This window comes from Astyanax mexicanus, chromosome 1, assembly GCF_023375975.1.
Source record: "Astyanax mexicanus isolate ESR-SI-001 chromosome 1, AstMex3_surface, whole genome shotgun sequence".
NCBI lineage: Eukaryota > Metazoa > Chordata > Actinopteri > Characiformes > Acestrorhamphidae > Astyanax > Astyanax mexicanus.
In genome coordinates this window covers 75,228,792-75,300,880 of record NC_064408.1, presented here as the reverse complement: position 1 = coordinate 75,300,880, position 72,089 = coordinate 75,228,792, and the positions used below count along the sequence as shown (strand labels likewise).

Genomic DNA, 72,089 nt, shown 5'->3' with positions numbered 1-72,089 from the left:
AAACAACAACAGTGTGTGTGTAATGTAAAATATACTTGATGCTGTGATGGTCAAACACTTCCACCCAACATAAGAAAAGTCAGAGACCTTCAAAGACCTTGAAAAAGGCTTTAGATTTATTATTTATATATATTTGGATTGATTTTCTTTTACTCTGAATTGAACTGCTGATGCACATTTAAGACGGAAGGGAAGACTTGCTAAACGTGCGTGAGTTATAAATTTACTAAAAAGAGATACCCTCTAGTAACATTGAGTGAGAGAAAAAATAGAACGTATTGCTAACTGCTGGCGGAGCGGCCACATATAAGGTGAAATTTAAGGTGGAAGGGAAAACTCTAAGGCTATCAAACCTATCAAACATATTTAGTAAGAACGAGACACTCCTTGTTTTACTACACTTGCAGGCTCTAGGAACACTGAGTGATAGAAATGATTAAATTAACACTAAACTGCTACAAACACAGTGAACATGGCTACAGCATGCTTCCATGCATCAGGTGCTCATGCATTGATTATGCGCTGTGCACATTTTACAGCTGTTTAACGCTGTTGTTTGACGGTTAGAATTGTAATGTGCTCCCATACATTTGATGACTTGGGTCTGTTAGTGCTAACCAGGGTTTCCCGGAAAAGATTTGCCTGTCAAGGCTCATAGTAGACCCAACTAATTGATTATTAAATTATTAAATCAGTTGCCAACTACTTTAATATTGGAGTTTAATTTAGTTCATTGATTAGTTGTTGCAGCCCTATGTCATTCTTGCAACTACACCAAAGTAACATAGTGCAGAAGCAGAGTTTCTAAGTAGTAATGACAGACACTATTCTCCATATAACAAGTCAGTGTGATATCAAAAGGATTTTAAAACTGGTGTTTTAAATTACAATTGCTTCATAATGTTGTAGAATTAAAGTATTCTTTAATTCTACTATACTTCTTTTTTACTCTTTTTTAATCAGTTATAGCGTCTCACTATGCATGTTCAGCAAGAGTGTGTAGAAGGGGTCTTCACTGGCCTGTTATTTGTACAGTAGCTTACAGCAGCATGTCTGTTTTACATTAAATAAAAACATAAAAGCTGTAAGCTATGGTCAGATACAACTAGTGGATGGTAAAGATGCTAATTTTCTCTCTCTCTCTCTCACACTCTCTCTTTCTCTCTCTAAGAGGGTCTTCGGTTTATAGAGGGTCATTGACAGAATAAGAATAGTAAAGCAAAGACTCTTCAGCATGCAGGCAAAAGTAGCTGCTCTCTGGGCCCCTGGAGAGGGTCTCTAGAGGTCTCCGCTCTGTTTGGACACCTGTTTGCATTTGGATTTCCCCACTGAGAGAGCAAGGCCTATTGTATCTGACCACCCACACGGCCACCGAAATCAGGCCAAACAGAGCAAGAGCGCCCCCTATGTGATTATAACTGAGACTGAGGCAGGGTTAAACCTTTCTGGTTATAGATTCTCTTAAAAAAAAAAAAAAAATCACGTTAGCTATGATGTATAATGCAATAGTTTATGCAATATTATTCCCTATACTTCATGAGCACCCCACACACATTTAATTCTGGTCCATAAAGCATTAGAACTGTTTTTTGGAGTGAAAGGTATATTTGGGATGATTTAGAGTGGCATTGTAAATAGTAATAATAAAAATACTATTGATCCAATATCAGTATCTGACATCACCAGTGCCATAATGGCTGAATCCAATCAAATACTCACAGCAATGTTTCAAACTGTAGCTGTAAGCCTCCTATGCTTTGCAGAAAATAAGAGATTAATCCTTCAAGCACAGATAAATTATTTTAAAATTTACTGATATGGCCAATTTACAAAACACCGAACTAAATCAAATTTGGTTGTGGTTTTGATTTTTAGATGCAGGGTTAAATGTCATTTACAGTGGCTGGCAAAAGTATTCAACCCCTTGGATTTTTCACATTTTGTCACCTTAAAAACACAAATTAAATGTATTTTATTGAGATTTTAAGTGATCAAAGACCAACACAAAGTAGCACATAATTGTGAAGTGGAACAATTTCTTTTTTTCTGTTAAAATTTTATCAAATATAAAACCTGAAACGTGTGGCGTGCAAAATCTTTCTGTCCCCTAAATAGGTTAAGGACTCTGAAACCCATCAGTAAAATTCAGTGCAATCTACTGACTTTAGAAGTCGTTTAATTATTTTTATTGAGTCACTCTGTGTGTAATTTAGTCACTGGATAAATACACCTGTTCTTTAAAGGGCTCAGAGAACACTATTGACCAAACAGTATCATGAAGACCAAGGAACTCACCAGACAGGTCAGAGACAAAGTTGTGGAGAAATTTAAAACAGGGTTTGGTTATAAATACATATCCCAAGCTTTGAGCATCTCAAGGAGCACTGTACAATACATCATCCAAAAATAGAAAAAGTATTCTACAACTGCAAACCTATCAAAACATGGCCGCCCACCCAAACTGACGGATCGAGAGAGGAAAGCACTGGTCAGAGAAGCAGCCAAGAGGCCCATGGTCACTCTGGAGGAGCTGTAGAAATCCACAACGCTGTGAAAATCCATCTGCAAGATAACTATAGTGGTGCACTCCACAAACCTGACTTTCACTATAAAAGAGTGGCAAAGGAAAACCATTGTTGAAAATAAGACATAAAAAGAAGTGCCATGTTAAACATGCAACAAGCCATGTAAGGGACACAATGCTTCTTTTGCATGTCACACTTCACAGATTTTTATTTAATCAAACATTTGAAAACTATCGTCTATCATTTGCGATCCACTTCAGAGTTATGTGCTACTTTGTGTTGGTCTCTCACCTAAAATCTCAATAACTACATTTAAATTTGTGGTTGTAAGTTGACAAAATGTTGAAAGGTGAAGGGGTATGAATACTTTTGCAAGCCACTGTATGAAGTGATTTCTTTGAGTAACCTCTGTGCTCTAAGTGGTGTTGACTATATATTTTAAAATGTACTTAATTGTACTTAAACATAGTGAAATATTTAAATGTGCTACTTACAAAAGACAGGAACACAAAGCATATTTGTACTCTAATATAAATATATTTCATATCAATTCTTAGTACTTTTCTAATATACTCAGTGTATCATAGTGATACAGTTAATACAGTAATGCTCATTAAATGTATTATAATTTTATTGTAAGCATATTTAAATTATGGGGTTAGATACATGAAGGAGTATGTTTAAATGTTACTTAAGTATATTTAAAATAGTTCCATTATAGTACAGTTAAGTACACTTTGCACAATTTAAGTAAGACGTTTGCACCATATATATTTTTACAATTATAAAAATATATAAAGTATAATAAGTACAAAAAATATACACTGATTAATAATGTGGCTACAAGTACACTTTAGTGCACTATAGCATAATAATGCGTATTATACTTCAATCTACTTTTTTCACTAGTGGTCTTTGCTTGTTTGTCATAAAGAATGTTAAAGAATCTGCTGTAAGGTACTTAGGAAGCCCAAGGTTTGTGTTGTAAGGGTAAAATTTAGCCATGTAGCTTCTTTTAAATCTATGAGCTGTAGATGTATTATTTGCTATGAAGTGTACTGTGCTATTCACCAGGTCATGTATTCAAAAGTGAAAGAAGGATCAATAGAGCCATGCTCAAGGTAAATGCTTTAATTACTGAACACAGCAGAGGAAGTATTGAATTTCCTTTGACCCAAACACTGCAACGACACCTGTCTCCCCAGAGAGACTGCTGGACTATCGGGGCATGCCGTGAGTTTGTGTACAGCATGAGATCACAGACAGGTTATCACTCAGATCACAGCTACTTCTCATGGATGTCTCTTACCATCAAGGATCCATCTCTAACCTGCCATGTCAGGTAATACTGTTTAGTCACTTTGTCCTATAAGGTTTAAATTAGCTTGATTGGCTTCTCTTGATCCCCTTGCAGTCAAATATATTCAGTCTTTTCTATGAGGTTTGCCATAAAGAGCATATGAGTTTGGTCAAATTCAAATATATAATATAATGTATTTAACTTACCCAAAATTCTTAATACACAAATGCCATGTTATGGTGGCCTGTTAAAAGCAAAACACCATAACATACTGTGCTGGAGCTGAGGTTGGGGTGTGAGAGGCTTATGGGCTCTCAGTGAGCTCCCAGCATGCTTAGCAACTGCTCTCTTTCAGAAGTCGGGGTTGTTTAGAGTGTATTTATGTTGCTTGGTGGTTTTATACAGTATCACACACTTTTAATGTTTTTATTTTTTATTTTCTTTCTATGTTGTAAATGAATGCTGAAGTCATCAAGACTATGAAGGGACACATAAGGAATCATGTAGTAACTTGAAACCACTAAACAAACCAAAATATTCTGTGAAGCATTTAGGTGCTCTTATGTGGGGTTCTGTTAACTTTAGCAGTTTCTGAGGCTGGTAACTCTGATGAACTTATCCTGCGCAACAAAGGAAACTCTTGCTCTTCCTTTCCTGGGGCGGTCCTAATGAGAGCCAGTTTCATCATAATGTTTTTGATGGTCTTTGCGACTGATGCTTTCTTTTTTCTTTACTTAGTTGAATAGTTCTTGCCATAATATGGATTAGAACATTACTCAAATAGGGCTATTCGCTGTATACCAACTCTACCTCCTCACAACTTTACAACTGATGCTCTCAAACACATTAAAAGAGCAAGAAATGCGAGTAATTAACTCTTAAGAATAGCTGTTCAGCTGTTAACTGAAAACCTTTCCAGGAGACTCTACCTCATAAAGCTGAGCAAGACATTCCTACTTTAAAGCATATTCTGGTTTGTTTAACTGTTTTTTTTGTTTATTACAATAATTTCATATGTTTTTCTTCAATACAGAACATTTTAAAACAATGAAAACCACATAATTTAAGGTGTTTCCAAATGTTTGACTGGTGTGTTGGTTGTGTGTGTTTATTTAGTTTAGTTTTGGTGTTCTAGTGTTAGTGTGGAGGGTGAATAAGGGTCTCTATCAGTGGGTTCACCATTTAAGAGAAAACCATTGGTCATTAGGTGATTTTTTGTGTATCTCTTCTTGTTTAACTGTGGTTACGATCCCTGCTCTGGTCATTGAGTGAGGAGTTTGGAGTTTGACGGACTGCTGCTCTCTCCAGGGATGTTTTCCTGCCTTTCTTCCAGTGATTCCATGCAGGCTCTGGACCCAATACCATTCCAGAAATCAGTACATTTCTGGCCTAAGCCATCACTTTCCAAAGCCAACTTCAGGCCTAGTTCATTTCCACACGTCAGTGAGGCTAAATAAAATAAATACCTTCAAACCGAGGACTGCTATCCTTCCTATTTGTCCTCATATATTCAATCAATCTCATATTACATGAGCCTAAACTCAATATCATCCACATATACACACACACATACAAAATCAACTCAACCATTGATCCACTCTGCAGTTCTCTTGGGTCGCTCTGCCCATGCCCGATAAGCCAGAGCAGAGTCATCCTGCCTTTATCTGTCTCTGACCTGCGTGTGCGTGTGTGTGTGTGCGTGTGTGTGCGCTCAGTCTCGGCTTGTCTTTCTGCATTAGTCTGCGGACCTCCGTGGAGAAGCGAGCGGTCAGGAGCTGTGTGCTATCTTTAGCCACCCAAGCACCACATTCTCTCCATCCCCGGGGAGAAGCCTCTGGTAGCTGTGCCTAATCTCAGAGCCCGACGGCAGCGTCCTCACTTTCACTCGGCCCTCTGATTTACTACCTGTGTCAGGATCCTCTGGCGCAGGATCAGCAGCCCGGTGTACAACCGGGGAAGCAGAGGACATGATTTAGTGCTGCTTTAGACCTCGATGCTGGAGTCACTGTCTGAATATGAGCTGCTCTGTTGTCACACATGAGAGAATCATGGGTGTGCTGGAAATGTCAAATGGCCAATTCTGGGTTTTTGTTTTTAGTATTCAGTCATGACGTTAAACTTCTCAAACGAGATAACAATGATGTCAGTTACTCAGAGAGAGCTCCCAGCATGCTAAGTGGCAGCCCTCTTTATATTGTTGAGATGTTTTTTTTTGTTTTGTTTTTTATAATTTTATTTCATATTTTCCCCATTTTCTCCCCAATTTACACGGCCAATTACCCAACCCACTCATTAGGACTCCCCCCCATCACTAGTAATGCCCCAACACACCAGAAGGGGGAAGACTAGCACATGCCTCTCTGATACATCTGAAGTCAGCCACCTCTTCTTTTCAAGCTGATGCTGATGCAGCATTGCCGAGAAGCATCACGGCGCACACAGAGGAAAGCACAGCAACTCGGTTCTGATACATCAGCTCACAGACGCCGAGTGCTGTGGACATCACCCTTTAGTGATGTGGGGAGAGAGCGCCATCTACCCACCTGGAGGGAGCAGCGCCAAATTTGCTCTCTCTGAGCCCTGTCAGCTTGATGGCAAAGCTGCATGAGCGGGCGTTCGAACCGGCGACCTCCCGCTCGTAGTAGTTGGGGTCAGCGCTCCGGTTGTTGGGGATGTTTGAGTTTTTTTTATGTTGCTTGAGAGGTTGCATGTAGGTTGTGCGTGTTTATTTGTGTTTATTTAATTTAGATATAATGGTCCTAATGGTGAAACATTATTTACCCTCCTGGTGTTAGTGTGAAGGGTGAATAAGGGTCTCTCAGTGGCCAAACATTTTAAGATTCAATCATTGTTCATTAGGTGATTGTTTGTGTATCTCTTCTTGTTTAATTGTGGTTTCGACCCCATTCTGGTCAGTGTGTGAGGAGTCTTATGTGTTTCTCCCATGGGTGTGGTACCCTGTGATGGACTGATGCCCAGTAATGAGTAATCTAACAAGTTACTATTACTAATCCAGTAATCAAATTAAAATTACTTATTCAACTATATTTGTCATTTTTATATAGTAAACATGTATATATATTCACTTTCTTCTTGATGTACGTTTTCTAGCTGGAAACACAGGCTCTATTTTTTTGGGGGGGGGGCATTATAGCGTTTCCATAATGTTAGTGTTTGTCTAGCCAGGAACGTTATGTGAGAAACATGCTAATAACGTTGTAATGCAAACTTTTATTACGTTACACATTTTCAGAACACTCCTTCCTAGAATATTTTCAAAACAATCTCTTTTCGCAATTTCCACTGCACACAGCTCAGTGATGGGGTTTTATAACCCATGGCGGGCACCTTTAGGTGCCAATATGTCCATGTTTATCTGCTCCAGAATATACTAGGACTATGTACTAGGACTAGGACTATACTGGGGACTAGACCAATTGTGTGTACATTTGCACAACTGTGTCAGCAATCAGTGCAACTTTAAATAGCTGATTGCATTAATTAGAAGGGGTGTCCAACTTGATCAAGCGACTAAATATAATCATAGCTATTTTCAACATGGTAATGCATTATGATATAATAAACATAATATAAACTGAACTGTTCATTAGTTATATTAGACAGGGTGAGCTTTTTGTTAACAGGTGCATTATTGTCTTGCCTAGCTAACATTAGTCGTTTGCTCTGCACACTGGAGGTGTAAGACTGTATGTATTTACATTTAGACACACATTTTAATAGTAGTAGACTGAATATAACACTCATATAATAATTAACAGTACTGTCACATTTGTACAAGTGTACAAAATTATGAGCACAATGGTATATTTTTATTCTATAATTTGCATTTTTAAGAAGGTTTAGAAAAAAATAAAATAGGTTAAAATAACAGTGAAAAACAGCATAATGAGCTGACATCCAATTAGCTTCTTATTATGCATGTTGAAGCAGTAACTGTTGATTGGTTGTTGTTGTTGGTAACAGGCTCTGTATATGTGCTCTAAATCTGTCGTATTAATGATATATACAGTTGCTTAGTGTTCTACAGCTACTGCCGCCACACACGACAGACTTAGAAAACTGAGCAGTGATGTGATTCATCATGAAAAGGACAAGATAGTGTCGATGCTCACCTCTGCTCTAACTACAGGATAAAACGTACATGAGCTTCTTGGTTTATTGGGAGATTTAAATCATGCAAACCTCCACAGCACAATGGACTACACTGACCAATTATGGTACGGCACACACACATTTTCCTGTGTTATTATGCTTCTTGTATGTCAGCACCATCCTTCACTGCTTTTTTCCGCCGCTTTATGAGATTGACTACAGCTCCACAGCCGAATTCAATAGCACCTGACCTCACACGGCTTGCACGACATTCTCTGGCCTTGTCGCCAAATGAATGCAATTTGTAGCTTCATTGTCATCAATAAGAATAATGCAAGGCTAAACTTCCCTCGAGGGTCTGAGCATCTTGAAAAAAGGGTAATGTGACTACTATTAGCTCTCTCTTCAGTGATTGCCTTAATTTATTGAAAGAGAAAGCGCACAATGGTTAGAGGATACAAGGATCTAATAAGAACGCAGTCTTTGAGCGGCACACGTAAGCCTGCGCCGCTGTGGTTTCTAGGCAGTTGTGAAAATTGGAGGTGCAGTATAAAAAAAAAAAAATCTAAAAGGAGCAAGGCAGTTACTGTAACTGCCAGCAGCTAATTAGCGTGTTAGAGAGTGGCCTTTAATTTTCATGGTGTCATAAAATAATGGGCAAATCTTCACAAGATTATATTATAGCTCATGACATCCAGTGTAAACCATTAGGGAGACAGGCATACCACACAGTCAGCCGTAATGTTAATGACCTAATATAAAACTCAACTGTGCACTATTATTTTCATGTCTCTTCAGCGCATGTACACATGATAATAACAAAGTTGTCACTTTTCTTTACTGTGATGTGTTAATTATTTATATAAGGCTGTATTATACTGTATAAATGGAGTCACACTATAGAGTAACTTTCAAGGCAAACTAGATAAATGCCTGGAGACTGTGGTATTTATTATTTAATGATGCTGCTGTACTGTATTTTAATAAACATAGAATTGTTTTTTTTTACTGAGGATTACTAAGGATGACAATGAAATATACTGTATTTCCAATAAATACACTTGCCAAAAAAGTATGTTTTTGTATGATGCCATAGAAGAGTGTTAAGAAGCTTTTAGGCTACAGATATATACATTTGCTCTTTGACCATGCGCTGTGTTGTGAAAGTAACTGTTCATGTACTTGCCTTTGTGCTACGTGTGTTACTGGAGGCTTCCACTAGAGGGTAGCTCAGGCTTCTGAATTTCATTTTTAATTTACACGTTTCTACATCGACTTTTTAAATGATGCTGATTTCTCACCAGCTGTTCTAAAAAGCAAATGTGTGGCTGTGTAGCAACTATGCCACATCATACAGCTAGTGGAAAGTAGCTATTGGCTGTCCTAAAAGTCGCTAGATGTTGCTAAATGAAGTCATTGCCTAATTTGCATAAAACATGTTTTTGAAGCTGTAAAGGATCAAGGTTGTGGGAGAGAAAAAAGTGAGTAAATAAAACACCTTAAATATGTTAGAAATGAACTCTAACAAATGAACTCTAACAAATGAGCAACTTCTGTTGCTTTTTAAATTGGCAGCCACTTCTCAAAATAACAACATTTTTTACGTAAATTACATGAATAAGTTATTTGCTGAGTTGTTTCTTTATTTATTTATTTTTGTTGTTTTATTTATTTATTTATTTTCTTTTAAAGTTTTCTTAAGTTTTCTTCATTTTCAAATCTATTAAAGACATATTGTTTAATGATGCTAGTGTAACACCTGTGTAGGAGGGTTATGTTAATGGATCAGTTCTAGATTCGTAGGGGAGTGGTGCAATTACAAATGACCACAGACATAAACAAAATGTGAAGAAATTTGATATACTGAATTTCAGGGAAGAGAAAAAAACCTGACCAAAACCAGCTTGTTTTTGCTGAAAACAGAGAAATTTGCCACTCTAATCGGGTACTGGACTGATAAACACCTGTAGAGCTGATTTTTAGAACATTTTAGTAAGCTTTTTAGCTTAAATCTGTATTTTTGCAAGACAATAGCTTAATCTTGCAGCTCTGACAAAATGTCTCCCCTCTTCTCTTTGCTCTCCACTCCGGTCTGGGCACTCACTGCCTGTGGCTGTGTGTGTGTTTTTTTTTTTTTTCAAGCTTCAGGGCTGTCTTAAAGAGACAGTACCCTTGCTAAGATGCATTAAATGAAATGTTTTTACTATTTTAACAATCTTTATCTATTTTACTATTTTAAAGTTCTTAACATGAACTAGTTAGTATTATTAACTTATTAATGACTATATATTATCAGTATATTAATATTTCATATTAATAGTTTTAGAGTTTTTTTTTTTGAGTTGGTAATATAACCAAATTTTAAGGTGGGTAACACTAGCTTGCTAGATGTTTAGCTTTTTTACAAAGAGGCAGACACTGTGGACGAGGTGAGTGACAGGCTACGTGGTGAATGAGGTGAGTGAATGGGACTGTGTGAGTTCAATTCAGTGATTTCTGTGAAGACACAGTTATATTTACATCTCGCTCTGTAAATACGGGGCGGGGTCAGTCAGCAGGCGCAGTTTATTTACAGTGAGTTTGTGGAGCGGTGTGGGAGCGCTCTGACTGTGAGACTGCACTGTGAGTGGTGTGGGGCGGGGCTCACGCTGAGGACAGTAACCGAAGAGCATGTATGTTCATCTCACAGTTGCCAAAAGTCTCCAATAACACCACAAAAACTTGCTAGATTTGTCACTAGTCGCTTATTTACAAAAAAAAGTCACTAGAGGGTCTGAAAAATCGCTAAATATAGTGACAAAGTCGCTAAGTTGGCAACACTGCATACAGCTGCGCCCTTAAAACTTGTCTTTGATGCTTCTGATTTCTGCACTGCCCCCTAGTGTGTTTAGTGTGTACTGCACCTCACATGCACGTGTTCATTTCTGAAGGATGTGCACATTAAAGTGTATCTCTACCCTTAAAGTTGAAAAGAAATGTAAATCTATGCAAATATTCTTCACACTTACACATTTGTTTTGATTTACCAGTGTTTTCTTATTTGGGATTTGACTAATTTATGAAGATAACGGGATCCATAATCAGCTGGCATACCGCCTCAAGGTCTGGCTTTGTTTGTTTGGATTTTGGTTGTGACATCACATGACCTAAACGTGATGTGCTAAAAATACTATATTTATACTATATAAAAATACCAACTAAAAATGTTGGAAATATTTTTGAGAATAAATTTGCATTTAAATTATTTGCTACTAATTATAGCATTTCTCTTTACTTGCAGACAGATATTAAATTTCCCAAAACCCTCATCTAAAACCAGGATGACTGTAAAATAATTTTTTGATTGAATGTTGGTTAAAAGGCCAAGATTCTGGTTGACGTTTTATCCGTTATAAATCACAAAACTGGTTGTGTTTAAAAACATCCTGAATCTGATGTTGATTAAGAATTTTCTTAAGAACAAATTTAAAAATACTAAGGACAATACTGTTTTTATATATATATATCTAAAAGTGGCTCTTCTATGCCATTTCTAAGAAAACACTTTGCAGCACCTTCTGTAGGTAATAGTGTACATGCAATGAAATCTGCAATGTTGCACTCTTTAGTGGAGCACCAGGCACAGTTTCATTCTTGAAGTAAAAGCATTAGCAACTTTCATTTTCTGCTTCATTAAACCTCATGCGATTTAATATCCATAAACTGCACACACTGTATTACGTCCCGTTAACTAGCATTAGGTTTAAATTATTTCGAATCAACATAGTTGATTCAGCTCACTTTTAATCTGCAAAGTGATTTATTCACCATTACAGCCTACATTCTTCCTATCCGCACACATTTACTCAGCTGTTTGGGTTTATATTATTGGAAATGGGAAATCATACACATCCAATTCATTGGGCATCCTACAGCAGCATCGTTTCTCCAAAGACGTCTAATATGTCATAAATGACACCGCATTTAGAACTTCCGCAGTAAAACTGCATAAATCGAGCACAGATACTGAGTGTGTCTGATTGCTGTAGTTGTTTTATTGGGTGTTAATACGATGTGCAGCTCCTTTACTCACTCTCTCTCCTGTGCTCTTTCACTCTGACTGGAACATCAGTGCTTTAGTTTCTTAGTTCCTGAATTCTTCTTTAAGACAGAATGATATAACTGAAGGAAAAGATGGATAGAAAGAAAGACATGAATCTCTATGGTTTGCCTTAAATGGTGTCTACTTGCATGCTGTACTCTGAGGGGAAGTGCAGATTCTGTTACACTGAAAATGAGTTTGGGGGGGAGTGGGGGGTTGTGGGGTAGTGGAGGGGTTTTAATGCCAAATTGAGTTAGATAGGGAGCGGTCTGTCGGAGAGAGCGTGCAGGATGATGAATTATATATTAAGTTAATCTCAGCATGTCTCACAGGCCTTGATGGCTGCCTGGGGGAAAAAATAAGCAAAGTGTGGCAGCGGTGGACAAGCCTGACATGTTCTCCACCTCTCCTTTCCACACTCCACATCCCTACAACAGCGCACAGCGAGCGGCCCGGCAACGGCAGCTCACAAACAGCCAAAGGTGAAGGACCTTCTGAAACCACACACACACACACTAAACATTCATATATAGGATCACACACATAGACTGATAGGCCCAGTTGGAGTTTTGCACTTTCAGCTTTTTTATGTTTATTTCAATATTTCGTTGTTGTCAAGCAAAAACCTTGCATCGCCAGTTTTGCTTTAACTTGTTTAAATCCAACTGTTGTTTTTCACACTGTCAAAGTTTCATTATGAATAGACCAAAAGAAATGCTCATAAATTACCTGATTTAACATTTTTACCATAACTATTACTAACAATTAAGAAGTTTTTCCAATTCCAATCCTATTTTAGCAGTCTATGGGTGAGCCAGTTAGATTTAGGGCATGTCTGTGCGTCTTTGCTATCATAACGACAGAAAACATACACCCTGCAGATCTCAAAATGTGCAAAAGGCATGTCCTAATTATCTTAATTAATCATGGGTTTGTTTTGAGCATAACATGAAATAAATTAGTGTCAATCAGCATGTCACTTGCTATTCTCTTTAAGAGCCAGGTGAGCTCTGACTTTGGCAGGTATTTTTACGGCACAGCGCTTCTGCGCTTCTCAGCAGAGGAAACTGACCTGCACGTTCACACTGTGAATGTGGTAATTTACAGGAACAGCATTCTCATTTATTTTGTACAAGGTGTGAAAATAGACTGTTTGTGAGATGTTAGATCATTGCGACACGCTTTTCGACATGTGTAAGATAGAGCCCCTAACAAAGTTATCCGTTGACAACAAATATGAAACCTGACCGGGTTTAACAGCTGCCAGTGCTTTTAATAAGGTATTACTCTTAGCAACTAAAGTGTAGCTTGTGCAACAAAAATATACAGGGGTTGGACAATGAAACTGAAATACCTGGTTTTAGAGCACAATAATTTATTGTCCCGACGGACAGTTCTGATGGAAACAGGAGAGTCGAGGTGCACATTAAATTCTGCTGTGATTTGGGCAGCCGTGGTTTTATGTTTTTTGTATACAATCCGGGTTAGCACCCGAACATCCCTTTCAGATAGCTTGCTCTTACATCCACAGTTAATCCTGTTGGATGTGGTTTGTCCTTCTTGGTGGTGTGTTGACATTACCCTGGATACCGTGGCTCTTGATACATCACAAAGACTTGCTGTCTTGGTCACAGAAGCGCCAGCAAGACGTGCACCAACAATTTGTCCTCTTTTGAACTCTGGTATCACAACATAATGTTGTGCGCATTGCAATATTTTGAGCAAAACTGTGCTCTTACCCTGCTAATTGAACCTTCACACTCTGCTCTTACTGGTGCAATGTGCAATTAATGAAGATTGGCCACCAGGCTGCTCCATTTTAGCCATGAATTCTCCCACACTAAAATGACAGGTGTTTCAGTTTCATTGTCCAACGCCTGTATATGTACCACATTTCCAAAAATATATTATTGCCAACTCAACTTAGAGAAAAACAGTCATTCCAGCTGATAGGTTGGATTTTTTACAGGATTGCTCCATCCCCGAAACAAGCCCCTGTAGCTAACATTATTAGCTTTAGCTGAGGTAAATACTTTGCTTGCTATAAATAGATACTAAAGGAATAATAATTTAAAGTTGTCCTTTCCAATGTACTGTAAATTAATTGTAAGCTTTGTTTACAATTACTGTGATTGGTGTCACACTTTGGGCAACAAAAAAGATTCCCAGTGGTGTCCTAGGTTTGGATTCCCACCAATAAAACACACTAACACTATATTCACCTACCAGTGTAACATGGTTTAAATAAACACTATATGGACAGAATTATCTGCTAATTCATAATTTCTTCTGAAGTTATTAAAACTTTTATCATGAAAAAAAGTTATACAAAAAATGTATCCTGCTTTTGCTGGCGTAACTGTCTCTACTGTCCAGAACAGACTTTATTCTAACTTTGGAGCGTCGATGTAACAATTTGATTGCTTTCAGCAACGAGACCATTAGTGAGGTCAGGATGTTGGATGATCACCACCCCTTCTCAACCCATAACTCCCCAACTAATTCCTAAAAGCACCATTATTTCAGAGAACACAGTTCCACTGCTCCATGGCTCAATACTGGGGGTCTTTATGCTCCTCTAGCCCACACCTGATAAAAGACATGTGGTGTGAAGCCAGTGTACAAGCTGTGTGTGCATTTGCATATGTGTGTGTCAGTGGTGGGTGCAGCTTAAAGTAGCTGAATACATTCATTAGAAGGGGGGCTTTATAATAGAGCAGAAGGCCTTCTTTTGAAAGTCGAGTCAGTTACTCCAGCAAAAGCAGGATAAACTATTTTGATGTAATGAGCTTTATAAGAAACAATAAATGAGCAGGTGTCCCAAAACTTTCGTCCACATTTTGACTATTAATGAAAATTAAGCTGAAAAAAACAACAGTCAGTCACATGTGTGCTAGCTGCTGAATGTCCTGATGAGTTCCTATAACAGAAGCACATCTGGTATTAGTAATAGTAGCACCTGGAACATCCAAGACTGATTAACAGTGTGCAGAGCAGCTCTTTATTCATCACTGTTGTTCTCTCTTCTCTCTCTCTCTCTCTCTCTCTCTCTCTCTATGTGTGTGTGTGTGTGTGTGTCACATGGCACACCTGTGATTTACACGATGATTAAAATCCCAATGAGAGTGAAGGGCACCATCATCAGGTAGTCAGTCTGGGCTGTGTGAGTGATATACTGTGCGTGAGACGGGCCATGTGGAGCAGTTTAACCATGACACATGGGGGTCCTAGCTGTGTGTGCATGTGTGTGTATGTGCACGGGTGTGAATTTACAACTCGCCATGATGACTGAACACACCTTTTTTGCCTGTCGTCAATCAGGGTGTTTTATGAAAGATATCAGCAGACTGCCACTGTCACAGTAAATTGTCGGGTCAGTGCTTACAGGCTTGATGGTTTTTGAAGGAGAGTGTGCCGGAGCTCCAGCGGACACACACTCGCACAGTACCCGCACGGAAAAGACCCCGATATTGTAAAGTCTGAGAGAGGCGAGGGCTTGCTCAGGTGGAAAGTAGTAACTCAGAGTGCGCTGTCAGTGTCAAGCCGCAGGCAGGAGGGCAGCCGTAAATCCGCTTTGTTATGAGCAAATAAATGAACGTGCATAAGGTGGGTGACCACTGACATTTTCATTGAAGAGGGGTTTCAGAGTGCACTATTGTAATGTCTCTTTTACTGAGGAACAGGCGCAAGGCCAACTGCGCGATGGATATTGAGCATTTACACAGGCCAAGTGTGGATTAGCCTGCAGGCTTAACACAGCAAATATGCAATGAATCTTTTTTTTTAAATAAATATTCTTTAATTATTTTTCTTGCTTAGAAGTAAAAACAGTATTGTGTTTAAAGCCAAGATTAACTTTATCCTTAACTTTAAAAAAATTAGATTCCTTAATAATAATGTAATTAAGGCCAATATCATTTAAGTTTTTGTTTTGTGCCTTATTTAACCCTTGTGTGGCGTTCGGGTCTGTGGGACCTGTTTTCATTTTTCATCAAATGATACTAAAAAAATATTTTTTCTAATTCAAACTCATTGGCATTGGCTCATTTTTTGTGAAAAACATATATCAAAACACATTTTCAATAAACACACACTGTAAACCACCCCCCCCCCCCCCCCCTTCACATTTATATTACATACAGTATGTTTGGCCAAGGGCTAATAAACATTGCTTTATTTGTAAATTTGAAACTAAAGAAATTTTCTACTCATATCTGGAGTTTAATTCATTTTCTTTTACATTTTATTAAAAAACTAATAAAAAAGAGTAGCACTTTTTGAAAGAAATGTAACATAAGAAAGGTAAAGGGCAAATATTAAACATGTAAGTTGTTTATATTGGTTGCAATTTAGGTGAAGCAAGCATGTGTAAAGCATTTTAATGTAAAATTGCTTAATTTTGCTGAATTAAATACAAGTAACAAAGTAAACGAGTAACAAAAATATGAACACCACACAAGGGTTAATAAAACTGGTAGCTGGTAGCTGGATTTAGATTGATCTAAGCTAGTCTTTGATAGTCATGGTGGTTGGAAAGGTTGTCATCTAGGAGAACCCATACACATCTATGCAGGTAGCTAAGCTAATTTATTTGTTTGCATCTGTTCTGATATGTTTGGTCCTCCTGGTTGTAAAGCTTGGTCCAAGACCAGTTAAATCATCAATTCAAACAACACAGAACACAGTTAAGCAGATAACCTAGCTTGACCAGCCTGAGCAGGCTATTCTGATTTTTTTTAAATGTCTTATATACCTGATAAAAGACATAGTGTGTGCATTTGCATATGTAAGTCAGTGGTGGCCGCAGTCCCAATACTGTTGTTCTTTAATGAAAATAAAGCAGACTGTGTTGAATCTGGAGACACTACTTGTTATATGTATAAGTCAGAATGATATACACTGGCTAAAATAAAGTCACCACCTCTATTTAACTGAGCAAATAGGTTAGAACCGCTTATTGGACAATTACTGCTTGGGTGTTTATGTTTTAGCTGCCAACAAGTTATTTAATTCTAACTGATGCAGTGAGTAGCTTCTCATTTGTTAAACAACCATGTGGAAGGACACATCCTGTGGTCGTAAAAAAGATTATGTGCTCAAAGAATGAGTCACGTGACCACCCGAATATACTAAACCACCAGATATATTTTTTCTTCCCTGATTGCACAGGTATATTCCAATATGACAATTCCAGGATTCATTGGGCTCGAATTGTGAAAGAGCGGATCAGGGAGCATGAGAACATTTTCTCCCTCTTTGCATTATGTTTTTGGTTTAAATAATATCTTTATAATACTATCCCAAGTTAGTTTTAAATAGAACCTTAAACTATAGCTTCAAGCAAAGAACAATTGGGACACATTTTAATAGATACACTGCTGCTCAAAAGTATATAATCAATAAACAATGTATGGTTGTAAATAAAATAAATAAAATTTGATTGTAAATAAATATATAAAAATGTGATATACGGTAAGTAATTCCAAACTTTTGAATGGTAGTGTATTCATGAAAGAATCTCATTATAGTTACAAAATTCTTGATTAGTGTTCTGTTTGTACACTGAATGTTCAAGTGAAAATATCAAATATTTTATTGTTTGTAGGCTTAATGCAGTTGCAATGGCAATTCGTTCCAAAAAGCCTATAGACTGTTGCTTTAATTTGTGCAATGATGGAAAAAGTGGTTAAAAAAAAAGTAAATGAAAACCTGCACAAAAAAATGCTTGGAATTCTGTATTCTGTACAAATGTTTCATTTTGTTGAGTTCTGGCCAAAAATGTTAATTTTGCATCCCTAATAGCGTAAATACAGTCCCAGTTATCACCATCAGACAAGTAAATGCTAAAATTCCTATGATCACAACTGAAGTGATAGAAAAGTGGTGTGATGCAGGAAGTCCTCTGTGCCGTGTACAAGGCACAAAGCCTGGTGTTTACACAGTAGAAAAGTTCCACTATAACTACTATAAAGTAGCTCAGTGAAGGTGACCTTTATGACTGCTCTTCTTTTACAATTCTAGCTTTAAAAAACATCATACAGTCATGGAATCATAAAAGCTGCTCTGACAGCAGGAACAGCTGGGTGCTCCCCTTTTGTGGTTTTCTCTTTTTTTTTTTGTCTTTTTATGTGACTGACGTGAAATACGCACCATTCCGTGACAGCAAAAGGGATCTATGTGGTATAAGGAACATCTAAGGAGCTCATAGAGGACATGTGTGAGAGACTATGTCGCACTGTAGCTTAATAATGTAAAAAAGTCATGTTTTACATTTCACCCAATGTTAGGTTGTGGCCTGGTGGCCCCTACTGAAAGAGGACTGGCCTTGTCTGACCAAAATCCAATCTGTTTAATAGGGTTAGTACTGGTGCCAATATCAGTCCAGCATATTGAACTGGTGCATCACAAGTCGGAGGTACTAACGCATCCGGAACACATACAGAAAAAAAAACTCAATGAACATCAATTACGATGTTGACATCAATATCATCACATGCTAAAACAAACACCGCCAGCACTCCTACAGTCTTTCCAAGTTTGCTTCCCATAAGCGCAGCAGTTTGTGGTTGTGAGGAGTTGGCTTGTGCTCAGCTGCAGCGAGTGTGTTGGCTGCGGAGCTCCTAATGACTCCGGGAGGAGTGTGGTGAGTAATGAGCGACTGGGTGTTTGATGAACAGCGGGGTAATTCTGTAAGCCTGAGCACCGGTACCCAGAGGACTAGCAGCGGCTGCAGCTGAGGCTGTCGGCAGCCACTGACAGGCCCGGAGCTTGATTAAAGTTGACCTTGAGCGTGAAGTGAGAGAGAGAGAGAGAGAGGGAGAGAGAGAGAGAAGGGGCGACATGCTCGGTTCTAACCTCAGCTGGGAAACAGCGCCGGACGTGTGAGGGGTAATTGCAGTGGAAAAGTCTAAAGTAAATCAATGGAGGCCAATCAATGGAGATTAATTTTTTTTCATCACTAATTCCTGTTGAAGAGGGACAGGCTGAGCCATTGATCAAGTGTCCCTGGGTGGTATCGGCAGATTTGATGTTATTAATTGAGGAGAAACGCTCAGCTGACTGACTGATAAATCAGCTGGTATCATTAAATGTGAATAAATAACTACATTCACCTCATCTACATATAAGCACGGGTCAGGGGCATGTGAGGGGAATGGGGGGTTGGACTGTTGTTTTGGTACGGGGACAAAGCAGTAGTAAATTGTAAATGTGGTGCATGTGCAACAAATGTAACACATATATGTACATACTACAAGTGTATATCAAAAAAAGTACAAGTGATCTCTGACTAACGGCTGTCAAGATCGCAGAAAATGTAAAAAAAAAAATCAAAATATATATAGGACAAAACTGTTAGTGGTGTGGTACCCTAAATGTTCCCTAAATGTACCATAAAATCCTAATCTTTAGTAGCTTTAAACAGGGTTCATACACCTTTCGCAAGGTAAAATTCAGGCACTTTTCAAGCACTTTCAAGGCCCATTTTCAATCTGAAACATGGCAACTTTAAGAAATCCAGCACAGACTGGAAACTAGCAGGTCTTAAACTAACTCTGCATTGAATTAGTTGGAAGTTGGCTTACCTTAAAAAAAAAAAAATCTTTATTTCACTTGCTCTTCCTTTCTTTAGAATGCTATAGAATAATAAAGTTCTTAATTTTTTTATTTAGCCATATTTAAAAAGAAAATACACTTTTTTATTTATTTATGTAGTTAAGTCAATTAAAAAATACATTATTTTTCTATTTTTTATTTAAGTGAACTTATTTGGTCAGATAGTTATTCATTGTAAAGTAAATGCAGTTACAATGTCATGCACTTTCTCCAAAATTTCAGCACTTTAAAATTCAAGCATTTTCCAGGACTTTGAAGCACCCGTACGAACCCTGTTTAAAGAACATATTTGTACTTAAGTTCCTTTGCAGTTATGTTTTTTTTATTTTTAAGGGACACATGTTGGACTTATTGTTGTAACTTTGATGATACATTTGCACTATTATTATTTTGGTAAACAAAAGAAGATGTACTGTAGGGGAGACCAGGGACAGATGTAACATGGGACATTTGCAACATGTCGAATTCCTCCAATTAGAAACAAAATATGAGTGATTACAGTTACTGTGCACATGCTTAGTTACACTGTCTTATGCCAGATTTGAAACTCCCAGAGATCTCCCAAAGTTATCACCAAAAAAGTTTTTTTTATGTATTATATATGTATTTTTTGGATATTGTCCTGAGATCAAATGTTAAGAAATCCAAACAAGCTTTATTAGAACAAGGACAATAGAAATGACAAACGTGTCGAAATAGCAGTCATGGTTTGTACAAATAAGGTAAAATCTTAGCTGGTGATACTGAGATGTTTTTTACAACAACTACCAGGAGAAGCTTCTACTTATTTAAACAGATATCTGAATGCAAAAACACACTGTCTAAGACAGAATATACTCTACATGCAGCCAACATTTTAGTCATACTGCTATGTCTGTTATGTAGTAATCAAAAACACAGAACGGCAGGAAATCTGCAGATTTAACATGGTTGCTCGTGGTAACGCACATTCGCCATTCGTAATGTAGATGTGTTTTGTTTCTTTAGAGGCAAATCTGTTGTCAAATCCTCAAAAAAAACAGTATAATGATTAGTGCAGCCCTTGTAAAGTCTATAAATGTATTTTTGTATGTTTGTACATCAGCATTTAAGATTATTCTTGGAATGTATAAGAAAACAATCCTACATGAAAACCAATGAGAAATTATTACACTGTAAACCCAGAAGTTGTTTGAACTCAAATAATTTAAGTCTATTTTACTTAAAATTTGATATTTCTACTCAACTATTTTGAGTTAGTTGAACATTTGTGGGCACATATATACATTCAAACTGAGATCTTTGAGTTGAATTAACTTAATAACTGAGTTTAGTCTGTTGACATTAACAGCTTCTTTTCCATTAACTTCTGTCACAATCTATTTGCATACTGGGTGTGTCCAACAGTTTCTGACAAACACTCACCATCAGTGTGTAGTGATTCACCCGGGGCTACCTTAGGTAAACTTGTAGATCACATATTATGGTTAAATGCTTGGTCTCTGTGTTGTAGGCTGTAGAACAAGCATCATTTACTGAGCTGCTGTAACTCTGTGTTCTGGCTGTGCTCTCAGTACTTTGACATTTTTTCCTGTTTTCTTTCATCTACTTTTCTATGAGTATTTAAAAAAATAGTTGAATGAAACCAGAAAGAAGACTAAATACAAGTCCAGGAAAATATTAATTTTAAATATATATGTATATTTATTTGTTAAGTTCACTGTATTTAAAAATTATATTACATGAACTTCACAACAAACATTTTGAGTTTAGTCAACTTATCGGGTTTTACAGTGTACATTTGTATTATTATTAAGGTAAAAGTATAAGAATTAGATGTGAGGACCAAACTAAAGCTCTGTAACGATTCAAATAATAAATGTTGGGGAAGGAACATGGTCTCGAAGTCCTGAAAGTTCTTAAAGCCTTTATATAGCCCCTGCTTCTCAGTTCAGCTCTGTGTTGAACAAATTTTACACCAACCTCCAACTCTTCTATTCTTCCAACATGTCTACAGGGGGTCCAGCTTCTTGCACACAGGACACAGAAAAGCTTTCCTAGACTCTACACCACCGTCCACCACCCCACGCTTTGTCCACACTATCAAAACAAATGAATGGTTACAAATAAAATGAGCTAAAGTGATTATAGAGGGCACTTTGCAAGCTGACCTTGGAGTTAAATAAAGCTCTGGGGGAAAAAAATAAGAGACCACTTAAAAATGATGAGTTTCTTTGATTTTACCAAACTAAAAACCTAATTGAAGATGGAAGATGGATGATCACAAGCCATCAAACCAAGCTGAACTGCTTGAATTTTTGCACCAGGAGTGGCATAAAGTTATCCAAAAGCAGTGTGTACGACTGGTGGAGGAGAACATGCCAAGATGCATGAAAACTATGATTAAAATCCAGGGTTATTGCACCAATAATTAATTTCTGAACTCTTAAAACTTTATGAATATGAACTTGTTTTCTTTGCATTATTTGAAGTCAGAAAGCTCTGCATCTTTTTTGTTATTTCAGTCATTTTTCATTTTTTGCAAATAAATGCTCTAAATATCAATATTTGTATTTGGAATTTGGGAGAAATGTTGTCTGTAGTTTATAGAATAAAACAATAATGTTCATTTTACTCAAACATATACCTATAAATAGCTAAACTGATTCAGAAACTGAAGTGGTATCTTTTCTCCAGAGCTGTATAAGATATTTGGGAGAAATAAGAGAAATGCTGCTCCTCCGCCACTTTGGCCTCCACCATTCTGGATCCACTATTCACAACTTTCTGATAGCATCGGCTTTCTCTCTGTGTTTGCGTGCGGAGCCTTGTTTACATAGCTTGTTTGTCACTGAGGAGTAGCTTTGAGGAGAACCTGATCGATGGGCAGGTCCACCTTAAGCTGGGTATCCTCTGGTCCGTCTGCGGCTCCTGCGGTCTCCTCCCTGCGCTCTCTGGCTCTGAACACGCTGCCCTCTAAGGAGAAGCCATTAATCACCATTACTGCTGCCGCCTGCCACTCAGTCAGTGGGTCAGTCAGTGAGTGATCCTTTTACTCTGTTCTCCCCCATGGATTCCTTTACCTTTCTTCACCAATGAAGGGAATCAATGAGCCTGTCGCTCCAGCTTTATGTCCATTCACTGACTGACATCTCTGAAGGTTTTCACACACAGTGGCCTGAGCTTAACTAATCTTTCCCTCCCTATACTCTTAAGGAGCTGCTCTGTTTTTTACAATTTACAGTTCAGCTTTAATACTGCTGAATATCCACTCCATAAAGGTGTCAAAAGATTGGGATTTATGCCATAAAATACCCTGTACAGTCCCCTCAAAAGTATTTAAAAGTATAGAAACATTAGCGCCAATCCCATCTTTTCTGCTGTAAACTGAAAACGTTTCAGTGTGTAATATTAAAAGATGAATATGAGAAAAAGATCCACATTTACATCTGCATCTGACATGGTTCAGAAGATGACACTTATTTTTCTTGGGGTAAAGGTGTGTCCTAATACATTAATTATTTCAACAAATTGCACTGAATGTCTACATTATGTTTCAGATTTTCATTTTGCCTGAAGAAGATAGTCATCACTGGTGTACTAGGTACACAACAATATTGTGATAACAGAAATATTGTGAGTGCTGTAAAAAAAAAGCCACAACAACAATAACAACTGTTAGTGATATCAGCAAACATACCAGCTCAACTATGAAACACAGTGGGGGTAGTGTCATTCTTGGGCTTGCATGGCTTTTTCTGGGATGGGCTCATTAATCTTCATTGTTGTACAATGAACTCAGAAGTCTACAAAAACCTTTAGTCTGTCATTTAACGAAAGATGCAATAAAATTGATTGGAAGATCTTTTATCATGCAGCATGATAATAATGCAAAACTTCAAAGGAGTTTATCAGAGGCAAAACATGGAAGGTTTTAGACATTTTTGACCTAGTCAATCTCTAACCTTTAACCCTATAGAGCATACATTTTACCTGATAAAATGGAGACTGAAGGGAGTAACCCCCCAAAACAAACACTAACTAAAAGAGGCTTGGAAAAGCATTACAAAAGAAGAATGGAAAGAAGTGTTGTGATGACATTGGGTCATAGGCTTAATGCAACTATTATTTCAACTAAATAGTAGGTCTTATTCACTTTATTTTTAATTTTAAATGTATCTGTTCCAAAACTTTTCCTCACAAAAAATGGGTGGGTTCATACAAAAGGTTCTATCTTCTGAAAAGTGTATCAGATCCAGATGTAAATACCTGGAAATAGAAGCTGAAATCTTTGTCTCATATTATTTTATTGTAAAACCCAAATGTTTTCAGTCTAAAGCAGAAACAAAAAGATTGGTCTCACTGTTACAATACTTTTGGAGGGCACTGTCTATCCTGAATGTCCAAATGTTTGTGGACATCTCTTTTTTAAATGCATTCAGCTACTATAAACTGCACCTATTGCTGACAGAGAGCTTGTCCAGTCTGTGCAAAATCATATTGCCAATATAATAGGACTCCCTGGAGCAGATAAATGGAAATCTGTTGGCACCATGCCTAATACTAGCCGTGGGCTAGATGGGTATAAGATCTGAAGTATTGAGCTGTGGAGCAGGGGAACTGTGTTCTCTAAAATGATGGATGTTGCTCCATCCAGTACTTTTAAAAGTGAAATCTGATAACAGGTTTTAAACAAGTGGTTTTCTATGTGATCTGGCTGCGGTTGGTGGAAGTGGAACTGACAGTGATGCTGACCAGTAGTGGAAAACGTGAATGGCTGACTGGATTTTGATAACAATCTCCAAACCAGCAGCAGCGGTTCTGTCAGTCAGCAGCTGCTGCAAATGGAATGGTTGAGGAGGTGAAGTTCTGAGAAACTATATAGCAATATGTACAGGAATAGATGATTATAAGGAGACATCTCCTCAGGGAACAGCAAGGGAATGCCAATACCTGTGTAAGTTGTGAGGTGGAAATGCTGGAAATGCATTACAGACAGCATTACCAACCACTGTGGACAGTGCAGTGTAGGGAAATTATTGTGAGCAGCAGTATCTGTCTAAAATTGTCTGTGTGAACAGATAAGTGAATTCACATCCACATTCAATTCAGGAGATCCCACCCACATTCAGTGGCTTGCAAAACGTGTACCCCTTTTTCACATTTTGTCACCCTACAAAATTAAGTGTGTTTTATTATGATTTTTAGTGACAGACTGAAGCAAAGTAGCACAGAATTGTGAAGCAGAATGAAAATGATTGATGTTTTTCCTAATCGTATTCAAATGGAATTCTGAAAGGTGTGACGTGCCAAAGATTCACCCTACCAGTCCAGCTGTGTGTAATTATTCTCAGTATAAATACAGCTGTTCTGTGAAGGCCTCAGTGGTTTGTTAGAGAACACATGAAGTTAGAGAAGCATCATGAAGACCAAGGAACCCAGCAGACAGGTCAGAGATAAGGTTGTGGAGAAATTTAAAGCAGGGTTAGTTTATATCCCAACATATCCGAAGCTTTAAGCATCTTAAAGAGCGCTGTTTAATTCATTATCCAAAAACAGAAAAAGTATTCTACAACTGCAAACCTACCAAGAAATGGCCGTCCATCCAAACTGACAGATCGAGCAAGGAGAGCACTGGCCAGAGAAGCAACCAAGAGGCCCATGGTCACTCTGGAGGAGCTGCAGAAATCCACAGCTAAGGTGGGAAAATCTGTATACAGAACAACTATATATAGTCGTGCACTCCACAAATCTTGCCTTTATGAAAGAATGGCAGGAAGAAAAAAAAACATTGTTGAAAGAAAGACACATGAAACAAAATGGTGGTAGCATCATGCTGTGGGGATGCTTTTCTTCAGTAGGGAAAAAAGGAACTGGTCATATTTAAAGGGAAGATGAATGGAGCTAAATAGAGGACAATTCTGGAAATAAAAGCTGGTGGAGGCTGCAAAAGACTTGAGACTGGGAAAGAGATTCACCTTCCAGCAAGACAATGACCTTAAACATACAGCCAGAGCTACAGTGGAATAGTTTAGATCAAATAATATTCACGTGTTAGAATGACCAGTCAAAGTCCTGACCTAAATCCCATAAGCACCTGTGGCAAGACATAAAAACTGATGTTCACTAATGCTCTTCGTCCAATTTGGCTAAGCTTGAGCAATTTTCCAAAAAAAAAAAAAAAAAACGGCATCCCCAAAAGACTTGCAGCTGTAATCACAGAGAAAGGTGGGTCTATTAATTATTGATATAGGGGGGTGAATATTTTTATACATCACACTTTTCAGATTTTTATTTTATTTAAATTTTGAAAACCATCTATCATTTTCAATCCACTTCACAATTATGTGCTATTTTGTGTTGATCTATCACAATAAAATACATTTACGTTTATGGTTGTTAGGTGACCAAATGTAAAAAAGTGACTTTTGCAAGCCACTGTATCCCATAGGTCAGTGCCGTGTCCTTTAACATCCAAGGGGTGTCATGTCAGTGTATTTTCCTGAAGCAAATTTGCATTTTTTTTTCGCATATGGTAAAATAAACTAACCTATACATCCAGCTTTACACACTAACACAGAGAATTTAGAGTTAGTGACTCACAGAGAAATGGACTTGTTATTATTTGAAGTAATGCAAGGTAATAGACAAAGATCTATGTTTGTGCATCTTTTTTCAGATATCACTGTGTGCTAGTAACAGATATACAGAGACATAAAAATCACTCTGTGACCTGATTTCCAGTATAATCTGGTTATGACAAGATGAATGACTGTTGACGGTCCCCATACTCATCATAAAGACAGAGACAGACAGGCAGAGTGAGCGAGACTTCCCGGGACAAGGTTGAAACCACTCCCGGCAAGTGCTGAATTAATTTATGATCCTATTTGAGTCTGAGCAGCGCGCAAATATTCACCTGACTGCAAACCTCCCGCCGCCTTCTCGGCAAGGCAGGGCCTGCTGGCCCATGATTTGACTTTTCATTGCACACACACACACAAACACCCACCCCCTGATGAGAGGAGATAGGGAGCTGTGGAGATGTTTCTCTGCTGCTTGACTGCTCTCCTCTCAGGTCTGGCGTAGAACACAGAATCAGCATGCAGTCGGGGGTCTGCAGCCTACATCAAACACATCAGATTTTAGGGACAAACAACACAATGTACACACAAACACACAGCCAGACACACACACACCCTCAGACGTCTGGAGCTATTACTGATATTACTATTATTACATGCGTATTAAATGCTATTGTGTAATTACACATTTACTTATTAAGGAGCTTTAATTTATGTAATAAATGACATTTACATTTAGTGTACTTTACAATGTGTTTTCTTTCTTTCTTTATGATTTCTTACATTGTAAATTTAATATTGAAGACTATACTAAAGCTATACAGGAACACATGCTGAATTATTTTGCAAACAAAACATGTTAAACATCCAGAATATGTTTTATACTTCAGATTATTCTAAGTAGCCACATTAAGCCTTGATTACAGATTTAAACACTCCTGGTATTTTAATGAAGGACAGTCACCTGGAATTGTTTTCTCAGTATCTAGAAGGAGTTTCTGGAGGGGCTGAACAATAGCTGCTGCTTTACCTTCACACTGTGAAGCTCCAGCTAATCCCAAATCAGTAACTGCCCATCTCAGTTGATCAGGTTCAGATCAGGAGATTGTGGAGGACAAACTCTTTTTTTTTTTACAGTTTACTACAAAATTTCCATGTGTCCCTTAATTGCTTAATTTATTTCATATTAATCTACAATGTAGAAAATAAATAAAGGAAAAAATAAAGAAAAACATTGAAATAGAAGGTGCATCCAAACTGTATATTATGTATCATATATGTTTTAGCTTGCATTCCTGATTTTGTTCTTTCTCCTTTATTATTCCAAAAATTATGATAAAAAAAAAACAGAAATATATATGTATATATATATACATATATATATATTTTTTTTTTTTATTGGGAACAATTTAACTAAGGCAAAAGAATAACAATTCCTGACAAAAAAAACAACCTCAAACCTTGTAATACTTGTAGTTACAAATAGTTAACACTTTAGTTTACATCAGATAAACACATTATGCACTGACATGCCAAAAGTTATGGGATAGCAGTATGTAAATTGGTCACGAAATGTTACTTCATGAAACGGCTTGAGAATGCCCAAACGTGTTCTAAGTTGTAAGGTGTTATCTTGTGACTAAGGGTTAACAGGAGCCACTGTGCTCATGGCAAACCAAAGTGAACAATTCATAAGTTGTTTGGACATTTAACATTCCTTAATATTCCTCCAGGAATACATCATAGAAGGCATTACCACCCACAGTGGACAGCGGAGAGGAGATGGGAAAGATTAAAAGAGATGAAAATGATTGAGTAGCAGTGTCTGGTTAGAATTGTCAGTGTGAACATTGTGTCACAGTGTGTCAGTGGCAGAAATCTCTAGCTTCCATAGAACAGGGCAAAAGTGATGGGATACAATAGTAGTTGGGCAAGTGTTGTGCACATATGTGTGTGTGTGTGTGTGTGTGTGTGTGTGTGTAGATGTATATGATGAAGTTCCTACAGTGTGCATAGGTGTGTATGACCTGGATGATCCCAGAAGTCTTGGAGTTTTAGTCTCCCAGTGCTAAGTGGTCGACCAATGTACTCAACATTTTTTGCTAATTCAAATGTCAATAGAACTTCAGCTCTCAGGTCATGATCCTCCACTGCCACATCCAATCTATACAGAGTGGAAAACAAGCTCTCCATAACCATCCAGCTTTGACACACCCCTGCAAAAAAAAAAAAACAGCACTGAAAGACACTGCAGTTACAGTGTGTCACACACTTGTTCCAACACAAGCCAGGCTGCAGTCCTGTCGTACCAGCGCAGAAAAAAAATTGAGTCTGATATCTGGATGTCATTGTGCGGCCATTCTATTTTTAGAACTTTAAAACATAAGGACTTTTTGTGCTGGTGTGTTGTGGCCAGGATTTTCACACTCGCCAATTATAACTGATTCAAAAACAATTCAATATTTAAATATTTCTATTATTTCTAAGAACTGCTCACTGGATTGCCAGAAAGGTCAATCAAATCTCCTGTTTGACTTCAGAAGACCTTCAGAAAGGGTTCAGAGTGGCTCAGCATAACAAGAAGCTAAAACAATTGCCCTAGGATTTTAAATTCTTTGCTCTGTCCATCAGCATCCAAAGTCTGAGAGAGAACAATTGGCCATGCTCTTACTCAGTAAGGAAGTGGCATTCTTTCTCTCATCTCTCCCACTAAGATGCTGACAAACAGACCAACATTTGTTGGTTGATGTTTCACAGATAGAGATTCTGTGCTTTCAGCTTGTCTTTAATCTCCAAGTCTTGTGAGCACTGCATGGTGACAGGGGGAGCTCTATTTAGTAGGATGGTGAATTGGCGCTGTCACATTGGGAACATTGATGCAGTTTGGGAATAAAGAAATTAGGTTAAAATAGAACTTGGCTAAAGTGACCAATGTTTGCAGAAGGGGTGCAGCATTTTATAAAAAGAACACCTCTCCAACTGTTAAACACAGTGGTGGATTAATCAGGTTTCAGGCTTGTGCTATAGCCAGTGGAATGGGGAACATTTTACTAATAGAGAAACGAATGGTTTTAAATTAATAACAGCAAATTCAGAAAATACTGACCCTGAAAATCTCTGAAACTTGGGCTTTTGTCATTTTAAAACCGTAAAAATAAAAGAAGAAAAGAAAAAAAATAAATTATTAAAGAAATGTGTCTCCTTTAACTTTAAGTCATCTTTTGCTCTCTGTGCTTTCACACAGCAAGAGAAATGTTGACCAGAGGTGCCCAAACATTTTCATGCCTCTGTAGCAGAAAATAAATTGCATTCATTGCCAGGTCCTGTTTTTTCCAGCACACATTGCTGATGTTGGTCAGGCACTGATAAGCTTAGATATTCCCCAGTGACTTAGCTTGGCACTGACTGAGTCCAGTTCCAATACGTCTCATGCGCGGCCAATCAATCACTGGCGAGCACCGCAAACTAATCATTTATTGATGGCACGGAGCAGCCATGAATTTCTAATGGCATTCGTCTTATTTAACAGTGGAGATCAAACAGAGAAAATCCAAACATGCTGGAAGGAAGGGAGGGGAAAAAAAACCAAAAAGAGTTCCTGGGAATATCGTTCTTTCTGACAGCTGGCCGACCGGTATTGATGGGCAAGGTGGGGAATGGGGAGTGTTTGAGTGTGCTGAAGGGGTTGTACAGGGCTGGTGAAATAGGGTTACAAATCTAAATTTCATAGCTTACTTATCAAATCTGTGTTTCTGGGGGAAATGTTTCATCACTGCTGAGTGATGTTGTTCCTCTATTGCTATGCGTCATGAGTCTGTACAGGCTTAGGGGGCCGGGGTGAAGTCAACTGATCACTGTATGAGTATTAGAGCGTGGTACACTCACAGTGCGGAGCTGTTAGGGTGCAGATGAGTAAGTCCAACATAATTCAGGCAGTGAAAGTGAGATAACCAGTGAGGAATAAAGGGCCTGGTGATCTTTAACATTAGCCCTTACTCATTTTAATGGGAATGGTGGTCCACATAGACCTAAGAGGACTTTCTTACAGCACCAGACTTTGAGTCAGTGACATGGGTCATACATTTCACCTGGCTGGAAACACAAAACCTAACTTCTAAGTGCACAGCTACATTAGAGTTCAGCACTAAATCATCAGGAGACAGCGAGTTCGATCTCCAGTACTGCCACAGCCATGTGAGGCTGGTAGTATGAGATAGCACAATTGAATTCTCCTCTCTCTCTCTCTCTTTCTTTTTTTCTCTCTCTGTCTTTCTGGGTAGAGAAAGATGCCTAATTCTTCTTCTTTCCCACATTCTTTAGGATGCTAATCTTGCAAGTGTCTGTGCTCTAACATTTAGCAGACTCAGCAGTTAGCACTCCCCTCCAAGCATATTCAACCATGTAAACACATTTACCTAGCCCTCACAGTCTCAGGTTGGTACCATCATGTATACAAACTGTGCATGGTTATTGTTGTTTCAACCATCTCAGACACCTCAGTTTCACTGCTGGATAGACAATTGTCCCCCAACCAAAAATATCCAGCCAATAGCATCCTGTGAGCGCTGATGAAGGACTGGAGAACAAACTTAAACTGTGCAGCAACAGATAAGCTCCTGTCTCTGACTTTATACCTACAAGGTGGACGAGCAAGGTAGGGTTGTCTAATAGAGTGAACAGTAAGTGAACACAACGTTTAAAAACTCCAGCAGCCCTGCTGTGTCTAAATCACTTATACCAGAAAAACACACCTACTTTCAGACTTTTCAGTTTGGTTCAAACCAAAGAAGTTGTCTCAGTCTGGACTGACTGGACCATGGTCCAGTTTGTCTGCAGTGTGAAGGCACTTTTCTTGATGGTTTGGACTTTCAGACCAGTTACAGGAAGAGTCTTCAGTCTTTAAACAATCCAGAGGAAAAAAAGAATAGGTGTTGTGTCAAAATCCCCTTTGGTGTGCAGGTGCATCACGCAGCAGTATGAACATAAACGCTTAGACTGAAATAGATTTATGTACTGTAATTGTAGATTAACCCTTATTTATAAACAAAAATAAACTGAATATGAAAAGAATCTTTTACACTCATTCTGTTGTAGGGAACATGCCCGCAATAGGGAGTCAGATTCTGACGAAGGGGGAATTTGGCAGAACACCTGGCAAACTAACCCGCTAAACTCATAACCAACATTATACAAACCAATTAATATGAAGTGTAGAGAGATGCAGCCCACAAAAATGATGATGACAGGGCCTAGTATTCCTTTAGTTCCTTTATTCCACTCACTAAACTGCAGTGTAAAACCAAAACTAAAACTAACCAGATCAAATACCAAAAAAATTCGCCACCAAAAAAAGGTTACACACTGTAATATTTGGTTGGATCGTCTTTAGCTTTGATTGCAGCACACATTCACTGTGGCATTGTTTCAATAAACTTATTCAGTGTCACAAAATTTATTACAATCCAGTGTTGCATTAATTTTTTACCAAGATCTTACAGCATTAATGATGGAAGAGTCTGAACGCTGCACAAAGTCTTCTCCAACACATCCCAAAGATTCTCAATGAAGTTAAGATCTGGACTCTGTGGTGAACAATCCATGTGTGAAAATGATGATTTTATGCTCCCTGAATCACTCTTTCACTATTCCAGCACCATTAATCCTGACATTATCATCTTGGAATATGGCCGTGTCATCAGAGAAGATAAAATCCATTGATGGAAAAACCTGGGCTATATTCAGTATATTCAGGTAGTCAGCTGACCTCATTCTTTCAGCACATACTGTTGCTGAACCTAAACCTGACCAACTGCAGCCACGACACATAATTAGTTTAGTTAAATCCGGGTAGTGACTTTTTTTCAGCCAGGAAGTACAAAACAGTGTTACATAGCCCTGAACCTTAGTGCAGACTCTGGTCCTGACTTTCAGATGTGAAAATGACTCAACACACCACCAACATCTCAGTGTCACTGCAGTGTTTATAATGATCCACCACCCAATATAGTTATGATATAATAGTTGCTCTGTGGTGGACCCATGGAACCATGGCTACTGCAGAATGGTGGACATAATATTGGGACTGAACTGTGTATATACAGCTCTGGAAAAAATTAAGTGACCACTTCAGTTTTGCTCTTTTCTAACTTCATATTCATTCATTCATATTCACGTTTTAAGAGTTCAGAAATCAATATTTGGTGGAATATCCCTGGTTTTTATCACAGTTTTCATGCATCTTGGCATGTTCTCCTCCACCAGTCTTAAACACTGCTTTTGGATAACTTTATTCCACTCCCGGTGCAAAAATTCAAGCAGTTCAGCTTGGTTTGAAGGCTTGTGATCATCCATCTTCTTCTTGATTATATTCCAGAGATTTTCAATTTAGTAAAATCAATGAAACTCTTAATTTGTAAATGGTCTCTTATTTTTTCCCAGAGCTGTATATTTCATTCGGACTGATAAGCAGTTTCTTCTTTTATTGTGCCACAAAATAGCAGATGCTATAAAACAGCTGTGCACTAATTTACACACTAAATTACATTTCTAGGCACACCCAGGAGGTAGGCAGCCCTCAGCAGAGCAGCAGAGTTCTCATGCCCCCCCAGGCACTCTGGCCCTGTAACAGTGGCCAGAAGACACAAGGCCAGCATGACTCAGACTGTACCTCAATTACAGTCTGCCAAGACCACAGGCTGACATGGCTGGCCACAGACAGAGAGACGGGCAGCTGCAGAGAGAGAGGGAGAGGGAGGTCACTCAGAGGGGCCAGACATGCAGAGGCCACTCTTATACAGCAATCTCAGATTACCTGAGGCCACCAAGGAGACTTTGCTGCACCTCTGTTGCCCTCTGCTGGCCCACTGGAAAGACAACCAACATAGAGAGACTACTGTAAACCTACTGGCCACATCTTTGCAGTTTGTGAAGTTGGGACTGTAGGACATATTTTTCTATCTACTGGTTAGTTGTCATTATATCCTTTATTAGTGGTCATGACTGCAGGATAAACATTGGCTTGACATTTCTGGTTGGTCAACTGCTCTTAAAACAGTTTTAATGAAAGTTTTTAACCACAGGAAGGAAAAAGGAAGGATTCAAGGAAGACTGCAAATTATGAGCTACAGTCAGTAACTCATAGAACACCTGCACTTAAATAAATAAATAAATCAAATATTCTAAGTTCTTCAATAAATTGAAGTTTTTATCTTGTAAATTGTTCCTTAAAGGCACATATTATACTCCTTTTTCAAATGTTTACACAACTACCTAGGATCTTAATATTTGTGGCATATATTGTTTAAAATAATACAAGACACATCACAGCACCTTTTCACACTGTCTAAACAGACCTTTTCAGGACAAACCTTTTCAGTTTTTATCCAACTGTAGCTCCAAAAACAAACTTTATCAGGGCCGAGTTGGATATGCTCTGATTTGTGTTGTTCACATAAAAACAGAGCAGTTTAGCTCTTAGCTTCTACATAATGCCCGCAGATCCTGTGTGGAGCTTTATCTTACACCCCTGTCCTGATCTTAATTCCCTCTGTTTCTGGCCGTGATTGTGTCACTGATAGAATCGTACATATTATCACTCTCAGGTCCATCAGTCCTCTCTGGAGGGAACCTCAAAAGACGATAACAGTGTTATATTTAATTGAATTAAACAGGGAATTAAGAAAAACAGGAACAGTGCAATGTCTCTGAAATGTGGAGCCACAGCTGGTCTAGCGCCTCTGCTGGCTGATTGCAGGATGGTGTGTAGCTTCACTCGTCACTGTATGTTTCAATCACAAAAAAAGACCATTTGCTAATATTTCCCAAAAAAAAAAATATATATATATATATATATATATATATATATTTATATATATTTATATATATTTATATATATATATATATATATATATATATATATATATATATATATATATATATATATATATATATATACAGTGAGTCCAAGAAGTATTTGATCCCTTGCTGATTTTCTTTGTTTGCCCACTAATAAAGACACTATCCTTCTGCACTTTTAATGGTAGATATATTCTAACATGGAGAGACAGAATATCAAGACAAAAATCCAGAATATAATTTTAAAGAATATATTTTAATTAATTTGTATTTCAATGAGGAAAATAAGTATTTGATCCCTCTTGCCAAACACACTCAATACTTAGTGGCAAAGCCTTTGTTTGCAAGCACAGCGGTGAGACGTTTGTTGTAGTTAACCACAAGTTTAGCACACACACCAGGGGGAATTTTGGCCCACTCTTCTTTGCAGATCCTCTCTAAATCATGAAGGTTGGTGGGCTGTCGCTTGGCAACTCTGACCTTCAGCTCCCTCCATAGATTTTCGATCGGATTGAGGTCTGGCGACTGGCTGGGCCACTCCATGACCTTAATGTGATTTTTCTTGAGCCAATCCTTTGCTGTATGTTTAGGGTTGTTATCATGTTGGAAGACCCAACCACGGCCCATTTTCAGATCCCTGGCAGAGGGGAGGAGGTTGTCCCTCAGGATTGTGCGGTACATGGCTCCATCCATCTTCCCAGTGATGCGGTGAAGTAGCCCTGTACCCTTGGCAGAGAAACACCCCCAAAACATTATGCTTCCACCTCCATGCTTGACGGTGGGCACAGTGTTCTTGGGGTCATAGGCAGCATTTTTCTTCCTCCACACATGGCGGGTGGAGTTGAGGCCAAAAAGTTCAATTTTGGTCTCGTCTGACCACAAAACCTTCTCCCAATAACTTGGTTCATCTTTCAAATGATCATTGGCATACTTGAGGCGCGCCTCCACATGTGCTCTCTTCAGCAGGGGTACCTTTCGGGCACTGCAGGATGTGAATCCATTGTTGCGCAAAGTGTTGCCAATTGTTTCCTTGCAAACTGTGGTCCCAGCTGCCTTCAGGTCATTTGCTAACTCCTGCCGAGTGGTTGCAGGACGATTTCTGACCGTTCTCAGCATCATTGCCACCCCACGAGGCGAAATCTTCTTTGGAGCACCGGGCCGAGGTCTGTTGATTGTCATGTTATACTCTTTAAACGTTCTGATAATTGCACCAATAGTTGTTACTTTCACATCCAACACCTTACTAATCTTTTTGTAGCCCATTCCAGCTTTGTGAAGGTCAACAATTCTGACTCTGAGGTCCTGTGACAGCTCTTTGGTTTTACCCATGTTGGAGACTTGAAATCTGTGTGATCTGTCTGATTCTGTGGACAGGTGTTTTTCACACAAGTGATTAGTGAGAACAGATGGCTTCAGGTCAGGTAACAAGTTGATTGGGAGTGTCTAACTGGTCTGTAAAAGCCAGAACTGCTAATGAATACTAAGGGATCAAATACTTATTTCACTCCATGAAATACAAATCAATTAATATATATTCCTTAGATTTATTTTCTGGATTTTCTTTTTAATATTCTGTCTCTCCATGTAAGAATACATCTACCATTAAAAGTATAGAATGATCATGTCTTTATTAGTGGGCCAACGAAGAAAATCAACAAGGGATCAAATACTTCTTGGACTCACTGTATATATATAATAGATTATAAAGCCTTATTCTTCTTAAGAATGTGGGGTTACACTCATGAACGGCTTGTAGGGACTGTCTGCATAACTAATCTAACTAGCTGTTAGCCAGCCAGATAGCATTTGTGTAGTAAGATGTGCTGGACTCCGTTGTATTTGTATTTGTTTTCTGGTGGGATCACGTCCAAATACTGTTTAATACCATATTTTTACGTTTTTAAAATCATCACTGGTAGATGTTTATTCTCACTCAGCTACTTGGGGGTTAAACTGGACCATAGTAATTTCAGTTTGTCTCAACATTTACTGTTGAATGTTTACACTTACTTAACAAACTGGGTATCCAATGAAAAAATCACTTTGGTTCTGCAAACTTAATGAAGGCAGCCTGAGACACTTCGCCTGGGAGTAGAGGGCAGGCCTACCTAATAATTAAGTGTAAATAAGTAGGTTCTGCCTCTGGTTGTGCCTCTGGTCAAAACCTTTATTAACTTCATAATAACAGTGGAATTTCATTATGACCATGTTTTGTTCTATTGTCCCCTGTATGTTTGTACAAGTTTACAGTGGGCTCCAAACAAAAAAAAATGTGCTTTGAAAATACTTTAGTAACGGATTGGGACCTGTCTGAGTTCACATCTAAAGGCTGGTTAAAAGCAGTGGGGATAAGTATTTGGGTAGACATTACTTTTCTATTAGTTCTGGTTATTGGTAGGTCTGGATAATGTCACTAGATATGCGTTAGCATGTTAAGCCCAATTTATACTTCTGCGCGCACATATCAGCGAGCATGTGCTACGCAGTGGAGCGCATTTATACTTCTGCGTATATATATATATATATATATATATATATATATATATATATATATATATATATATATATATATATATATATATCCCTTGAACAGAACCTTACATAGTGAGACACAGCACTGCTCATGAATTTCACCAATTACTTGATTTTACACCATAAACTATCAACATTAGAAAAAAACACAGAATATTGTATGGTAACTTGACTCTAAGCCAAAAATAACACTGAGTAAATAGCCATTAATACAGTTTGAGAGATGTGCAGCTCAGTGTGATCTTGGACTTAATAACCAGCTCATTTGTGGCTGGGCCCCATCGCATTTGCATCTCCAATAACTCCCTATTTCAAACAAGTTAACGAAGCGTGATGCTCTCATTTGGATGGAAAAAAGAGCATTAGAAAGCTCTTCTTCTAGTCTGTGTGGTGCTGTGGATTTTCTATAGTGTAATTTTTCATGCTAATAAAGACACATCAGATATTTTACATTGACCTTTCCTCAGACCAAAGAAGCTGAGTCGGTGATTCACTCCCCCTCACTCATTTCAGCTCGGCACAAGACACACTTATCTTCATCCACTGCATGGAGCCCTGGACTAGTGACAACTCTTATATGTGTGTGTGGCTGTGTGTGTGTTTTGGTGTGTATGTGGTGCATGAGTGAGCATCATGCACTGTAATTAATCACAATACAGCTTGTTTCACTCCAGAGAAATGAAGGATGTCTGGTGCTGTCTCAGTCTCCACATGGTCAATCTGTTCAAGGACATCTGAAGCTGTGCTCATGTTCAAAGCTGCATAAATACGCTGTTATGCTGCCGGTATTTTCTGGACATGCTGTCATTATTTAAAACTTTATGCTTAAATTAGCAGTATGACTGTAATAAAGATAAATCACAGTCTTTTCTTTAGTTAATAAATCAAATAACATAAATGAGCTGCTGTATGACTTTACAGACGAAAGGAAACAAACCTTCAGGTTCAAGTGCAAGAGCAAGTTTTTTTTTGGTACAGTGTTTTAAAAGCAGATAATCATAAAACAACTATACTGATATTTGACACAATCCACAAGTGAGCAGGTCAGTGGCAACAGTGGAAAAGAAAAACTCTATTTAGAAAGAGAGGAAGAAACCGCAACCCTTATAGGCAACAAATGCACAAAGGGAAATCCTTTCTCCTCTGGTCAACAAAACAAGATAGCACAGAAGGCTTGATTTTAACTGAAGCATGAATTAAACTGAATGTAAATGATTCTCTATAGAACCTCACCCTGTACCTAACTCTGTCCCTAAGCCTAACCTCAGTTGCTTTTAATAGACATGCAGTTGAATGTTAGTTGAATGTCAATTGAGCATCTAAGAGGCATCTATAATGAACCATCCAAATAAAGTGATACTGTTAGAGCATTTGAATTGTTAAATGTGTTGCTAGTTTTGCTATATACATTAAAGTTACACTGAAGAACTCCTACTGTTCTGTGTCGTTTGTTCAATTATTTTTGTCTGGTTCTCTGTGCTGCTACCACATTTTTGTAAACACTACTTTGCGATAACATCTTTGCGATACTTTGCGATAACATCAACTGCTATATAAATAAATGTGTTTTAATTTAATTTTATTTCCGGGACCAACCTGTAAATAAGGTCAGATGAACACACATTAACATATTGTCCTGTGATGTTCTCAGGATGTCCCAAGGGTCTGTGACAAATACATTACCATGCATTTGTTTGGGTTTGGTGGAATACAACTGAAATACAACTTGACACATTTGTTGCTGTTGCCAATCAGCATTAAATGTAAATTAATGTAAAAAGATACTTCTTCTTTTATGAGATGAAAGGAATTGCTGTGCCATATAAACATACCAAACCAGTAGCAAATCTGATTCAAATCTGAATCAGACTTTTTCACTCATGGAATGAAAAAACAATTCACTACACACAAAATGATGGGACCAGGTCTACCAAAAATATACTTTATTCTATTGATAGAGCCTAAATGCAGACAAGCTAAAAACTAAAAAAAACAAAGACAAAAGCCAAGCAAATGTTTTGGCCTCCTGCCATCATCAATGCTCCATCATTGGCTTTACAGCATTCTTGGGAACCTATGGAGCTGCATTATCTCTGAGAATCGAAAACTGTGATTCTACATTGTGAATCACATTGAGGGCATTACAGTTTAATACAAAAAAACTGTAAAAAGACAGTTTCACAGCTTCTCTTCTCACTTGGCATAGGAAAACATCACAAATAAGAGTGCGAGAGTGAGAAATATGAATAAACCATAAAGCACACAATGAAGGCATATGCATAATTCTGCCATGCTTGCCAGCTCACTATTATTCTGATCCAATTCTCCTCATACAAGAAACCAATACTACAGGAGACGGCCCTTCTCTGTACAATTTATTACCTAGGAGGATTGCAAATCATAGGGGAAATGAACTATATTATATCTACAGCTCCTTCTGAATATTAAGGCCCCATTTGCAGTATAGTGAATATACTAACATCAATAAAATACTAATTACAGGGTCTATGGAAGTCATGAGGCATTTGACATGGGGGGGGGGCAGTGTTTGGAAGCTCCTGCTCAAAACATTTAAGCATTTTAAACATAACTATTTTAACTGATCAGCTAATTAACAAGAACTCTCTCTGTGGTGGTGTGGGTGTGGTGAATCAGGAAGATCAATGAAATATGCAGTGGTCTTTCAGTTCCAAGGCTAAAAAACACCTGCTTTAGTGCACATGATCATGTGAAGGATGCACATATTTATATTAAATAATTATATAAGCATTGCACTCTTAAAAACTAAGGTGCTACAAAGATTTCTTTGAACCATAGAAGAATCTTTTGCAAACATGGCTTTGTGGAGCCATCACCGGTTCTGCTGTGGTGAAGTTTCTATGTTTTCACAGTGTATGCATGGGCTTCCTCCTGTGTGTGAATAAGTGTTTGTCTGCATGCCCAGATATGCATTGACTGAGTGAACGAAGCCCTCAGTGCTGGATGCAGTCTTTCTCATGGGCAGTTGTTTCCGGTTGAGGGTGTGCTATGTGCAGTTGGGTTTTAAAGTATGAAATGAAGTGTAGGTTTCTTTAAGTTTAAGGCCTTCACTCAAGCTTTAAACTTGAAAAAGAATATTTCCTATCATATATAAAATCTATACTGTGCATTGCAATATCTATTCATAGTATGTGATGAAATGAAAATTTATTTTTGTACACAAAACCGCAAGACATAGATGAAATCTTGTCTTTCCTAAACCAAAGTTCTTCTTTGTAATTCAGAAAAGGAGTATATGGACCTACACATATTTATATTAAATAATTATATAAGCATTGCACTCTTAAAAACTAAGGTGCTACAAAGATTTCTTTGAACCATAGAAGAATCTTTTGCAAACATGGCTTTGTGGAGCCATCACCGGTTCTGCTGTGGTGATGTCTAAAGAAACCTTTGCGTAACCTTTATATACAACATCATGGATGTTGTAACACTACCATGTTTTTTTTTTTTTTTTTTTTTTTCCATTTTCTCCCCAATTTAGCACAGCCAATTACCCAACCCACTCACTAGGACTCCCCCTATCACTAGTAATGCCCCAACACACCAGGAGGGCGATGACTAACACATGCCTCCTCCGATATTGATGCAGCATTGCCGAGCATCGCCCTGTGCTTTGGACATCACCCTCTAGTAAAGTGGGGAGAGAGCGCCATCTACCCACCCGAAGGGAGCAGGGCCAAAGGTTGCTCCCTCTGAGTGCCGGCACCTTGATGGATCCACTACAATATTTAACAGGTGGTGATAAACATACATTTTAAAACTTGTAAGTCATATCATCACATCATATAACATTACCACTTTACTATTGTACCACTTCTTGGTGCTTAAAATCTTAAAACTGTACATTTTTGGGGGGATTTTTCAACTACTCCAATATGTTTCCATCTATACTGCTCACACACTCCACACATTCTCAATCAGTAATAGGTCCGATGATGCAGCTAGACATGGCATAACATGTGTCGCCAAGGTAAGTGTGTTTAGAAAAGGTATGGCTAACTGGCTGTAGGACCTTATTAACGTAATGGTAGGTTGTCAAAATGCCTGTAATGAAGATCAAAGGTAATCTAGCATCATATTGTCACTGTATAATAAAAAACAAGTATCTTCCAAACAGCAAGTTTACAAGAGAGTGATAAAGCTTACTTAACTCTCAGTGAAAGTCAATGTAAAAATTATTTCAGGTAATTGTGGAGATTTTCTATTGGTCCTTTCATCAAGAAATTTTGACACAGTGTAAGGAAAAGTCTGTGTTTAAATTATGTATTAAACTAAAAATTTACAAAAATGGAGATACTTGTTTTTTTTATTGGAGAGCAGGGGCGTAGCAGCAAATTCTGGGCCCTGTACACTCTCAATGTCAGTGGGCCCCTATCCATGCCAGCACACAAGGAACGTGGATTTTCATGGGCCCCTCTTCCTACTCGGGCCCTGGGTAGTCAAGTCCACTTTTCCCCCCACTACCACGCCTATGTTGGAGAGTTACGATATTAAATTGCACTCCACATCGTGATACCAGGCATTCTGAACATGTAACGTGTACAATCAAACTGTTAATCCTTGAGCTGATCACAGCACTTCCACACATGGATTTGTTGATGATCCACTGCCATTCTGCTTTTGTCTTGGTGTCTTGCTTCGGCCCTTTGACAAGCCAACGCTACTTTATGTTAATAAGGTCCTGCAACCAGTGGTCCTACTTTACGTGGTGAAGTTTCTATGTTTTCACAGTGTATGCATGGGCTTCCTCCTGTGTGTGAATAAGTGTTTGTCTGCATGCCCAGATATGCATTGACTGAGTGAACGAAGCCCTCAGTGCTGGATGCAGTCTTTCTCATGGGCAGTTGTTTCCGGTTGAGGGTGTGCTATGTGCTATGTGGGTTTTAAAGTATGAAATGAAGTGTAGGTTTCTTTAAGTTTAAGGCCTTCACTCAAGCTTTAAACTTGAAAAAGAATATTTCCTATCATATATAAAATCTATACTGTGCATTGCAATATCTATTCATAGTATGTGATGAAATGAAAATTTATTTTTGTACACAAAACCGCAAGACATAGATGAAATCTTGTCTTTCCTAAACCAAAGTTCTTCTTTGTAATTCAGAAAAGGAGTATATGGACCTAACTTCTTAAAAGTTCTCTGTAGATTCCTCAGAGTTAAATGAGACAGTTCTTTCCTCTCCCAGGCTTAAGCACCCAATCTAACATTCACCCTCCTGCCACTGCCACTGCGCCCTGACTGCAGGAAAAGCAGGAAATCTGTACCGACCTGATAGTGCATGACTGGGGTGAAATCCCTTTCCATCGTGCTGGCACTATTATCCTGCTGTGGACCACTGGCTTAATCTGGAGAAAGACATGACAAAAATGATAACAAGAAACCCTAAGACAAACTCTGTACTTCTTCAGAAACTGTCAGTGTATCGGGCTGGTGAAACACACTGGGTCATTGTAATTCTGCCCATATTTCAGCACTGTTGCAAAGAAATACAGGATAAGCATCAAATGACATGAATCTTAAATAGCAATGTCAGTTTCAAACTTTATAACATAACTCAGATATCTTCATGTTCCAGAGCAATTTCACTGAAACATACGCAGTTTGCACATCACTGAAAAACACAGACATAAAACAGTACAGATTTGATTAGATGCTGGAGGAACATAAAGATATAATATTTAAGTAGAGACTGATATAAATAATTCTTTTCAGTTCATCAGTAATAAGCCCTTCCAACAAATAACAATAAATAATTTATCTTTTTTGGGAGAAATATGTTGTTTTTGTTACTATTGTAATGTATTTTACTTTAAGTGAATCTAAATTCGTGTAAATAAGTGTTGTTAAGAATTAACTAAATTCTGGGATATGGACCACGCCTCAATTTCTTGAGCTCCTCCCCCTAGTCCTATATATATATATATATATATATATATATATATATATATATATATATATATATATATATCCCAGTTACTCCTCACGTTTGTGACTTTAAACCTCACACCTGTCTCAACCCCATTACCACTCTCATCTTCATAACGTACCTAGCTGCAGGGGGACCTGGCTTGAGAACGCATTACGTAGGCATGGTTCATTATAGCAAAAGCATATTTTAGTTTGTTAATGTAAAAAAGAGAGAAAGAATAACTGATTTCTTTCAAATTGGAAAATGAATAATACATGGCTATTCGTTGGTAGGGCTTAAAAGCACAATATGCAACACTTTTCAGTTAATTAATGCACTTCATCCTGTTTAAATGATTAAATGTGTCACTACAGGACGAACAAAGGTTTTTCCGGTCGTCCTTGTGAGCTGTGGGAGAAAAACCATGCTTGTGAGTTCAGGCCCTCGGCTGTAGTCATGTTAACTCGCCATAAAACTCATAAAACTAGTAGGTCTGTCTAGACTAGACTAGAGTTTACTGACGAATGTTTATATTTTTTCTGATTGTATTTTACTTTTAATCATCAACAGCAGCATGTCTTTACAACAGTGAACTTCTTGGCCTGTAGGGGGAGCCTCTTAAGAAAACCAACCAAAGGTTGCCTAGTGTGCCTTTAATTATTGAAATAATTCAGATATTTACTTTAAAAAGGGCATCAGACAAATCTTTAATCTGCCTTATATTTTAAACTAGTTTTTATTCTCCAGAGTGGCAAGAAGTTCAGGTGCTGGTGGTTTAATGCCATAAAATACTTTTTGCCTTTTATTAATTGTACTGTCAAATAAGTGTTACATAAACATGTAGAGTTCATCTATATAGACATACCAAATAATACTTATTATTTTACTGCATACAAATTGTATACATAAATTTGTAGATGCAATATTTTGGTTCATTTTTGGTCAATGCTTTTTTAGATTGATGAAATGACATTTTTTTCATTGTGTCTGTTTATTAGTATCATGACATTTTGGATCATTGACTTCTGTTACAAATCTGATACAATTTTTGTATTTTTTAATATCTCAGTCAGGGGTGTGCCATTTTATATCATATGCAATAATACAATTACATTTTCATTTTGTTGCAATAGTGTATTCTTGAAATATTTTTTGTAGTTCAGTGTTTTGTCATATCGTCAAGATTATCGATATTGCAAAAATACCATGAAATCGTGATATTATTTTAGGGCCATATTGCCCACCCCTAATGCTCATTGCTCACTCATAATTAATGGATTTTATAATGCTAATAGAAGTTGACTTTCACTTTAATCAGGCAGATGGAGTTGCCTGAATTCATTAAAGTCCACACATCCTACCACTTTACCACAAGTTAACTCAGATCTCTGGGGTCTAAAAAAATGCCTGTGTTTCCAGCACCACAGCTCAGTCACTTCCCAACTATAACTGCTCTGTATCCACTACAAATTACTACAAATGATGTGTTTTTAAATTACACTACCATTACAACATAGGTTTCATATATGATGCCAAGAAACCTCTGGATTTTTTAATGTAAGTATGTTTAGGTTAATAACCACTCAAGCATTTTGAAGCCCTTGTTTTCCACTGATATTTATTTCCCCCTGTGCTGCAGATTCTCCATTCTGACCCTAATGGATCCAAAATGTATTTTATTTTTTTATTTTAGCAGATTTTTAAGTAACACATTTAAAACCATTTCACATGTGAAAGTGCAGATCAAGAAAAAAGAAAATAAATATGTGGGTTTAAAAAACAAAACAAAACAAAAAAACATGTTAAAATACAGATTATCACACATGATTGCACATTTTTCTTTTTGTAACCATATAATTTCACATCAAAAAAGGTTTTAGGGAATAACACATATGTGTCAGACATAATAACATATATGTGTATTCCCTAAAAATGTTTTTCATAATACCATATAAACTTTTATTTAAAATAAGCTGTTCTGTCTCATAAAAAAGTAATAATGTAATAATAAAAACAAAACATCTTAAACCTTTATTTAACTGAGAAAAGTACAAATAAATGACTTTTAATGTTTTGGCTATCCAACTTGATTGTGAATATAAATTTATTAGAATACATTTGATGCCTAAAACACACTCAAACACTGTTGAACCACAAACTGTTTATTCATCTGACAGAACAAAACAGATGACTTGGTAACAGGTAAGGCATTGTACCACCAGGGGGCCCCAAAGTTACATAGTTTTTTTGATGTTGGTGTTTTTTTTTTATCCTTTGGCCCAATACAGGTAAAATAAAGAGAGTCTTATGAAAATATAACTAAGGAATTTACTTCTATATCATGTTTATAGAAATACTGTTTATACTATTATGTGTTTATTATATGTATTTATATGTTAAACAGGTGTTATGTGTTTTTGTCAATTAAGTATTCCCATAAATTCACAATGAATTTCAAAGCCTATTTAAAATTGCTTTAAATGAATGCAGGGTTAATTTTCTATAACTACCCATATAAATAGACGAATAGAGTTAGTTGTTTAGTTGCATAAGAGCCCTTATCTTCACAAACAGCACTGAGGTGAGGAAATTATAAAAGTTTGATTCACCAATGCAATGTCCGTATTGAATTTTATTAAATGTTTCAACATTTCCAAAAAATATATTTTTATATATTGTTCTGTACAGTTTAATGTTTTTTACCTTGTCCACGCCTACTATGGACTTACTGTACCTTTTTCTTAACACACATGATCAGGTTACAGTTTTGAGGCTGTGTAAGGATTGCCTGAGCCACTGAAAATTGGCTGACCCCACAGCCTGAGCCGACTGACCCCTCCATCAGGAGCTATCAGCACCCGCACGTGAGTAACAGACCCACATTTCAGCACAGAGTCTCCAGAATAGAAGTGCCTGTAGTGAGGCTTGAGCTATAGGATAAAAAGACACAATGACATGCACATTATTTGGATGATTAGCTACATTTGCTAATGTTAAAACTTAACTTAAATCACACTTTAAATATAAACAACATACTTTCTGAGGAGGAAGAAGCTTTCTCCAGATGGGGCCGTTGCTATTGCTCCACCTGCGGCTCATAAAGGTCTGTTCCTGTTCTGGAGTTAACTGGCAGGCCTCAATTTGACATGAATCAGGGAAATTACCTTAAGAATGTAATAAAAATTAGCTAGAGATGAGATTACAGTGTTCATTACACTAATATTTAACAGAAATCTTATATAAATGTAACATTTCTTGCTGTAGTAATACAAGAGTCAAAATCCAATAAATATCTATGTTTTTACAAAGTTACATTGCTAAGCATAAGACATGCAGTTTACAATTTTTGTTGTTGATTTACCCAAAGATTCAAAGAGCATCAAAATACCTTTGAAATGATTGGTGTCTATCTCAATTCTGTTGATCACACCAAGATGCCCAAGTCTGAAGATGGCCCACTCAAAACCAGGGACCTGCAAGATGCCTCTCTTGTCCACCTGAGAATCAGACCACAGAATCAATATGTGTCAAATCATATCTCTTAATTAGGAACTACTTACTAACTTACTTTTAACACTTTGGGACGATCCAAGCGTCGAGCTGTTTCCCACCCATCAGCCATGTTGTCACCCCTTCCTAAACCTGAACACAGGTAAAAATAGTATTACTTACATAGTTTTGTGTCTACGTTCACATTACAAAACACATTGCTCAAATCCGATTTTTTGCTCAGATCAGATTTGGCTATATTGACAGTTCACATTGACAAATGTGACCTGTAACTGTGTGTAATGCGAACAAATCTTTCCCTGAAACTTACGTGTATTAATGTCGCTTCCTTCACCAACAACAAAAAACCTCATATTTGAGATGCGACTCGTAGCTTTATAAAGGGAAATGGATGCTTTAGCAGCTCATATGTGCTGGTCTGAAGTACATGCTCAGGTCGAGGAGGAGAAAAAAGGCCAGGCTGTTTGCTTTTGCTGTTTTTGCAGCTATAGCTGCACAGCTGCACCAAGAGATGTGTGAACACGAGAAAGAAGAACATAGCGCATGCGTAAAAGCAAAAAGACACATGAATTCCGATTTTGTCACATGTCCATAAATAGGATACATATCCGATTTAGGACCACATATGAAAGTGACTTAAATCTGATTTGGAATAAAAAAAGAAACCGGATTTAGCACATTCACACAACCATGAAAAAATCAGATCTGAACCACATTGAGCAAAAAATCAGTTCAGTCAAATTAAGTTCATTCATTACATATACAGTAATGCATGGTAAAACTAGCAGTAAAATGTTTTGATAATGTATTACATTTAATATGAAGATGCAAAGATGAAGATAAATCAAAGATGTCAAAAATTTAAATAAGATAAAAGATATATGCAGAGACAATAATGTAACCAAAATATGATGGTACTCAATATGAAATGCTCATATAGATCATATTCATATAGAAATGCTCTGTAGTATTTAATTTTAAAAAATCCAATGAAGGAATCTTCAACTGTTAGAGGTATCACTGTAAATATAGGCTCTCTTTGACATTACATAACAATCAATCCAGTACCGATCATGTTGCGTGGGTGTCCAAAATGTGCATCACTGTAGCCTACACACACTCCTCCATTAACCAGGGCAACAAGATCCACCTCCTCTTGACTGGGTGCAGAGGACCAGTCTCTCTGACCAATGCCATACACCCGCAGTCTTGCAATACCTCCATCTGGCAACACAAAAATGCTTTAAATCTGTTGGAAAAGATGTACTGCAGCAGTAAATAATTAAACATTACATTAAATTGGATTGAATTGATGACATCATTTGAATTTTCAATTAATGTGGGTAATTGGAATATGTACAATGCAGCAAATAGTCAATGGCTATGAACAAAAATCTAATACTCTTATATCACATGCAGAGATGAACATATAGATATTGTTTGTTTTGCTCTGTCCTAGCAGGAAAGAGAGCATTTACATTAAAAAGCTTGACTTGACTTCATGTTCTAAAACAATGATCTAAATGTAGTAAGGAAGGGAAGGGAGAGTTTGGACTTTTGGACATTGGTCATTTTACTACAAGCCATACTTTTTTGCTTGTTGAAACTAAAAGAAAATAGCATGAAACAGCATTATGTAATTTTTTAAATAAATAAATAAAAACTTTCAACTGCCTCAATCGACATGTTTCTTCATCTTACACCTTATAAAGCATGTCCTTTAGTGGTGGCTCAATTAGTGCAAATTACACTGCCTGACTGTAGGGGGAGCCCAGGAGCAAATAAATACAATTTTCACATAATGTCTAATATGTATTTTTAATAAGTATTTTCTGAGTTTCTCTGACATAACAGCTCAATTCTAATTCTTCAGGTTAAAGGTGCTTCCTCCTTTAAACAGCTATATCATGTATTTGTATCAGGCTACAAACAGGGCTGCTTTATGAATTAATGCAATGCAACTATGTCTTAAAAGCATTTGACACTGTTTTACTCTTATTCAGTGTGGGCTTACCTTTTACTAATATTACTTTTATTTTTTTACACTTACTTTTTAATGTTAACTGATCTTTTTATCAGTTTTAAAATCTGTTATTTCCCTTTTTTTAGTGCTTTTTTAAAACATGCTGATCCACAGCAGAGGAGGCTGCAGCAGCGAACATGTCTGTGATTTTGTTTTATATACTGCCTCTCCTTTAACATACGCGCTCAACACTAACATACCACGCAGAGAAAAGGTGTAGAACCGGCAGACACACATGTGCTTTCGCTTGTAAACACTCGGGGTAGACTGGCAAGCCCACGCTTTCTTCTTCAAACACACACAATGCAAAGTAGATAGATTTGAGAAGGGCGAGACTAATTTGCGATACAGAGAAACCTGGAATGGAGTGGAATGGAACGGAGTGGCAATTCTCACAATCACAATCACAATGCACTTTACATGTACTATGTTTGAGGCAGTCGAACAAAATCCTAGACAATTTTGAAATTCCCCCCGGACATTTTTTTAGGTCTCAAAAAAAGGACAAGTCTGGGAAAAAGAGGACGTCTGGTCACCCTAATGTAGCTTTAATGTAAAACTTTTTGACATTATAAGTAAAAGTTTTAAAAAAAGTCAGAGGTGCTTTGCATCTACAAAAACACAGTGTCATTAATGAGAAGCTCCAATAGGACTCATCAAACACTAATCGTACCACCTTGAGGACAACTGTTGGGTTTTGTTATGCAGCTAACCTCAACAGTAAACTCTCAACACAACCATGTTAAACGTGAGCAAGTCAGTATAATTAGTTAAAAGCGAGGTGCATGAGGTGCTTTACATTTAAAAATCTGAATTAAAAATGAATGCAGTGATTTTTATTCAGCTTTTTACACACTGCACTAAATACAATTAAACAAGGCAGTATTACCAGGATACATGTTCAGTCGAATGTGGGTGACTCTGCGGGGGAAGTTCACACTGAAGTAGTTATGGCATGAATCGGCGTATCCAGGCTTCAGCTTTGTCACTGCTACAATCTCCTCCCAGTTCTCTGAGTGAAGCTAGCATTCAAAAATCCAAATATTCAGTCAACATTTTGTAAGAGAGTTCAGCATGTGTTCAGAAATACTGTAAGCATGAAATGACCTCTGATACAGCTTTAAACTGGCTCTCTGAAGCAGCCATTCCTGTACGGTCTCCATCAAGACATAAAGACGGCAAAGGCAGCTTGTCTGAAACACACAAACGTGTAAGAGTTTATTTAACTTGGTTTGTGTGGTTGTGCTTGTATAGCATTAAATTAGAGACTTGAGGCACCTCACATGGTTTTAGCAGCCCCAAGTGGCTCAACTAGTAATAGCATAGCCTCAATACAAGCCTGTTCAGTTGTGCAGTGCACAAAGGTGTTCTCTCTGTGAAATATTGGCCCACATATGCCTGTAAATTGCTAATCTTGATGTTTTTTATGTTACATTATCTTTGTGATGTGACTATACCTTGTTTTTAGTTAGTTTGATAGACTAAACAAGCTGTAAAAGGTTTGAAATCTAAGCTAACTGTATTAGCATGTATGCTAGTGTGTTTACATGGAGGTAACTAGCTCTCTGGGAAGATTTAGACAGAGCTGTGTGTTCATGTATCTGAGATCAGTTAATTGTTGTAGTAGCTATCTCAGTAATGTTAAGCTGAGCCAATGTATATTTGGTGGTTTAGAAACTGATAATGTCCTTTGTTTATTTCGGTTTTACAAAGAAATAAAAGAGAAGAAATAAAGACTTTGAGTTTGAACTCTGTACTGTATGCTGTCTGTCTAACTGGATAGCTCCAGCCAGATTCACGTTCAGTTGGGACAGAACAGTGGTTGTGGTTACACTGCTATAACATGTCACAAATGCATCTCAGATCACCTCCTGAAGTTGTGTAAGATTAGTTTTCCATCTGTTGGATGTTTACTTTTGCATTTTTCCGTGTTTTGGTCCTATCCAGATAAATCCTGATACTCCTGACATTAGTGACACTGTTCTAGGGGCGGGGCCACAGAGGAATTGGACCTAGCTAAAATCTGATTGGCCCACTTTACACAAAAAAATAAAATCCGCAATCAAAATGTTAAGAATCAAAAGCAAAAAACTGTATGTTGCAAATTCAAAAGGGAAAAAATATATAGCAAATATATATTTTTTTAAATAAAATTGGTTACTTTATCCTTTGCAGTTATTTGAAAATTAATTCAGTTTGGATTTTGCCAGTCTTTGCTTTTATTTTTGTGTTTTTGTACATTTTCTGTGGATTTTTTTTTCTGTTAAAGTCTTTTGTTTCTGGAATCTCTCCTCTGCTTCTGCTTTAGTTTAGTTTTGGCACACTTTTCACATGTGGGCGGAGCTTAGAAGAAGGCGCCCCCCTTAAATCTCCATTGGTCAGCTGGTTACGGACTGACGGGTTCACTGAACCCTAGTCTGAGACTGACCACGCCCACCCGCCAGCTTCAAGCGTTCTTCCAAACACGGAGGGAACAGCTTCCAGCACACAACAGCAGCATCAGATACTTTTACAATTCAATTCCATAAAAACGTTATGTTTATTGTTATATTTATTCTTTAAGCAAGCTAGGGAAATAAATAGGAAGGCCCGGCATGAATAAAGCTTATATAGGAGAGATGTTTTGATGTTTTTAACTAATAGTATTTTTTGAAGCAAAACCCATTTCTTTTAAATAACTACAAAGAATAATAAAGTAAAGTATATTGAGATGTATATATTTTTCCTTTTTATTCTTAACATTTTGATTGCAGTTTTTCTGTGTGTGTCTAAAACCTTTGGAACAAAATAAACCTTTTAACGATTTTGTGTTTTTTTTATTATTATTATTATAAAATAATACCTGGCACCTTTATGAATAGTGTGGCCTCTAAGACAAATTCTAGATCCACCTAGCTTGACCCTTTAAAAGCATTTTCCCTATCACATCTTCATTTTTAATTGTTAATCATTTTAACCCAAAATGTAATTGACAGTGGATGATTAGAAATCTAAAATGACTTTAAAGTCTTTAAGTGTAATTATATTTAAATGTAGGTATTACATGTTCTGTAAAATTTTTGTGTAATCGAGTAAGCTCAGAAATTTAAAACCTCTGATATTCAGTTGGAAAGCTGATAAATGTTGTGTATGTTGTTAAAAGGTCATACTGCTGTTTTAGATTGTGTTTGACAGTGCTATTAGACCACCGTGACACAAAGTTCTTATGGGTTTTCATACCGAGACAAGCAGCCTGAATGGAAATGGAGGGTGCGTAGTTTCCTGTGAAGTACGATGTGTCCACATCAAATCCATAAATGACACCAGGCACTCCCAGCTCCACAATGCACCAATCATGACCTTTCGTACAAAATAACAAAAATAAAAACAGCTATAAATCTTTCATAAACAGGAGTCCAAGAAAAACAAGTTGTACCCTAAACAGATTCTTAAGTGATTGAGAAAGCACCACACTGAACAACCTCTCTACTAGTAAAAATTATTCTTTTTGGCAATGGAAATACATGTACTGTTTGCATGGAACAGAAACTTGTATCATCACTTATGACATTTTTGCTATGTCCTATAGAAGCTGAAGAATGCTGCACTGTGTGTGAGGTTGCCATTTGTAGCTCTAATGTTTAACACACATTTTAACCAGTAAACAAAATGAATAATACCTGGAATTCTCTTTCTCCTTGTTTCCCAACCGTCCATCCATTTGCCAAACTCAGTGAAAGCTGAGGCTATAAACTCAGGAGGCCCTTTCTTCAAAAAACATTCAATTAGAACTCTCTCAATGGGTATAATTACAATGAAAATAAATACAGCAAATATCATTGGGATCATTATCAGTATACTGTGCTCTTTTGGCTCTTAAACCCTAAAAAAAATACTTAAAGTTTCTATTTAAAATGTTTTTCTATAATTTAATAGTTCTAAAAGTGAACAATGGCAGGGTGGACAAACAGAATTCTTTCACATCTTGATCTTGATATATTGATTTTTAACTTATTAAAAGAAAACCTTCAAAACTTAATAATAGTCATTGAACATAATCAGGCAGAACTGCGGATGTGGCAAAAAAACATTCCTCTACATATGTAAAAATTGGCTTATTTATAGTAAATCATTTGAAATTTAAACAACAATCCTGCAAACTCAAAAGGCACTTTATATTGATACTGACCCACTGATCATTAAAATGTTTACCTTTACAAGGTTCAGAGCAGGGGCAAACCACTCATCAGTGGCAAAAATCACCTAGAATAATGCATAGAATAATACATGTTGATAATAAATCACAGACAACCTCACAAACAAAACACAACTTGAAAAAATAAATATGATAATGTGAAGTAGAAAAGTTAGTATTTCTTGATGGTCAGTTTTCACCTTTCCTCCGACAGTCTCACAGGCCAGGTCGTTGAACTGTAGAAAATCTGGTTGACTGGAGTTCAATTTCACAGCTGATCGGTTTGCCATTCTGAGTTTGAAATGCTTTTAAAAATCTTACAAGCCTCAGAAGATTTATGTGACAGAAAAGCGTTACCTGCTGCTGCTGGGTCTGTCAGGCGAACAACTGTTTACTGAACAGCGGAACGGAGCAAAGTACACAAGTTCACAACTGTCTGTCTGCTCAGAGTCAGGTTGAAAACAAATACTGAGTGTCTGTAGTGTAGTTGAGCAGATTATTTACATATATTTATCAATTTAAACTATTTTTATTCATCTAGTTAACCCAATTCATGTAAGACATGAAATGTAATTTATTGGTGCAGTTTTGTCCGGCATTTTTACAAACAGCCTGAGACAGACAGCCCTAAATGTGCAACAGAAAAGAAGGAGAAAACAAACCATTCCTAAGTGAATCAACGCAGAGCTTGTTTAACTCTGAATGTATGGAAATCCGCAACATAAACCTCATGAAACTGCCTTTCTGTGACTGATAAAGGATTCCCTTTGACTTTTTGAACTGGGTTAAGAGTGCTTTGCACTCTGCCTAATCAGGAACAACAGAAGAACAGAGTACAGTATTTCACATCCAAAATGATCACAGCCTTATTTAAACTGTATATGGTAGATCTGCACACAAGAGCTTGTGTTTAATTCATTGTCTAATATAGGGTCCTATAATATCTCTGCTTTTTCAGTATAAAAAACATGAAAGACAAATTTTAGGAAGTAGCAAGATCAAATATACAGAAAACTTAATTTTGGTTTTCTAATGGTCTTCAGAAGAACCAGCTGATGTGACTTACTGTTGTAGTGTTCCAGATTTGTCAGATTGGGTAATGTTTAAAGGTAACAGTAAAAAAAACAAGGAATACCACTAAAATGTGTATTTTAACTTAAATATTATAAATTTATTATGAAAAATATGTTTAATGCACAGATGTGAGATATTATTGTGTGTGCACTTTTATACATGTAATTCCTTGTGGGCAGAAATGGCACCCATTCGGTAGAATTGCCCTTAAATGTAAAGTACATAAATAAAATGTATTACATGACTGATCAGTAACACAGCCACAAATGACACGCTTCACATGAACAATCGCAGACTCAACTGGCTGCTCTTCACAACAGCATTGCAATGCAGAGATTCACTAGAGAACACCCACTTGAAGGGATTTTAAAATGAATGGGTTACTAAGAAGCAACCGAGCAAAACCAGTTTTAAAATGCTTGATCAATTTTACAGCAAAATATGTACTCAGGTCCTCAATACATAACTATATCTAACGTTTCAACACTGCAATGTTGTGAATACTGTGTAAACCCATTTCCTGTAGAAAAATGGAACTATACAAGTATGCTTTAGTTTCATCAATACATTATTCTACTTCCTAAAATTAAAGAAAAAATAAATAAATAAATATAATAAATATAAATATATATATATATAATAAATATAAATATATATATAAATATATATATATATATATATATGTGTATATATATATATATATATATATATATATATATATATATATATATATATATAGATAGATAAAAAATATTTTTGATCAAGTTTCTAGCTTTTATCTCCATTAACCTTCATTCATAAAGGACTCACTTGCAGGTTCCCTCTAGAGTTTAACAGCGTTATAACAGGGAAACAGAAAGTGGTCAGACTGGCCTAAAACCATTTTGTGTGAACCTGCCATTAAACATACATAAGAAGAAGAGGGAGAAAAAAATGTGGTAGAACAGAGCAAGTTATTGAAAATTATGTTGGTTGACTGTCCAGCCATTTATCATTTGGCTCCAACATTGAAACACTTACTGGTGACATGATTGTATTTTCAACTTCACAAATGGAAAGAAGACTTTTGCAACCAGCATGTGCAGTCAGTTTAAGAACCTAATGTGAATATTTTTAAAAGGCTAAACCACTCACTTTATTGAAGAACATTAAAGGAACACATTAGTACACTCCTTTCATTGACACTACCCTATATCTGCAGCTATAACAGTCTTGTGGTTCTTTGGAAAAGTACATATATTGCAAGCAAAGGTTTTAAAAATGGACCACATCATTCTATCATTTAGATACGGGGAGGGGGGGGGGGGGGGGGGGGGGGACACTAATGTGCTCCACAACAGTAGATCACAACTGAAGGTTACATCTTGTGCAGGGTGCTTTTATCCTGGTCCTTTATGAATGTTGTCACCCAGCACACCTGGTTTAACTAACCAGCTCATTAGTAAGCTCTTTCAAAAGTTGCATTGGACATGTTGACAGTATTTCACCCAACTTCACAAACCTATGGTGTTAATTAGCATATGTACGCTATGTAGCATAGTTTTCAGGAGTTTTACTTGTAATTTACTAAAGGTTTACTCAAGTTTTATGAAAGTAACCCGCTGTCACCCAAATTAACATAAATAAGAACTAACTCAGAATGGTCATGATGGTATACAAATTTATTTTGCCATCTGCTTTTTACAGCTGGAATTCTGGGAATTCAAATACAACATCTTTGCCTGTGAGCTTCTTGTACACACCAGCGAAGGTCTCAACCTGAAAGAAGTTTCAGACAATTAGAGACGAACACGTGATCAGACAACTTGTTTGCAAAACAAGTAAGATATTACACGAGTAAAGATGTAACAGTTAAGGTTTAAGACCTTGGATCAATTAAAAATAATAATAAATAGAAGTCTAGTGTTCTCATTAATATTACACACAAAGAATACAGCATGATTGTGCACTGCATGGTTTACCTCCCCAGTAATGGCCCAAAGAGCTCTGGGAAGATCTAGGAATATACAGTACGCAGTCCTCACCAGCTATGAGCCGGGGACATGCTTAATCTCCAACGTCGTGGAACGGGACTGTACGTCATGGCACTAATGTGCTACGCTCCCATACGCCACACAGACAGAGCCATATGAGGATCAACTCACAGGGTGTCCGCGTTGGTTGGTCGGTAGGTCAATGAGGGAAACTCACCTTGTGTTCAACATTGTTTTGCTGTGCCTTGTCAAGGTGGACCCTGATGAGCCGACTACTGTCCAGTTTCACGTGAATCCTCTTGCCAACAATCTCACTGGGGTAGACCAGGTCTTCAAGGATGGCATCGTGCACACAAGTAAGGGTGCGACTAGAGAAGAAGGAGAGGAATAAAAAAAATAAATAAAAAATAAATCAATTTAAAAGCATTACTACTAGTACCACAACAGTAAACTTCACATGGACAACCAGTTAAAATTTGAAACAAACTACTGACCCATTATGCTTGTGCACTGCATGGTTTACCTCCCCAGTAACGGCCCAATAGGCTCTGGGAAGATCTAGGAATATACAGGACGCAGTCCTCACCAGCTAAGAGCCGGGGACATGCTTGCTATCCAACGTCGTGGAACGGGACTGTACGTAATGGCACTAATGTGCTACGCTCCCATACGCCACACAGACAGAGCCATATGAGGATCAACTCACAGGGTGTCCGCGTTGGTTTGTAATTACTTTCATTTGTTGTTGTTTTTTTTTTAAGTAAAGTATTAAGTAGTCAGACTTACTTCCTGGGACGCTTCTGCTTGTTCTTTGTGCGGCTTTTCCTTGTTGGCTTGGGCAGGATTCTCCTCTGTAACAAATAAGTGTTAAAATTAAAAGCTTGCCACATTTAACTAAACTCATTAATTTACACTTCATAATAGTAATGTGCACTGCATGGTTTACCTCCCCAGTAATGGCCCAAAGGCTCTGGGAAGATCTAGGAATATACAGGACGCAGTCCTCACCAGCCAAACGCCGGGGACATGCTTACTCTCCAACGTCGTGGAACGGGACTGTACGTCATGGCACTAATGTGCTACGCTCCCATACGCCACACAGACAGAGCCATATGAGGGTCAACTCACAGGGTGTCCGCGTTGGTTGTGTTTAGTCATGCACCACATGGTCTAAATTCTTCATTATATTTCAAAGAATTGTACAACTACTCAAAATGAAATCATCCCATCCATGAATGATTATATTAAACAAAATTCCTAAACAGTATATAGAAAAAAAATATTAACAGCTTTCTTAAAAAAATAGCAAACCAGGCTGAGAACTTTCATGTGAGCAGGTAATCAGGGTGCAAGCAAACTGAACCTTAATACAGGTACATCATTACAATCCAAGGAACAATATACATTAGGATAAAATCCACAACACCAGAGGCTATATAAACAATTGATCTGTTCAAATTACACATCACTTATTAGAGTGTATACACAACATTTATTAGAACTATTTGACACCAGAATGAACAAAAAACCTCACTGCACAAAATTCCATTTCAACATTGTTTCAGTTTAAATAAAACAATGATTTTCACAATATGCCAAAATTTGATACAGACCAAGAGAGGTGCTCTAAAATTAGACTATTTAATTTAAGTTTTACCTTCTCTTGAAAGTAGGCATTTAGATGTGCCAGAGTGTATCATAGTAGGCTAGGCTGCAACCATAATACATTTTACATCATTTGCAGATGGGCAAAAGCTCTATAGAAAGACGTTGAAAGACCACTGATTATGAAGACTATGAACATTAAAAAAAAAAAAAAAAAAAAACGACAACTCCAATTATGAGTACTGAGCCATAACCAACTTTCTGTATTTAGAATCTTTACTGATCCTAGACCAGGAGTCCTGCTCTTAAGGAATGGACAGGCAAATGTGAAATATTACCTACCTAATGGAATCGATCAATCAAAGTGCTATTACAATTACAATTTCTATAGAGAAGGTCCTAAACATTAAAAGATATGAAAATATACATGTGAAGAAACCTCACAAAAACATATTCTTTAACTGACGTACAATAAAAATCGCTTTTGCCAGTGTTGCACCAATTCAGGGCACTGGCAACCAACCAAATGGGCATGGCATGCACGTGAGGTGCCACAGTCCTTACCTGTGCAATGAAGACCACATGCTTGCCGCTAAACTTCTTCTCCAACTCGCGCACAAGCCGCACCTGAATCTTCTGGAAGGACTTCAGCTGGGGCACGGGCACAAAGATGATGATGGCTTTCCTGCTGCCACCAACCTCGATTTCCTGAAAGCATAAACACCAGAAACAAACCATTAATAAACCCCACTAGTCACGTAGTCTCAACCGAAAAACTAGTGGCCTGTTCTTTTTTCATTCCTCCACTCCTCGAACAACAGGCCAAGAACACTAACGACTTTGAAGTGCTTAAACAAGAAAGATTGTGCACTGCATGGTTTACCTCCCCAGCAACGGCCCAAAAGGCTCTGGGAAGATCTAGGAATATACAGGACGCAGTCCTCACCAGCTATGAGCCGGGGACATGCTTACTCTCCAACGTCGTGGAACGGGACTGTACGTCAGGGCACTAATGTGCTACGCTCCCATACGCCACACAGACAGAGCCATATGAGGATCAACTCACAGGGTGTCCGCGTTGGTTAAAATTGAGTTAAATGCAGATAATGTTTTATAAGAAATTATGAATTTTAAGACATGTTTAACCTTTGCAGCTGTGATGTTGAGCTCCCTCAGCTGAGCCTTCAAGTCAGAGTTCATCTCCAGCTCAAGAAGAGCCTGTAAAAAAAGAAAACAAACAAAGCCAAAATATAAAACACCTCTGTAGTGCAGTTGTTTAAATCTAGATCCTACTTTTGGTTCACGTGAATACATTAAAAGATTTGTGTTGTGTCATTAAAAGGTAAAGTTGTAAAGTAAGTGACTGGAAGGTCCATTAGAACACACATTGACATAACAGGAGTGGTAGGTTCTCAATGTCCAAACTACACAATTTTGTAGAGGATTAAAAAAAAACAAATACACTCAGCAGGATCTTGCAGGGGTTAAAGTGAACTTATTTTACCATTTTACCTGGGAAATGCCAGATTCGAACTCATCTGGCTTTTCGCCGTTCGGCTTCACGATTTTCGCGCTGGTACTGAACATGGCCTATGTCTGAAACACAGAAAAAGCCAACAGTTAACATTTCTGGCAACATAACTATCATGAATCTTGTCTCCAACATTATTGAACTAATAACTAAACGCTAACTTTACATGTAATACTTCATGGGTTCAGCCAAGACCAAGATACACCTACTTTCGCTCTCCAACAGGATGAAATAATCCACATATTCACTCCAAAAGTCACACTTAGCATTTCACACTACAACGCTATGTTACCTGCTTTTTTTAAACTCTTAATATACATTTCTGTAGTGTTCAGTAATTTAACCTGGACTCCCTGAATGCCAGCATTAGCACAGCCTGCTAATGGTAACTAGCTACTGCTCTTAGCTCAGCAGTAAACCACTAATAGGAGTCAGCTCTCAACCTAGTACATATAACTGAGACATTAATGAGAAATATCTCTCTAATCTCAGCAGCTCTCCTCGGTGTATTCATCTCCCGCTCACTGGTGTGAACACGCTGCCGGAGGCCTGCGCTCCCCAACCCGCTCCTCCACACAGACTAACCCACGTCGGCTAGCCTTTCAAAAAACACTAAAATATATCTCTATTTCTTGCCATCCACCTCTGCAACCTCCATCATCTAACACATCCCTGTTTATTCCCCCAACAAAACCCAAGAAAAGCTCAACACATCGCCATTATTTAACATTTAAACGCATTATTCTCTCCACTCATCACATTCAACTAACCCACCTCGGTCAACGACGGCCTGGGAAGAGGCCGAAATCTCGCGAGAGGCCGGTAAAAGCGCGTCGCCCTGAGCATCATGGGAAGACGTGCAGTTCAGCAGCACAGCCGCTAGGAGCGCAGTTTCCCTCAAAATACATTACAAAACTTATTTAAAGAAAATCCAGAAAAATACACAAAACAAATATGATAATAATAATAATAATAATAATAATAATAATAATAATAATAATAATAATAATAATAATAATAATAATAATAATAATAGTTATAAGTTATTTGGCGACTTGTTGTTATGTTTTAATTAGATAGTTTTGCTGGCTAAACTTCTCAGTAAAAAACAGTACTACTTTTTATTCTAAGTTGTGTGATATAATTTGTAATTTCTCATATTCAGTTCGAGATATGTTGTACATTTTATTATTTTATTGAGTAATACTATATACACTATAGAATATATATTATAAGGGCAGAATTTTTTGTTACAATAGCCAAGTTTGATTTCATCTTAACTGAGTATTTCTATTTATTTGTTTAGCCCTTCCTCCTGTATATTTGAGCACTGAATGTGATATGTTTTATTCAAGTGAAGTTATTAAGAGGCTGTTTAGAAGTGAACAGAAAAAAATCTGTCTGTACTGTTTGGTTCCCTTACACCGTGAAATGCTGTCTTGCTGCCCACACTAAACTCGTTGTGAAAGTATAGACAGATCACTGATAGATTAGACAGTGGGCGAGTAGCTGGGTTGTCATTAGCTGTAGTATTTTAGCCCAATAAAAATCACGCTGCATTATTTTTTTGATTCTAGATATGCTCTGATATGATGGTGACTGGCTGCCTTCCTGTCTTAAGATCCTAACTTGTCAGATTTTAACTGCAGGGAAGAGGGCGCTAGTGCTTCACGATAAATACACAGCAAAAACACGAGAGCGAAGAAGCAGAAGAAGAAGCAGCAGTGGTGTTTTCACCCTGGAGACTTCATACTGACTCCTGACTTCTGTGAAAACGTGTGTATTTATTCAGTTTGAACACTGAGAGTTTATTGTATAATTTTTCTTCTGATCTTGAGATCGTTTACTCAGGATCTGTGTTTAGGTCTGGCTGGCTGAGCGCGCGGTTATATAGAGAGCCGGGTCTCTCTGTGTGTGTGAGTGTGTTATCAGTGGGTCAGGGGTAATGCTGTGTTGTTGGTAAATGCGGGTGAGGTGATGAGAGTGGGGGGCTGGTGAGTGAGACAGAGAGTGAGTAGGGGGTGATATGCTGAGACTGCCCAGTCTGTGCAGTATTCTCCGCAGGACTCTGTGTGTCAGCGCTGAGGAAATGGGGAAGAAAGGGCAGTTCTTCTACGCCGTGAGGAAAGGCCACAACCCCGGTGTGTACCACACATGGTGAGCACCCCAGCTCTATTCACCTTATCTGAACTAGTGCTGTCCGGTATGACCAGAAATATGTATCACGGTATTTTTCAAGATTCTGACAGTTTTATGGTAGAACACAATATTTTTGTTTTATTTTTATTTTTGCATGTCTCTGCTTTTTCTGTACTGTTAGAAGTACATTATAATATAACAGGGGTTTAAATAAGGCTTTGATTACTGTTGAGTTTACTTTGTCCCGCAAAATAACACCATATATGAAGAAAGCAGACTTTATTATCAGAAGAAAATGTTGAAAAATGTAAACAATAGACCTTAAAAAGAGATACACCAAGAACTTGAACACTTCTCCTTTACAAATAAATGAAAAAAAAAATAGTTCCATAAACACTATAAACGGACCTTAAAAATCCTCAGTGTTTTAAGTATTCAAAAGAGAGATTTCTCAAAAGTTTGGAACTTTAATGTCAATTTACAATATGTTATTATAGAAGCCATTAGAGCCATTATCTTTTTCTAGTTAGCGAATAATAATGTACAGTGAATTGAAGGTATGTTATCATTCAAGCTACAGTATCAGTATATTTAAGAGGGCTATAAAAAAAGCAACAAGCCGAGATATTTTTCTTTTCTTGAATTTCTCCATACTTGGCCTACCTGGGGTTGAAAGTATCGATACATGGACGGCGTTTTGGTGCGTATACCGGCATTCGCAGGTGTGACGCTTATTTTGAGCGATGAAATAAAATAAAATATCATTTTGTTTTAATATTTCAAGATTACAATAATCTTCCAATTTAGAACTATTTTTTAAAAAAGCAACTAACACAAAATAAAATACACTTTAATTACATACTTATAATTTATTTTCCCAAGCCACACAGAGCCGCAGTATTAGGAAAGAAAGAGCCGCATGCGGCTCCAGAGCCGCGGGTTGCTGACCCCTGGTCTAGCAGTATTGCAGTATGTGAAATGCATACCAGTTTTAATTTACCCTCTGGCATACCACCCAGCACTATTCCGAAAACGCCCCAGCTCTGTTGTTCTGTGATTGTGAATAAATGTTGCTGCCGCTCTCTTTCCTAAAAGGGATGAATGCAAGTTCCAGGTGGAGAAGTTTCCCCGGGCTCAGTATAAGAAGTTTGCCTCTGAAGAGGATGCCTGGGCTTTTGTAGGGAACAAGGCACCAGAATTACCTTCAACAACAACAGCAACAGCAACAGAAGGTAACAAAAGATAATTGAAATTACTTTCTAATGTCTCATACAGCTAGTTCTAGTCGCGTGTGCCCTTAATAAATTGGTTAGCTAATAGCTAGAGTGGCAAGGTCTTGACCACAGGGTTATCAGTAGAGCTGGTGATATGGCCCAAAATTATATTATGATTCTATTTCTTAATTTTGGTTGATACTATATAATTTAAGACACATTTCTGCATATTGATATCAAATTCAAAATTTAATTAGATCAATTTAGTGAGCAGCTCATTCATGTTTTTTTATTCTTCTTCTTCTTCTTTATTATTATTATTATTATTATTATTATTATTATGTAAATAAATATAAGAAAGAAATGTCTTATGGAAGAAATGTGATTAATCACAGAAGTCTGTGATTAATAATATAATCTTCTTCAAATCGATTGACACAAATTTTAACGTCTTATTCTAGAAATCAGACCTGGAACAGACCTAAAGAATCAAAAATACACTTTTAAAATAAACTAGTTCTGTCTGCAATGAATTAAAAACCATTAATGCACTGTCCTGTGATGCTCCCAGGGGGTTCAGTAAATTTCACTTAGGATCTTCATGAGTTGTTGGGTCTTGTGCTGCAAGGAGCTTTACACAACTTTTGAAGGGTCTGTGACACGTATGCCACCATTAGCTCTTTTGAGATCATTCTAAAATCATTATGAACGGTATAGAAGCCACCGGCATCATGCACTAATGTTGCTGTGTAACTGCCAAGACGGACCAAGACTCGATTAAGTTTTGCTGTATGTTATCCATTTAATCAATACTAATTATGATTCTTGTAATTAAATCTATAGTTAGATTAGTGTTCAGCAAGCTCTGATTTAAGTGTATAGACATGTAGACAAGTTCTTTTTTACAATACAAAAAAATATCACTGTATTGCCTATTGCTAGTTACCAGTGTTGCAAAATAGCTGCTAGAATGTGGTTACCCAGCGTAAGACTCAGCTATTGCATTCCAGTGGAGCTGACCCCTGTAAATTCTCCAGATGTGGAAATCTCAGCTCTTTCTGGTAGTGGTGGACTGCATTCCCCCCCTTTTACTTTAAGTATGCTGACATATTGATGATGACTGGGTTGTTAACTTTCTGTATTTCCTGGGCAAAGTAGTGATGGCTGTTGCCTACCACTCTAACTATATGTCCTTACCTGATTACTCTTTGTGTTAGCATGTGTGTCACTGCATGGATTAAAGGCAGAGACCGCACTTCATCTGTGCGTCCAAGCACAAGTATGATAAAACTGGTTGTTTTGTCATATTTTGGGTGGTTCGTTTGATCCCAGGTCTGTTAAGCTGCTACATTTGGGCCCTTGAGCAAGGCCCTGAAAGCTCTCTGATTCAGTTGTGCCATGACTGACTGACTGACCCTTACATTGACCCCAGTTGGGACATAATATCCACCTGTAAAAAAAAAAAAAAAAAAAAAAAAGACACCACTTCAGTTTCTAAATCAGTTTCTCTGATTTAGCTATTTATAGGTATATTTTTGAGTAAAATAAACATTGTTTTATTCTATAATCTAGGGACAACTTTTCCCCAAAATTCCAAATAAAGATTTTGTCATTTAGAGCATTAATTAGCATGAAATGAGAAATGGCTGAAATAAAAAAGATGTAGAGCTTTCAGACCTCAAATAATGTAAATAAAACGACTTCATATTATAATGTTTTAAGAGTTCAGAAATCAGATTTGGTAGAATAACTCTGTTTTTTAATCACAGTTTTCATGCAGCTTGACATGTTCTCCTCCTCCTCTCTTACACACTGTTTTTGGATAACTTTATGCCACTCCTGGAGCAAGCAGTTCAGCTTGGTTTGATGGCTTGTGATTATCCATCTTCCTCTTGATTATATTCCAGAGGTTTTCAACTTTCATTTTTAAGTGGTCTCTTTTATTTTTTCCAGAGTTGTATATAGATACGTAAAGAGTTCTGTGTAGGAAACATTTAAAACATTAAAATCCTTTTAGATATCGGGTTTCTATGATTTATTGTCTCACACAAATTTTATATCTTTTTAAAATCACAACTTTATACAAGAAGGATAAAACTTAACCTTTAGTGATCTACATATAGACCCTTCAAGTAATTTTGTAACATTTATTTGTCATCATGTTATTTGACAAAATTAAAAGATTGGCTGTTACATTGTCATACTTCTCTGAATTACTTTTTATATTTAACAGAATTCCTTATTAATGTGTTTTTTTTTTTTTAAGGTTCCGATGACACACAAGTGTCTACAAGTGTTCCAGTTGTTGCCAAAAGGCCCATCGAGGATGACATTGATGATCAGTCACGTTTAAAAAGGTTTAAACAGTTTAAAGAGCCGGCTCAGCCAAAGACCTCATCTTCAGCTAGCACTAATGGATTCACTTACATGGGTAACAGTCTTTGACTTGTCCTGTTAGTTGTCATGTGGCTTTAAGAATGGCATTATCAGCACCTAGCTAGTAATAGTGAAGTCTATATTGTTTGTGGTGGATTTGTTTGCAGGAGATGCCATTGTGGTGTATACAGATGGCTGCTGTTCACGCAATGGAAAAACAGGCGCTCGTGCAGGGATTGGAGTTTACTGGGGTCCTGATCACCCTCTGTGAGTTGTGTAGTTTAAGAACACCTAATAATAAAAGTAAAAGGGAGTAAACCTTGACTAGATTGTTACAGAAACACCCTAGGTCTGAGATCTGATCAGCTAGTCTCAATGGCCACTTCTGTTGGAACTAAATTTAGGAGAATTTTAAAAATAAAAATGTACCTATTGCCTTGTAACTGTGGATTAAATAAAAGGTTCTTAACATAGTTTCCGAAAGAAAGTGTCCTTCCGCAAGCATCTGCTTTTTAAGTTAAAATGTGGGAATGTAGTCATTTCTAGGTAACAGGAAAAAGAAGTTGTTACTAACAATAATGGCAGTAATTTGCCATTACAAATATTAGACATGGCAGAAATATTTTCTTATTCCCTCTCACTTTACAGTAGGGATGCACCGATACCACTTTTTTCTTACTGATACCGATACCAGAAAACTGATACCGAGTACCGATACCAACTGTCTTATCCTGAATAAGATATAATAATCTGATTGGCTGCTTTGCCATTTCCGCCTTTTTTGGAGAAATCTTTTAAGATTATTGCCGGCAGTAAACAATGATTGACAAGGAGCTCCTGTTGTCGACGTAGAATTATTTAATTGAACATGTAAAAAAGCAGATATTTTAAGCTTTAATTTGGCATATTGGGTGTCTATATTGAACCTATAATTATTCATAAACACAGCCAGATATTAATTATGATATTTTTCTGGCTTTTCTGGAAATAGAAACCTAAAACATGAGCAAAGTACCTGTTAAACAGCAGGGGGAGCAATACCGCAGTACTCACAATTTCAGTCAAGATTACAAAAAAATCCTTCTTTATTCACCAATCAGCCATAACATTATATTTAACCCTATATTTACAATATATTATGTAGGTCCCTCTAGTTTTGGCAAAATAGTACTGAACTGTTGAGGTATAAAGTCCACAATCCTAGCCAGTTATATACTGCTTTCCATTTTCACTGGCAAGTTGGAATATCCAAGTTCAGAGTAAGAAATTTAAGCTGAATCGCTCCTACAGACTTCCTATTCCTACTATGCATATAAGTACATTCCTGCTACTTGTAATAGGATTAATAAAACACCTACTAGTGCATCTCAGATATTTGAATATCATTGAAAAGTTACTTTATTTCAGTAATTCAGCGCAAAATTCATATTATATAGAACTATTACATTTTAAGCATTTATTCCGTTTCTTGTTCATGATTACGGTTCACAGCCAATTGGTACTTTTGCTGGAAAATGAAATCCACATCTCCATAAGTTGTCAGCAGGGAAGCATGAAGTGCTGTGAGTGCTCCACTGCCAAAGGACCAGTTGGTCTTATATAATATTCTAATTTTCTGTGACACTGATTTTTGGATTTTCATTGGCTGTAAGCCAAAATAAAGAAAATGAATAAATGCTTAAAATAGATTACCCTGTTTGTAATACATATAAAATTGACTTAACTAAATTAGTGAAATAAAGTAACTTTTCAATGATATTCATTTTTTTTATTTGAGCTGCACTAATATATCCATTAAATGTAGTTGTAATAGTTTTTAATGCATAAAGGTTGTTTCTGACCAAGATTTTAACAAAATATGCTTACAGTAATGTTGCTGAGAGGCTTCCAGGAAGACAGACAAACCAAAGAGCGGAACTGCAGGCAAGTTTGTGTGTGCGCAGTGCCAGAGATCAGAGCCTTGCAATTAACTGTGTAAAATGCACTCCCTGCTGTTGATGAGCTGATCATTCTTTATTTCTGGTTTAGGCTGCCTGTAAGGCACTGGAGCAAGCCAGAGACATGGATTTCAAAAAGATTGTGCTCTACACAGACAGTAAATTCACTATAAATGGTATGTATGACCTACTGTCTGAGCATAGAAATGTCATTATTGTTAAATGAGTAAAACTGCTTTCACACTAAACATATTTTCACTGCAGAAAGCTCAGTGGTAAATGACCATGTGTGTGGTCTTTTTAAAATTTTAGATGTTTTTTGGTTTGTTAGCTGACTCTCAACATGTTCAATAGAAAAACAGTGGTGTCTGCAAGTTCCCTCCAATATTAAGAAAAGGCAAGTTTTATTTGTTTCTGATCACAAGCTGTACCAATACCTGTCTGAAAATCAGCGAGGTCATGTGGTAATTTTTAAATGCACATGGATAAATGAGCTATTTTGGCTTAATGCTATGTGCTAGCACAGTGCTGCAATTTAAAATGCTTTAATAACTCGTTATGCAGTACTTCCGTCATATCGCTCAACCCTAGTTTAAACTACCTAAAAAAAGGTAGTTGAAAACAAACATGCAACACTAGTGTTGACTGACCCCTGTGTAAACGTGAGTGGGGAATGCAGCCCTTACAGTGTTTAGTGTGAAAACAACTTACGTTTCTTCTAGTGAATATATAACATTATTTGTGTATGCACGTTTGTCCCCTCTGCTTAGGAATCACAAGCTGGGTGAAGAAATGGAAAACCAACGGCTGGAAGTTAAATACAGGTGGTGAGGTGGTCAATAAAGACGACTTCCAAAAGCTTGACAGACTAAATGGAGAGCTTGAGGTTGTATGGGTAAGTTTTCTGATGTAGGAGGGGTTTATACTCTTTGCTTGATGTTAAAGCATCACAGATTAGGCAAGTAAAAAAAATATTGAAAGCATTTCTTTTTCTGGGCCACACCTGAAGACATTTTGTGCTAAGTTTAAGCGAGCCTGCATTTGTGTATCTGTCCTTCCCACAAACATCTGAGACTAGCTAGAAGGAAAATCACTGTTTTTCTGTATAGGCCATTTGCTGCCATATGTAACGTGCCTTACTTTTATTACTGAAAATGAAAAGGGATTAAAGTGTATTTAAACATAAGAAAGCAGTACTAACCTCCTGTCCTTTTGTTTTTTTTTAGTTGCATATTGCAGGCCATGCTGGTTTTAAAGGAAATGAGGAGGCAGATAGACTCTCCAGAGAGGGAGCAGCAATGGCTGAATGTTAGCTCTGGAATCTGAAGAAGCTGCTTTCTACTGGTTTATGGGTCTGCATCTCTTTAAAGCAATTCAGCTTGTGAGAAATTGGTCCATAATGGACAATGAAATGTATGCGTCTTTTTTCCAAATGTTCTTTTAAAGTCTTCAACACTTCTACAGGTTTTGCTCAAATGAACGCATATAAGCTTTGTTTTTTGTGTTGTTAAATAGGTTATATTTATGCTACTGCAGCATTTGAAAGATAGCAGGTTGCCTACTTCTAATTGTTTGACTGGGGTTGTGGATATGTATAGCAGATAATTTGTAAGAACAATTAGGTAAATGTTATTTTATTATTAAATAAATTGATTAATTGCTAAACTATTTTTTCTTCAATCCTGAAATTGGTTTATATCATAGCTTCCAACCACTGTAATGCTCAATTTTAACACCAGATGGCACTACAGGTTTTTTTTTTTTTTTGCCATGAAATACTTCTACGTTGGGAAGCTTTGCATTTATAAATGCACTAGTACATTTACAGGCATATTATCCAAAAATGTTTCTGTTTATATATAATGATGCATTATATATTTAACAATACGTATGAAACAATATTTTTTAAAACTTTTTTTTGTACATTTTAATTACACATTTTAATATAAAATACACTTTCATTTTAACTCGTTTATTTTTTATTATTATTGTTTATGCATTTTGTAGTTTTGGCACTATAAAAGTAAACTAATAAATCTGAATTCATTATGACACACATGCGTAAGAAGATACAACTAGGCAGTATATTTCAGTACATTTTTAATTGCCTAAACTGGAAAAACTGTTAACAGTATTGCATTTTGTCATTTATTCACCCTATATATTCTGCATCAATATACATTGTTATCAATGTGAGATATAAAGCAGAAACTCCAGTTGGCTAGAGAATCCCAGCCTTTGGTCTGTGATCAACAGTGTGATTGTGTCCTCTGTGCTTCAGCTATTTATCTCCTTCCTGTAGCTGAACTGTTCTCCCCAGTCCTCTGCAGTAAGCCTATGTCTAGACAGCAATGCTACGGCAAAGAGAGTGTTTCTCCTTTTCGAGAAGAATGCAGGTGTGAACCTTGCCTGTGGAGACTCGTCTCCTTGACACTAGTATATTAAGGTAACATAGGTGCTGCACAAGAATCAATGTGTATCATCTCACACAGCTGACTAAGAATAGAGAAAAGTTTATTCTAAGCTTACTATCTTCTCCAAAGCATATTTATGTGGTTTTAAGAAACAATTAATTTATATACATTTTAGAGATTTAAATGTATTTATTTTTCCCCCATTTTCTCCCCAATTCACATGGTCAATTACCCTCAACCCACTCATTAGGACCCCCCCCCCCCCCCATCACTAGTGATGTACCAGCTCCAGCAGCCAATGGCAAGCTGCATAAACAGAATTCGAACCGGAGATCTCCTAATTATAGTGGCAGCATTTGTCCACTTTAAGCCCCATTTACTAGACATGTTAAATTACTTATGCTACAAACTCTGCCCTTCTGTATGAACCTACAAAATTTTCAAATATATTACAAACAATGTTGGAAGACGTGACTTATGGCCCCTAGTTAGTTTGACTGTTTAAACAGTTAATGACTGTTTTAATTCAAAGAGTCAACAAACAGGCTGCCCTCCCAAATACTTCTCACGTTGTTCAATCTTCATTAGACAATTCGAAAAATGAAGAGTGTTGGACAGCGCTTGTATAATGTCCAGTATTTTTATTTGATTCACGGAAAAAACACAAATGTTTCAGCCCTTGGGCCTTTCTCAGCATGTTCACCAAACACCAGACCTGCTACTAGATTCTTCAAAAAAATAAATATACACTACATTTATATTTTGTGACTTTTTTATGACATGCTAAGTGGGGTGGGATCTACACACCTGGTCAGTCTATTTAGTAGCGGGTCTGGTGTTTAGTAAACACGCAAAGACAGGCCAAAGGACCAAAACTTTCATGTTTTATCTTCGAGTCAAATAAATATGCTGAACATTATAGGAGTGATATCCGACCCTCTTTATTTTTTTGTTTTTTAATTATCCATATCTACTTGTAGTCTAAATCCTGGGTTATGGCTGTAAAGAGACTTCATTTGTACATTTTAAAACTTTAAAAAAAATGTAATCCACCATTGCACAACCAATTAACATTGCCCATTTACCAGTTTGGAAAGTCAATAAAAAAGAGAAGAAAGCACCATTTTTTTTTCCATGTCAAACTGGTCAGCCCAGGAACAATTCAGCAGAGCTACATGTTGGTGACTGGCTTTGAGCTGTGAAACAGCTGAATGCAGTATTCTGCAGTTTGAGATGCAAACCATATTTTCTGTAAGAGTCACACAGTTTTCACCAAGTTACAAAAGCTACAATTTCAAGTGTTTTGTTGACATATGTAAATTATTTTGGACAATGTCCATCCATTCTAAAAGCTTACATCAGTAAACATTCCGCAACATTCCTTCATAAAAATAATTATTCAAAAATCCCCAACAAAAAGGTTTTACAAGCCACTGTTCTGTGCTAAAACTCTGGAAAAGCACCACAAAACACAAATACAGCAGGGGGAATGTTTTATGGTGAGACAAATATGCTTGCAGGAGTAAAAGGGAGGCATTCAACCTTACAAATACTTTACCAGCTGTTAAGCATGGTGGTGGTGGCATCATATTCGGGGCTGTTTTATTGCCAGTAGAAACTGGCACATTGCACAACCCAATGAAGAATCACTTCAGAAAACACACTGTCACAAAATAGCGGTAATGTTTTCATACTGTGAAACATATTTTCATTAAATTTTTTTCTATTTTTAGCAGAATATTTGAAATTCTGCTTCCCAAATAACAATAGGACATTGAATCAACATACATTTTTCTATTACTAATGCATTCTTATAACCTGTACTGTGTTTATTAATAATTATTAATATCAATATTGTTTGTGGGAAGCACCTTCAACTAAATGCATTAATGTGTAGAAGAGCTCAGCCCAACCATACAAAACCTTTAAATAAACGTTGAGCCAGAATGTCAGAATATCAGAATTTTTAGGCAATGTTAAATAATGGTTGTTTTAATGTGTTTTTTTTTTCATCGTCAACCTTAAAAGATATAATGCAGACAGTTATTTTTTTCAATGTTATTTTCTATCAGTGTTTTTGAAGGCAGCCCCCCACCTGAGGCAGACCGCACCTTGCAGACCCCCACCTGAGGCAGCGTGACCTGTTCTGGCATGCTTACAGGAGTAAACTGCTTCCAGCATGTGCCTTTACGAAACGGCGCGCTCTCCTCCCGCGCGCGAGGCGTTTGATAGTCAAACATGTCGCGGTAATTTGTGGAAGATGAAGGCTCGCGCACACCCCTCCGTTATTAGCGCACATCTGGTCTCTCCGCTGCCTTTCAAACGGAGCTGACTCGGCTCCTCAAATGGTGGAGGACGGCGTGGCGGGAATCTCCCGCTAACGAATCCGGCGCGTGCCCCCTTTGTGGCGGGAACATCAATGGCGGAGCCGGCGCGAGGAGTCACAATCAAACGGGCCCGTTGCTATGGGAGCAAGGCGCGCGCCTCGTCACCTAGCAGACATCTGTTTCCATGACAGCTGTCTGGAGCGGGATGAGCCTTAACTAACTCCCGCCTCAGAACTAGTGTGACTGGTTTTGATACCTCGAGCGGGAGGAGAAAAAAAGAGCGGGAGAATAAGAGTGTCAAGAATGTTCTTATTGTTCCACGGCACTAATGTAAAGACAGGAGTATGTGAATGTGTGTGAGTCTGTGTGTGTGAGTCTGTGTGTGTGAGTGAGTGAAGGCACTGGGATCAGAGTGAGTCGGATGAAGGTGTGATGAGAGGAGTGAGCATGGGTGTAGAAGTAGAACTTAGTCAAATGATTTGAGGAGGAGCTGCTTGAGTGGAGAGTGAAGTAATGCTGCAGACACTGTTGAGCTGAAGAAGAAACAGCTGCAGCGGAAACAGAGCTGAAATGAAGCTGATAAAACACAGTCCTTACTTTTGTGTGGCAGGGAGCCCAGTTGTCCAGTGGGGCTTACAGCAACCCATCCTCTTAAGATTACATAAAATGCGTTCATTGACTATTTTGAGTATTTAAGTGGTATGTATATTGATATGCCAAAACATTGTGGAAAAGAACTATAGTGTCCTGTCCCATGACTTTTATATTAATAAAAAAAATGGTCTATAAAGCACCTTTCATACATTAAAATGCAACTCAAAGTGCTGTATATACTGAGAGGCAATCAGAACACCAATAAAAAGGAAAAGTAAAAACAGTAAATGTAAAGTAAAATTAACAGTTTAAGATGAGACATAATAGAAAATAAAATAACAAAATAATACAAATTGTAAAACTATAAAAAGGGCAAATAAAATTATATCAGGTAAAATTACAAATGGTTGTGACTACGATATATTGAAATAAATCAATTAAAACAAAAAGTAACATAAAAATGTAAATCAATACATACAGTATATCATTGTATAATAAAATAAATTACTTTTGCCATGTCCTGTGGAAGCTTAAGAATGCTGCCCTTACCTGCAGGATGTGTTTTGGGTCAGCTGCATTACTACTACTTGCATTGACTGGACAATTCAAGCAAGATACCCCGAATCACGATCATTATCACCCACTGCGCTGTCTACTGTGAGTGT

At 37.4% G+C, this 72,089-nt stretch overlaps 3 protein-coding genes and 4 non-coding genes across 9 annotated transcripts; 1 reads left to right on the top strand and 6 right to left on the bottom strand.

Moving 5' to 3' along the window:
• Window positions 1-44,679: 44,679 nt before the first annotated feature.
• Window positions 44,680-52,750, bottom strand: allc (allantoicase). Its single transcript, XM_007260838.4, has 11 exons — window positions 52,441-52,750; window positions 52,258-52,308; window positions 51,726-51,813; window positions 51,286-51,405; window positions 49,174-49,259; window positions 48,956-49,088; window positions 47,112-47,267; window positions 46,102-46,175; window positions 45,922-46,030; window positions 45,570-45,697; window positions 44,680-45,463 (listed from the first exon to the last, which is right to left on the bottom strand). The coding sequence occupies exons 1-11, from the start codon at window positions 52,528-52,530 to the stop codon at window positions 45,293-45,295; spliced, it is 1,206 nt and encodes a 401-aa protein (XP_007260900.3). The 5' UTR covers window positions 52,531-52,750; the 3' UTR covers window positions 44,680-45,292.
• A 2,207-nt stretch (window positions 52,751-54,957) lies between these two features.
• Window positions 54,958-59,285, bottom strand: rps7 (ribosomal protein S7). The gene is made up of 7 exons (XM_022685971.2): window positions 59,198-59,285; window positions 58,405-58,488; window positions 58,039-58,110; window positions 57,457-57,600; window positions 56,074-56,138; window positions 55,505-55,655; window positions 54,958-55,072 (listed from the first exon to the last, which is right to left on the bottom strand). Exons 2-7 carry the CDS (start codon window positions 58,477-58,479, stop codon window positions 54,995-54,997), a joined length of 585 nt encoding a protein of 194 aa, XP_022541692.1. The 5' UTR covers window positions 58,480-58,488; window positions 59,198-59,285; the 3' UTR covers window positions 54,958-54,994.
• Window positions 55,254-55,474, bottom strand: LOC125785777 (small nucleolar RNA SNORA73 family). The gene has a single exon (XR_007428131.1). It is a non-coding gene; the product is annotated as a small nucleolar RNA SNORA73 family (small nucleolar RNA).
• LOC125785791 (small nucleolar RNA SNORA73 family) lies at window positions 55,789-56,009 on the bottom strand. Its single transcript, XR_007428144.1, has one exon. It is a non-coding gene; the product is annotated as a small nucleolar RNA SNORA73 family (small nucleolar RNA).
• LOC125785779 (small nucleolar RNA SNORA73 family) lies at window positions 56,212-56,431 on the bottom strand. Its single transcript, XR_007428132.1, has one exon. It is a non-coding gene; the product is annotated as a small nucleolar RNA SNORA73 family (small nucleolar RNA).
• On the bottom strand, window positions 57,754-57,974 carry LOC125785784 (small nucleolar RNA SNORA73 family). The gene has a single exon (XR_007428133.1). It is a non-coding gene; the product is annotated as a small nucleolar RNA SNORA73 family (small nucleolar RNA).
• Window positions 59,286-60,100: 815 nt separating the features above from the next.
• On the top strand, window positions 60,101-67,757 carry rnaseh1 (ribonuclease H1). 3 transcript variants are annotated; one of them, XM_049483217.1, is made up of 9 exons: window positions 60,101-60,199; window positions 60,476-60,580; window positions 61,658-61,794; window positions 64,043-64,207; window positions 64,320-64,419; window positions 66,021-66,075; window positions 66,181-66,265; window positions 66,860-66,984; window positions 67,316-67,757. In XM_049483217.1, exons 2-9 carry the CDS (start codon window positions 60,513-60,515, stop codon window positions 67,400-67,402), a joined length of 822 nt encoding a protein of 273 aa, XP_049339174.1. In that variant the 5' UTR covers window positions 60,101-60,199; window positions 60,476-60,512; the 3' UTR covers window positions 67,403-67,757. The 3 variants fall into 3 exon arrangements, with proteins under 3 accessions (XP_049339174.1, XP_049339175.1, XP_007260898.3); XM_049483218.1 differs by having other exon boundaries at window positions 60,112-60,199; window positions 60,467-60,580; XM_007260836.4 differs by having other exon boundaries at window positions 60,113-60,580.
• The last annotated feature ends 4,332 nt before the right edge of the window (window positions 67,758-72,089 follow it).

What these genes read in the sequence shown, in the direction of transcription:
- rps7 (XM_022685971.2), bottom strand. Translation starts at nt 58,479, where the DNA reads ATGTTCAGTACCAGCGCGAAAATCGTGAAGCCGAACGGCGAAAAGCCA. An exon ending in TCGAATCTGGCATTTCCCAG is followed by an intron (nt 58,111 to 58,404) that starts GTAAAATGGTAA and finishes CTTTTTTTACAG; the next exon opens with GCTCTTCTTGAGCTGGAGAT. An exon ending in AAAACAATGTTGAACACAAG is followed by an intron (nt 55,073 to 55,504) that starts GTGAGTTTCCCT and finishes AACTTCTTTCAG; the next exon opens with GTTGAGACCTTCGCTGGTGT.
- rnaseh1 (XM_007260836.4), top strand. Translation starts at nt 60,450, where the DNA reads ATGCTGAGACTGCCCAGTCTGTGCAGTATTCTCCGCAGGACTCTGTGT. An exon ending in TAATGGATTCACTTACATGG is followed by an intron (nt 64,208 to 64,319) that starts GTAACAGTCTTT and finishes ATTTGTTTGCAG; the next exon opens with GAGATGCCATTGTGGTGTAT. An exon ending in GAGAGCTTGAGGTTGTATGG is followed by an intron (nt 66,985 to 67,315) that starts GTAAGTTTTCTG and finishes GTTTTTTTTTAG; the next exon opens with TTGCATATTGCAGGCCATGC.
- allc (XM_007260838.4), bottom strand. Translation starts at nt 52,530, where the DNA reads ATGGCAAACCGATCAGCTGTGAAATTGAACTCCAGTCAACCAGATTTT. An exon ending in GTGAGACTGTCGGAGGAAAG is followed by an intron (nt 52,309 to 52,440) that starts GTGAAAACTGAC and finishes GCATTATTCTAG; the next exon opens with GTGATTTTTGCCACTGATGA. An exon ending in AGTTTAAAGCTGTATCAGAG is followed by an intron (nt 49,089 to 49,173) that starts GTCATTTCATGC and finishes TTTGAATGCTAG; the next exon opens with CTTCACTCAGAGAACTGGGA.